The 59,878-nt window shown below is 45.4% G+C and overlaps 2 protein-coding genes and 2 long non-coding RNA genes across 13 annotated transcripts; 2 read left to right on the top strand and 2 right to left on the bottom strand.

Annotated features, from left to right (window-relative positions):
• Positions 1–476: 476 nt before the first annotated feature.
• On the top strand, positions 477–22,062 carry LOC132416318 (uncharacterized). Of its 2 annotated transcripts, none has more exons than XR_009517552.1 (4): positions 477–1,245; positions 10,481–10,607; positions 11,358–11,493; positions 18,793–22,062. It is a non-coding gene; the product is annotated as an uncharacterized lncRNA (long non-coding RNA). The 2 variants fall into 2 exon arrangements; XR_009517551.1 differs by lacking the exon at positions 18,793–22,062 and adding an exon at positions 13,927–14,123 and having other exon boundaries at positions 479–1,245.
• LOC132416319 (uncharacterized) lies at positions 1,669–31,599 on the bottom strand. 9 transcript variants are annotated; one of them, XR_009517555.1, is made up of 9 exons: positions 31,356–31,599; positions 30,642–30,732; positions 28,547–28,851; positions 27,805–27,930; positions 18,976–19,051; positions 18,463–18,598; positions 14,108–14,214; positions 12,264–12,566; positions 1,669–2,674 (listed from the first exon to the last, which is right to left on the bottom strand). It is a non-coding gene; the product is annotated as an uncharacterized lncRNA (long non-coding RNA). The 9 variants fall into 9 exon arrangements; XR_009517557.1 differs by lacking the exon at positions 31,356–31,599 and having other exon boundaries at positions 12,264–12,347; positions 12,459–12,566; positions 30,642–31,033; XR_009517554.1 differs by lacking the exon at positions 31,356–31,599 and adding an exon at positions 29,916–30,043 and having other exon boundaries at positions 30,642–31,033.
• Positions 31,600–31,785: 186 nt separating this feature from the next.
• On the top strand, positions 31,786–39,516 carry LOC132416900 (zinc finger protein 548-like). Its single transcript, XM_060000532.1, is given in 6 exon segments — positions 31,786–31,898; positions 33,733–33,774; positions 36,308–36,434; positions 37,956–38,169; positions 38,171–38,816; positions 38,818–39,516. Coding segments are annotated over 6 exon segments (1,677 nt in total). The 5' UTR covers positions 31,786–31,841; the 3' UTR covers positions 39,409–39,516.
• Positions 39,517–49,204: 9,688 nt separating this feature from the next.
• Positions 49,205–58,450, bottom strand: LOC132415842 (zinc finger protein 304). Its single transcript, XM_059998962.2, is given in 4 exon segments — positions 49,205–52,965; positions 52,967–54,789; positions 56,659–56,785; positions 58,388–58,450. Coding segments are annotated over 4 exon segments (2,169 nt in total). The 5' UTR covers positions 58,421–58,450; the 3' UTR covers positions 49,205–52,779.
• Between the last annotated feature and the right edge of the window lie 1,428 nt (positions 58,451–59,878).

Genomic DNA, 59,878 nt, shown 5'->3' on the forward strand with positions numbered 1-59,878 from the left:
ACATAGTCTCCGTTACTTTAAGTCTAGACACGTATAAAACAACTAACCGAACCTTGATTGTTGTGTTTGCCAATTTCCCTGGTATGAATACTCCAACTGTGGGCAATTCCAAACAGTGAATATGAAGTTTTTACTGCACCAGCGGCGCAAGAAGCCAAACACTGAGATGCCAATGTTTGCAGGGGAGAAGGCAGCCAAGCCAGGAGCTAGAAGAAGTCTCAGATCCACCTTCCCGGAGGCGATGTGCTTGAGATATTTAAGGTATAAAGAGGCAGTGTGGTCTTAGGTGTGGGGAAAGGCCATCAGAGTTAGAGAAAAGGTGAGGTAATTGCTGTGTGCAGGTGTATTTCATTACATGCTTCTTCACAGATGCATGTTCAAAAATGGTGTCCCTGAATGGGACATCACTGGCTCTACTCTTTAATGAGGGAACCAGAGAAGCAACACATGGTCCACCTGCTTATGGCCACCCCACATTCCTCCTCTGTCTTGTTCACTATGGCTCCCTGTCTGGAGTCTATGTTCTCTTGACTCTGACCTAACACAGTGAGGTCTAAAGCCTTAGGCTACATCCTTTGGAAGAGCAATAAGACAATGTTTAATAGACCCCAGCTATGGATGCATGAACTTTGTGTCATAGTGACAACCTGGTATCATGTGCCCGTTTGGTTTTGTAGGTTTCGGAAACATCTGAAATATTATGGCTGTCTCTCTGGGACCAGCGAAGACTACATTCCATGGAAATCTGGGTTCGTCTCCTTTAAGAAGCGTGAAACTCCGCCCCCGTCCTCAGAGCCTCCAGGACACTCTTTCCCAGGAGCCCGGGCAGTGAGGCGGGGCTTTTCCTATAGGCGGGGAGCACCACCCTTTGACAGGTTCTAGAGGCCTGTGAACTGCATTACCCGGAAAAAAACTACGCCAGTTCGTGGGCGCCCCTGGGCCAATGAAGGCTCAGGAAAGAGTCACTTCCGTTCTAGAGGACGGAGTCTGGGCGGCTTTTCCGGCGTCGACTGAGGTCGTTATTTTGTAAACTCGGCTGTGTTCACAGGCGGGGAACTTCGCAACGCTGTGAAGGCCAGAGGTCAGGGAGCCAGCAAGGCGCCGTGCCCGCTTCTCTGAGCTTCGTCTGAGGCTCGGCGTGGGCGCTATCCGGCCTGACTCTGTCGGGCGGTTGGTGCCGCAGTGCCCGGGCCCCACCTTCACCCACAAACTCCGCTGGCGCCGGCGCAGATGTGTCTGATTCAGGTAAATGCTGCGTCATCCGGGCCCTCCCCCAACTCTTCTCATTCAGCAGTGTTTTATCTGTGTTCTTTTACTAGTGTCCTATAGTTATTATTTGTACCCCCAAAACTTGGCTTTCCGAAGTTTGAAATATGACCTGCCTGGGAAAAAAAAATTGCAGAGGACTTCAATGTGCGGTTGAAGAAGCTCTGAGATTAATATCACCGCTCAGGCCAAAATTGCTATATAAATAGGACCTCAGAAGCAGCCTGTGGGATTTTTCCAAACAATTATCCCCATCACCAGCAAGTTAATGTATTGGCTGCTGTTTGAAGTAAGCATTTCCTTTCTTTTCTTGATAGTTTTGCCAACTATGTGGAAACTATTTGACGTGTCTTGTTTAGTTTCGCTTGTTTTAAAAGTTTTTTATGAATGTAATATGTTTTATGATGTGTTTTTCTTCTTTTGCGCAATGTGGTGTGACTTTACCCATGTTTTTCATGGCTATCCCTTTGTGGAAGAAAGAGGTGAAACAGGAGGGAAGGGGCAGGGCACAGCCTTTAAAGGAATGACATATCCATAGGACTTGACTAAAACAAACAGGTTTGAACCAATTAGGTCCAAGATGGCGGAAGATTTGATTTCCAGTGGATCTTGAGGCTCATTATACTCCCATTGTAATACATGAGCATGTAAATAACACACCCACCAGCGACCTGCCAGTTCTAAGTCTAACTCTAAAAGGCCAAAAAGTGGGTGGTGGCCCAATTCCTGGAAATACCTGCCCCTTCCCGGGAAGTAGTTGGAATAATCCTCCCACTCAGCCTGTGAAATTACGTAGAACATAAAAAGTAACCACGTCATATTTTGAGGCCTCTCGCCTTCTGAGATGGCCCACACTCTGTGGAGTGTGTTCCTCGCTAAATAAATCCAATTCTTACCTATCACGTTGTCTCACTGAACTCTGTGAGGAGACTTCAAGAACCTGAGGTTCATTAAGTCCTGAGACCAGGTGTGTGATATCAAGTAAAGTCCCAATCTGAGTTGCATGGTTTCAGGAGGACCCCTTGCAGGGTCTGAGAGTGGGCACTTGTGTAACACTCGTAAATTAATTGTCCAAGGAGACACACATGCTGACAAAGCAAGAGAATTTATTGGAAAGGGGTGCCTAGGCGAAGAGCAACACAGTAGGGAACCCAGGAGAATTGCTCTGCCATGATGCTGGCAATCTCAGCTTTTATGGTAATAGGGTTAGTTTCCGGGTTGTCTATGGCCAGTTGTTCTGACTCAGGGTCCTTCCTGGTGGTGCACTCACCTCTCAGCCAAGGTGGATTCCAGCGTGAGGGGGATTCTGGGAGGTAGGCAGGACATATCATCTCTTCCCTCCTCCTTTCAGATCCTCCCAAATTCTCCCAGTTAGCTTTCAGAGGCAGCACCTCTTTATCAGAACTTCCTGTTGTGAGACAATTCAGGCAAGTGGTTATCATTGTGCCTGGCCAAGGTGGGCGGTTTCAGTTCCCTAACACATTCATTTTCCTTTCTTGTGCTGTATTGTGTAGATATGAGTATATGAGTAAAATGTCTTTATAAGTTCCCCTGTTGAAGGCTCTTCTTGGTTTACGTGTTTTTTTTTTCTTCTTTTTTTTTTTGGTCTACTTTCTGTATTTATAGCCATACCTGCCATCTGTTCTTGTGTACATATGCATTTATCTAGCATATATGTTAAAATTATTTATTTAAATGAACATTTCCAGTTTTTAATTTTGTTCTTACTAATTTTAACTTAGTTCTTTGAATGAAATTACACATATTTTTCAACTACCCCATTGTTAGATTTTGATACAGACTTATTATACATTACATAAACTCAGTTTTACAGCGTACACACACTTAGAGGGTTTTGGGGTTTTTTAAATAATTTTTATTGGAGTATAGTTGATTTACAATGTTGTGTTAGTTTCAAGTGTACAGCAAAGTAAATCACTTATAAATATACATATATTCATTCTTTTCTAGTCTTCTCCCATATAGGTCATTACAGGGTACTGAGTAGAGTTCCCTGTGCTATAAAGTAAGTCCTAATTAGTTATCTGTTTTATATATAGTAGTGTGTATATATCAATCCCAGTCTCCCAAATTATCCCCCCCTCCCCGCTTTCCCCCGGTAACAAGAAGTTTGTTTCTACACCTGTGGCTCTGTTTCTGCTTTGTAAATAAGTTTATTTCTATTATTTTTTGTTTTTTAGCAATATCATCATGTCTTTTTCTGTTTGACTTACTTCACTCAGTATGACAGTCTCTAGGTCCATCCATGTTGCTACCGATGGCATTATTTTGTTCTTTTTTATGGTTTTTTTATCCAGTGTGTATATGTACCACATCTTTATCCACTCCTCCATTGGTGGACAGTTAAGTTGCTTCCATGTCTTGGCTGTTGTAAATAGTGCTGCAGTAAACATTGTGCTGCTTGTATCTTTTCAGATTGTGGTTTTCTATGGATATATGCACAGGAGTTGGATTGCTGGATTATATGGTACTTCTATATTTAGTTTTTTAAGGAACCTCTATACTGTTCTCCATAGCTGTACCAATTTACATTCCCACCAGCAGTGTAGGAGGGTTCCCATTTTTCCACATCCTCTCCAGCATTTATTAATTGTAGACTTTTTGATGATGGCCATTCTGACCAGTGTGAGGTGGTTCCCACTGTAGTTTTTATTTACATTTCTCTAATAGTAGTGATGTTGAGCATCTTTTCATGTGCATTTGCCCATCTGAATGTCTTTGGAGAAATGTCTATTTAGGTCTTCTGCCAATTTATTGATTGGATTGTTTGTGTTTTTTTCGATACTGATCTGCATGAACTGTTTGATTATTTGGGAAATTAATCCCTTGTCAGTTGCTTCGTTTGCAAATATTTTCTCCCATTTTGTGGGTTGTCTTTTCGTCTTTTTTATGGTTTCCTTTGCTGTGCACAACCTTGTAAGGTTAATTAGGTTCCATTTGTTTTTGTTTTTATTCTCATTACTCTAGGAGGTGGGTCAAAAAAGATCTTGCTGCGCTTTATGTCAAAAGTGTTCTGCCTATGTTTTCCTCTAAGAGTTTTATAGTGTCTGACCTTCACTTAGGTCTTTAATCAATTTTGACTTTATTTTTGTGTATGGTGTTAGTGGGTGTTCTCATTTCATTCTTTTACATGTAGCTGTCTAGTTTTCCTAACACCACTTATTGAAGACACTGTCCTTTCTCCATTTTACATTCTTGCCTCCTTGGTCATAGATTAGGTGACCATAGGTGTGTGGGTTTATCTCTTGACTTTCTATCTATCCTGTTCCATCAATCTGTATTTCTGTTTTTGTGCCAGTGCCAAACTTTTGGTTACTCTAACTTTGTAGTATAGTCTGGAGTCAGGGAGCCTGATTCTTCCAGCTCCATTTTTCTTTCTCAGGCTTGCTTTGGCTATTCGAGGTCTTTCTGTTTCCATACAAATGGTAAAATTATTTGTTCTAGTTCTGTGAAAAATGCCATTGGTAATTTGTTAGGGACTACACTGAATCTGTAGACTGCTTTGGGTAGTATAGTCATTTTCACAATATAGATTCTTCCAATCCAAGAACATGGTCTATCTCTCTGTTTATGTCATGTTTGATTGCTTTCATCAGCATCTTACAGTTTTCTGAGTACAGGTCTTTGGCCTCCTTAGGTACGTTTATTTTTATTATTATTTTAATAAATTTATTTATGTATTTATCTTGGGCTGCATTAGGTCTTTGTTGCTCCACGCAGGCTTTCTCTAGTCGTGCCGAGCAGGGGCTACTTCCTCGTTGTGGTGCATAGGCTTCTTGTTGCAGTGGCGTTTCTTTCTTGTTGCAGAGCACAGGCTCTAGGCATGCAGGCTTCAGTAGTTATGGTATGGGGGCTCAGCTGTTCTGCGGCATGTGGGATCTTCTCGGATGAAGGCTCGAACCCACATCCCCTGCATTGGCAGGTGGATTCTTAACCACTGCGCCACCAGGGAAGCCCCTTAGGTAGGTTTATTCCTAGGTAGTTTATTCTTTTTGTTGCAGTGGTGAATGGGATTGTTTCCTTAATTTCTCTTTCTGATCTTTCATTGTTAGTGTATAGGAATGCAAGAGATTTTTGTGCATTCATTTTGTATTCTGCAGGTTTACCAAATTCACTGATGAGCATAGTAGTTTTCTGATAGCATCTTGAGGATTTTCTCTGAGTAGTATCATGTCATCTGCAAACAGTGATAGTTTTACTACTTCCAATTTGCATTTCTTTTCTTTTTGTTCTCTGATTGCTGTGGCTAGAACTTCTGAAACTATTGGCAGGAGTGGACATCCTTGTACCTGATCTTTGAGGAAATGCTTTCAGTGTTTCACCGTTGAGAATGATGTTAGCTGTGGGTTTGTTGTATATGGCCTTTATTATGTTGAGGTAGGTTCCCCCATGCCAACTTTCTGGAGAGTTTTTATCATAAATGAGTTTTGAATTTTGTCAAAAGCTTTTTCTGCATCTATTGAGATGATCATATGGGTTTTATTCTTTAATTTGTTAATACGGTGTATACATTGATTGATTTGCATATATTGAAGAATCCTTGCATCCCTGGGTAAATCCTACTTGATCATGGTGTATGATCCTTTTAATGTGTTGTAGTCAGTTTGCTAGTATTTTATTGAGGAGTTTTTGCATGTATGTTCATCAGTGATATTGGCCTGTAATTTTCTTGTGTGTGGGTGGTATGTTTGGTTTTGATATCAGGGTGATGATGACCTCAAAGAATGAGCTTGGGAGTGTCTCCTCTTCTGCAGTTTTTTATAGGTGTTTTCTTTTTAAATGTTTGATAAGTTCTTCTATGAGGCCATCTAGTCCTGGCCTTTCTGTTTGTTGGAAGTTTTTTTCTAAATCAGTTTTAATTTCAGTACTGGTCAGTGGTTTGTTCATATTTTCTTTTTCTTCCTGGCTCAGTCTTGGTAGGTTGTATCTTTCTAGGAATTTGCCTATTTCTTCTAGGTTGTCCATTTTATTGTATATAGTTGCTTGCAGTAGTCTCTTAGGAGCATTTGTATTTTTGTGGTGTCCGTTTTTATTGATTTGAGCCCTCACCTGTTGTTCTTGATGACTCTGGCAAGGTTTATGTTTTCAAAAAAACAGCTTTTAGTTTCATTGATCTTTGCTATTATTTGCTTTAGGTGTAAGTAAGATTAGGTTGTTTATTGAAGATTTTTCTTGTTTCCTGAGGAAAGATTGTATTGTTATAAACTTCGCTCTTAGAACTGTTTTTGCTACATCCCATAGTTTTGGATCAGTGTGTTTTCATCATCCTTTGTCTCTAGGTAGTTTTTTTTTTTTTTTTTTTTTGTGGTACGCAGGCCTCTCACTGTTGTGGCCTCTCCCGTTGCGCAGCACAGGCTCTGGACGCGCAGGCTCAGGGGCCATGGCTCACAGGCCCAGCTGCTCCGCGTCATGTGGGATCTTCCCATGCCGGGGCACAAAACTGTGTCCCCTGCATCAGCAGGCAGACTCTCAACCACTGCGCCACCAGGGAAACCCTCTAGGTAGTTTTTGATTTTCTTTCATGTATTCAGTGATCCATTGTTTTTTAGTAACATGTTCAGCCTCCATGTGTGGGTTTTTTTTTTTTAATAGTTTGTTGTGTAATTTATTTCTAATCTCATATGGACAAGGTGCTTGATATGATTTCATGTAAATTTGCCAAGGTTTTCTTTGTGGCCCAGGATGTGTTCTATCCTGGAGAATGTTCTAGGTATACTTGAAAAGAATGTGTATTCAGTTGCTTTTGGATGCAATGTGGTTTAAATATCAATGCCATCTTGTCTAATGTGTCATTTAAGGCTTGTTTTTCCATATTGATTCCATGGATGATCTGTCCATTGGTGTAAGTGGGGTGTTAAAGTCCCCCCATCATTGTGTTGCTGTCAGTTTCTCTTCTTATGGCTGTTAGCGTTTTTTGCATTATAGATTGATCCCTTGATCATTCTGCAGTACTTCTTTGTCTCTTGTACCATAAAGTCTATTTTGTGTGATATGAGTATTGCTACTCCAGCTTTCTTTGGATTTCATATAAGCAATTTCTTTTATTTTTTCTTCTTCCCATGGCTTGAGGGATCATAGTTCCCCAACTTTGGATTTGTTTTTGTCTGGTGTTCTGTCTTCCCTTCCTTTTGATTTCATCTCTTGTGGTTTGATGATTATCTTTAGTGTTGTGTTTGGGGTTTTTTTTTTCTTTTTTGGAACCTATTGTAATTTTTTGGTTTGCAGTCTGCCTGTATGTTTTTTTTCTTTTTGGCTGAGTTGGGTGTTTGTTGCTGTGTGCGGGCTTTCTCTAGTTGCGGCAATTGGGGGCTACTCTTCATTGCAGTGTGCAGGCTTCTCATTTACATGGCTTCTCATTGCAGAGCATTGGCTCTAGGCACGTGAGCTCAGTAATTGTGGCTTGGGGGCTCTAGAGTGCACACTCGGTAGTTGTGGCACACAGGCTTACTTGCTCCATGGCATGTGCGATCTTACCCGACCAGGACTTGAACCCGTGTCCCCTGCATCTATGTGGTTTTTATATAGCAGTCTATGTATGTACAGGATTGTTTTGAGGTGCTGGTGTCTTAATTTCCAATGTAATTCCCTTTTCCTGCATTTGTACTCCTCATGGTTGCTGTTTTGATATCATATTTCGTGTGTGGATGGTTTCCTTCTTTTACTGTCTATTTGCCTTTACTGATGAGCTTTCCCTTTTGTGATTTTCTTGTTTCTAGTTGTGACCTTTTCTTTTCTGCCTAGAGAAGTTCTTTTAGCACTTTTTGCAAAGTTGGTCTGGTGGTGCTGAATTCTCTTTGCTTTTGCTTGTCTTGTCTGTAAAGCTTTTAATTTCTCCATCTAATCTGAATGAAAGCCTTGCTGAGTAGAGTATTACTGGTTGTAGGTTTTTTCCCTTTCACCATTTAAATATATTTTGTGCCACTTTGGCCTGCAGAGTTTCTGTTGAAAAATCAGCTAATATAGCCTTATGGTTATCATTCCTTTGTGTGTTATTTGTTGCTTTTCCCTTGCTGCTTTTAATATTTTTCCTTTGTGTTTAATTTGTATCAGTTTGATTAATATGTGTTTTGGTGTGTTTCTCCTTGGGTTTATCCTGTATGGGACTCTGCACTTCTTGGACTCGGGTGTTTCCTTTCCCATGTTAGGGATGTTTTCGGCTGTAATCTCCTCAAATATTTTCTCAGTCCCTTTCCCTTTCTCTTCTTCGACCCTTATAATGCAAATGTTGGTTCATTAAATGTTGTTATTTCCACCACTCTGTCATCCAAGCTCACTTACTCGTTCTTCTACCTTAGTTATCCTGCTATTGAATCCCTCCAGTGTATTTTTCATTTCAGTTATTGTATTGTTCATCAAATCTATCTTTCTTTTAAACATTTCTTGTATCTTCTCCATCTGTTTCCATTCTTTTTCTAAGATTTTGAATCATCTTTACTATCATTACTCTGAATTCTTTTTCAGGTAGAATGTGACTGTACACTTCAAATAATGCTTATGTATTGTTTTATTTATTTTTGGCTATGTCAGGTCTTAGTTGCAGCACACAGGATCTTTCGTTGAAGCACATGGGCTCAGTTGCCCCACCACAGTATGTGGGATCCAACCTGCATCCCCTGCATTGGAAGGCAGATTTTTAATCACTGGACCACCAGGGAAGTTCCTGGATAATACTTATTTTAGTGGAAAATCATAAATGATTAAGCTATCTTGTTAAAATACTTGTTTTAAGGGTGACAAAATGAATCATTGTAAGTGTAAAAAGTGATAATGCTTTGTGAATCCCTAGCAAGATGTTAAGAACTCAATAAGGTATTTCTGTGTTTCTACAATGCAGATGGACTAGAGGCCAAGTCCTATAGCTTGTTGCAGTTCTCTTAAGTTTAAAGAGTCAGCAATGATGCCCAGTTATCCCCAACTGCTGGAGGCCAAGCACTTTGATTCTGGCAAGAACCCCTTTTCCAGAGAGTCATATTCAGTGTGAATTCAGTAAATTGTGGTTCATGATCTCTACCCCTGGAGAAGAAATCTAGTAGGAAATTACAGATAGTCTCTCTGAACAGGTATGGGGGGAAAAATGGATATATCAAAGAATATGGTGGATAAGTATAAAAAGTATATATTCTTGAATCCTATTATGTAATGTTAGCATAATTCCAAATCAGAATTTAATCTATGGATTATGTAAGGTGGAGATTTTTATAAAGTAATAATTTTTAATATAACCAAAGTAAAATTTGAAAAGAACCATTTCCTCTCCAACACAATCCTTTATTCTTCTGGCTCAATGGGCTCCAGTCACACTAGCCTTGTGGATGCTGCTCATACACACCAGACATGACTCTGATAGAGAGGCTTTGCACTTTTTTGTCCCACTTCTGGACAGCCTTTTCTCAAGGTATCCACATGACCTTATGGCACAACTCTATAACATTTTCTGCCCTCTTTTACATGCTTTATTTTTCTCTTATTTGTCTTTGCCTGAAATATTAAATGGTTCGCTCAGCAGAACCATTTATGGCCCCTGCACTGGTGTCAGGTGTCTTCGTGGACTTGGTGTCTGTAGACCCTAGGTTTTACGGACAGATTCCCATTTTTGGCAGCCAGCGGACTGAGACATGAAAGGTTGTCTTAGTAATGGGGCTAGTATATACAAATGCTTGAGGATGTGATTGTGATGGGAGTGCTCTAGGACATGTAGGTCTGTTAACAACTGATAAGGACAGAGAGCAAGGGGGGCAGAATTAGAATGGTAGCACGAGGTTTCTGTTCTGAGAATGATGGTAGACATGTAATGTATGAGGAGGTTCAGTGAGTAATATGCATGTGAGGAAAGTGTGTGAAGTAATTGCCCCAGGCCCTAGTACTAGAAGTATAAGAGAGAAGGATGGGGCTAAGTTTGCTTGTATCTGGGAGACATGATAGTGGGTACACTCAGGGTGTTGTCTTGGAGGAAAGGGAAAGGGCCCTGCATACCAGGCTCACAGATTACATGGTATCTCTCTGTCCACCTGCCTGTTGTTGCTCAGAGTTGTACATACTGATCAAGGAAGCATGAAGAGTTATTTGGCCCACTGCCCTCTAAGTCACGGAGCTGGGGTGGATGGTGAACCCAGAGTATGGGCTGGGTTTAGAAGTACTTATGGGGTCCTGGGGAGAGAGGCTGCTTATGTATAAATCTGTCCCATCATCACAGGGCCCTGTGACCTTTGAGGACGTGGCTGGGTACTTTTCCCAGGAGGAATGGAAGCTTCTTGATGAGGCCCAGAGTTTCCTGTACCGTGATGTGATCCTGGAGCCCTTTGCGCTTGTTGCATCATTGGGTAAGGCCCTCCCACCTATCCCAGCATCCTGGGCAGGTCTCTGCCTTTCCCTTTTCCAAAGACAAGTCTGTTTTTTCACAGACTCCTAGACAGTGGGCACATCTCTATTACTGCTTCCCTCTCATCTGTGTTGTTGGTGCCAAGGCTGAATGAGTACGACCTCCTTTCAGAAGTATCCCCAGTACCAGCAGCTCTGAAGTTTTTTCAGTGAAGTTTTTCTGGGTCATAAGACTTGGAATTAGTTCAGTGGGTTCCATCAGTCTCAGCCACTCCCTGCTAAGTTGACTCTGTAGACCCACACACCTCTGTGCGCTAGGTTCTGCCCCCTTCCAGCTGATATTTCCTGGGCCCTGACTGTACCAGGAATTGTTGGGATCCAGCAGGGACACTGGTTCTTTTTGTGACACTGTTTTTCTTTCCTCAGGTTTTTTGGGGGATTGGTTGTTCTCCTGGGCTAGTACTGACTGTTCACCTGTCCTGTCTTTCCCTTAGGACTTGCATTTTCTAGGTTCCATGTTGTTGTCCAACTGGAGCTGGGAGGTGAACCCTGGGACATGACAGAGTGGACATGACTCCAAGCCCCAGCATGAGGGGTTCAAAGTGGGCTTGGCCCCATTGATTTGGCATCAGGGGTTCAAATTATATCAGGATCATGTCCTGTGCCCCACAGTGTTTTGGTGCCAAAGCCAGTGACTGTGTACCTCATTTGTGTGCACTCCCCTCAACATTGTGTCATTTCTCTGCTTTCAGTTTGTTGGCATGGAGCAGAGCACAAGGAGATAATTTCTGAGCAGAATGTTTCTGTAGAAGTGCCATGAATAAATACTTCAGAGACCTGTCCATCCAAAGTCCTGTCCCTGGAAGATGTGTAGCCTGGCCTTAAACAGTAAGTTTGCCTCTAGGTGAAGACCTGGGAACAATTCCTGGTCAGAAACTGTGTGTGTCAGGTGTGAAATTTCACCAGCACAGTGGAGGGAAACTCTTTAGAAGAGACAGGGGTAAGGCATTTATGAGGAGCCACATAGTCCATGCATCCAAGAACTCCTTCACATGCCAGGAGGCTGGGATGGATTTCCCTGGTAGCTCTAGCCTTCTCCAGCACCAGGTCACTCCACAAAAGGATGCTGACTGCACAGCAGTGTTTCACAATGGTAAAAGTCTCTATAAGTGCTATGAGTGTGGGAAAGCCTACTCCTGGATGTATAGGCTTGCAGAGCATGAGAGAGTCCACACAGGAGAGAGGCCTTAAGAAGACAGTCACACTGGAGGAAAAAAACACATGCATGCACTAAATATGGAGAATTCTTCAGCCAAAACACCCAGCTTACTGAACACCAAACAGGTCACGCCACAGAAAAAGACCATGAGTGCAGCAAATGTAAGAAATCTTTCAGCCAAAGGTCTATAACCTCATCTATCACCAGAGTTCATACTGGAGAAAGGCCTTGAGATGAGATGAGGAGAGTAGCACATGAGCTGTCTCCTTAGTTAATACATCATACTGAATAGGCTTTGTGAGGGACTCATCAACGGAAGTTGAATGCCATACAACTGAACAACCCTAGTGTGCAGATTGCCTGTGAGTACGAGGTTTGTAGGAAGCTTTTCAGGAGCTATGCTCTACTTTCTGACTTACTGTCACTGTGAGTTTCTTACCTTTTCCAAGTGGCAGATCCCCATACTGGGACTCAGTCATCTAAGTGTGATCAGGGTAGGTAGCCTTTTGTGCTCTCATATCGCCTGTAGAAAAGCATGGATTCCCTGAGCACGTGGGTTTTGTCACTCTCTTCCATCAACTGGCTAGGACAGGACACAGGAACAGGTTTTGTGGGTGTTCCAAACTTAGTATACCTCACTGGGGGTAGTATCATGGCAGAGAATAGTTTTCACTCCAGTTCTGGCCCATTTTGCATCGTTGTCCAAGGCCTTCTGGGGTAGAGTGCAGGGCTCTCTGTGGGACTAAAACAGGGAATTATAGGGAGAGACTACCAAAGAAGAAGGAATAAAATATAAAATTGCATTCATGTATGTTCCCACCACTGTGGCTGTTTTGCATAAACGTTTTTGCAGAAACCTCCTGAGCCTCAGTCAGTGTCAGACTAACGTAAAGGTTTTAGGATTCCCTCAGCATCTGCAAATAGTTTATCTCAAGGCCATTTGATGCACAGTGAAAACAATGGGGAATGAGTGTGGAAATCGTGTAGTACAGGCATGTGATTTTTAGGACCCAGGCAGAGTTCTTGGATAACTTAAGTGGAAACACTTTTCAGGGATTCCCCTGGTGGCACGGTGGTTAAGAATCCACCTGCTGCAGGGGACAGGGGTTCAAGCCCTGGCCTGGGAAGATCCCACATGCCTCATAGCAACTAGGCCTGTGTGCCACAACTTCCAGAGCCTGTGCTCTGCAACAAGAGAGACCACTGCAATGAGAATCACCCACACCACAACAAAGAGTAGCCTCTGCTCACCACAGCTAGAGAAAGCCCAGGCACAGCAACAACGGCCCAACACAACGAAAAATAAAATAAACCTTTCATTGCTCACCAGTCTTCATCGCTACTACTACAGAATCCCTCCCATGAGACAAGGAGTCAAGGACGGGGTTGTGGTTTGCCAGAGTTCTACTGAAAAGGAGATTCAGAGTAAGATTCCAGGGGGATCCTTGGCTCCTGCAAGGCACATGGCACACACACCCCAAATTCAGATTTTTATGTGGAGCCAAAATTTATTTGAGCTGTATATGGGCATGTATTGAATTTGAACATACCTCATAAAATGTGCAGCTTGATTAAATTTTGATACATATAAACCCCCAGAACCAGTGTCATAATTGTCATAATTACAAACATAATTGTCATAATTACAAACATCCACCATCACACCCACCTTTGAACACCCCCTCACAACTCCCAGGCAACTACTATTGATTTCCTTTTTTCCCATTCAGTTAGTGTTTTCTAGACTTTTAATATCTTTGGGGGGTCTTTATGTTTCTAGACTTTTAATATCTTTGGGGGTCTTTATGTTTCATATTCTAATTTTTTTTTTTTTGCCACATCACACACCATGGGGCATCTACCCCAACCAGGGATTGAACCTGTGGCCCCTGCAGTGGAAGTACAGAGTCTTATACCCCTGGACCAGGGAAACCCCTGGTTTCATATTTCAAAACGAATGAATAGGGTTGTATCCTTTTTGCATTGGGAACCTTCCATCCCCTGTGTTCCGCACCAGTAGTGGGTTGGTATGGTTACTGTTTTGAATATTACTTTTTTTGCGGTACACGGGCCTCTCACTGTTGTGGCCTCTCCCGTTGCAGAGCACAGGCTCTGGACGTGCAGGCTCAGCTGCCATGGCTCACGGGCCCAGCCACTCTGCAGCATGTGGGATCTTCCCGGACCGGGGCACGAACCCCGTGTCCCCGCATCGGCAGACTCTCAACCATTGCATCACTAGAGAAGCCCCTGAATATTAGCTGTTTTAAAAGTGTGGATACATACCTCACTGTGGTCTGATGTATTTCCCTAGTGATTCATGATGTTGAACATTCCTGTGTTCTCTGCCAGGTGTATTGTCTTCTTTGATTAAAATGTCTTTTTATTAGTAACTGTGGAGAGAATAAAAAGAAATGTGTTGCAACTTGTTTTTCTCAGTGACTTTGCTGGATGGAATAAATGTTTAGTGCCCCACATGTAGTCCTTATTAACATAAGTCTCCATTACTGTAAGTCTAAACACCTACTTAAAAAAAAACCCAACACCCCCCCCCCCAATTATTGTGTTTGCCAATTTCCCTGGTATGAATACTCCAACTGTGGGGAGTTTCACACTGAACAGGAGGTTATTTTACTGAACCAGAGGTGCAAGAAGCCAAACAGTGGGACGTCAAAGCTTGCCGGAGAGGAATTTCACTCACAAGGCAGCACAAGCCAGGAGACAAAAAAGTCTCACAGCCACCTTCCTGGAGGTGAGGTGCTGTAGGGGACAAAGAGGCAGGGTAGTCTTAGGTGGGGGGAAGGGCAATCAGAGAAAAGGTGAGGCAGTAGTCAGTGTGTACAGCTGTATCTGCATTACAGGCTTCTGTTCTTCACACATAGCTGGATAAGAGCTGACTCCAATTTCCTAAAAAACAACTGAGGCTCCCTTCCCTACAGTGTCCCCACCCTGTCAGAGATGTTTTCTACAGTGGGAGACTTCCCTGGTGGTCCAGTGGTAAAGAATCCACCTTCCAATATAGGGGATGGGGGTGATACAATCCCTGGTCAGGGAACTATGGGGCAACTAAGCCTTACATGCCACAAACTGAGCCTACTCCACAACTAGAGAAGAGAAAACCTACATGGCCCAACTAGGGAGGAAGTTGGAGCACATGCAAGTAGGAGAAAAAAAACCCTACCCAAGTGAGCTTAACCAATTAAGGCAGTTACAAGCGAGGGGTTTTGACATGATATTCCCTTTTTTTAATAATTCTAGCTCAAGAAGTTGTCATCAGCTTCTGTTAACCCCTATGGGGCACAGTTTCAAGGTCATCCAATGTGGACTGGGGAACACATGCAGTAGCACTCCTTTCTACTATTTCCCTTATACAGATGCCCATAAATAAGGTTGAGGACATAGATAATAAGTACCGACATGTGCTAAAACAAGGGTCCGAGTTTTGAGTATTTTTACTTGACCTGTATAAAGGATTACACCACAGGCCTGTGTTGTCCAATGTGTATTCATTTGAAAGAAACGTTTGGCAGAGTGGCCCGACCCTTGGGAGATAACTTCTAAGCCCTTGAAACATTTGGACTAATAAGAGTGTGTGTTTACCCGGGGCCTTGTGCCATGCTAGCTAATTTATACTAATAATCTGACATGCCAGTGGGTAGGGGAGCCTTAGGGTCTCTGTAGCTGTTTGACATTCAGAGAAGCTAGAGAGTAAGTTCAGCCACACAGGTGTCCCTTGTGCGTGACATACTAAAAAAAGCCTGTATAATACCAGGTCTTGTGTGAGGTCCCCCCTTAGCAGTACACTTCATATTGTCACCCACGGATGCTGTGAGGCCTAAGTGACAGGGCACAGGAAACTGGCACTGTGGTCCCTCTGTGACTTTATCCTATTGTGCCATCTTTCCTGCTTTTCATCTGTATCCTTTCACTGTAACAGATCATTAGCCCTTAATTCATAATAGCTTCTCTAACTTCTGGAAGTGTGGATAGCAATTTATTTAACCTGAAGGTGGTCTTCCACATTCCAGAACGTAATTGTACTTTTTAAAAAGTTTTGTTACGTATAATCAACTTAAAAATAAAATGCATTTTAAGTGCAGGGTTTGAAAAACATTGGCACAGGGTTACACTTCTGAAACCAAAGGTTTTCTCCTAGCCATTTGTAATTAATCCCCCCTTTAGCCTACAGAATTGATACTAGAAAATACTCTTCCTTCTTGCAATAGCCGTTGTTTTAGGATTTGCCACGTTTCTCAATTTCACCTGTATTGGATCTTATACTGTTTGACACGGTGACCAATGTTGGGGAGATAATAAAACAAGACCTTTTCCACAAAGTAGAGAAAAAACATACTTCCTTCTATGAGCTCGAAACTAAACTGATGCACATCACAGACAACCCACTAAAGACACTATAAAGACAGAAACCGCACCCATTGATGATACACCAAGCAGACAGAGCCCATTCAACGCAAAAAACTCCTTGGCTGTGATTGAAATGTTTACTTTACCTCTTGACGAGTAGGGGAAGCCCTTCAGAGCTGGAGACCAGGGCTGCATCACTAATTCCCTTGTGAAGAAAATGACAGAACTTGCTGACAGCCCGGCTTACCCTACCTGGTTCGCCCGCAGGCAGTGCGGGGCCGGCCGGCCTCTGAATTAGGACCCGGGAAAACCCCACAGGGGAACCTCTGCAGACCAGGCCACGCGAGCCCGCGGCCGAACGGCTCACGCCCTCCTCGGGCCTCCCCACCCGGCCCGGTTCCCACCTCCGGAGCCGGGAGACCCCCTTCCTGCTCCCTTCGGCAACCGGAGGGGATCCAGCCTCTTCCCTATAAGCCTGCAGGTACAACCTCCGGAGAGAGCACTAAGCGCGCCCGCCCGGCAAGACCGGAATGATCCCGCCAGCCCCGCCGACCTCCCGGAACTCTGCCTCGGGCATCGCGGCCGAATCCCATCCCCTGCAGACATCGTCCGAGCTCCGGACGGGAAGGGACAAAATAAACGTGACCGCCAGATGGCGCCCGACAACCGGCGAGAACATTAGCGGGACGGATCCGGATCGTTGGCCGGCGAGGGGGCACTGCCGGCCGCCCGGATGCCCGACCTCGTTACGTCCCGGCCCACCTCCGAGCTGGTCTCATGGCCACGGGTTACAAACTCCCAGCTATAGCATGTGTGTTTTTGCTTCCTGCCCACTAGTGGAAGTCACTACCTAGTTCTTCCCGCCACTGTGGTCATAAAGGCACAGCCCCAGCTCCTCTCTGCTTCCTGACACCTGCATGTGACAGGCTTCACGTGGTCTTACGTGTCCTGCTGTGCCTGTCGTTTCCTTGGAGAACTTTCAACGGCAGTAGCCTGTCCTGTCCTCACTGTCCTGTCCTCACTCAGTCACCTCCATAAATTAAAATCCCGGGAGCACATTTTTACACAGTTGTAAAACTGACAAGAGGATTATTTAGCTTTTCGAAAGTTTTATGTACGTCTCAAAGGGACAGAGAAAGAATTCAGAATTAGAAGTTTGCTAACGGAAATGCTCTAAGAAAAGAGATTGGAGGAGATTCATGGCACAAAGCTCCAAATACCCAACATTCCGAAAAGGTTACAGTGAATCCCAGTGAACAAGATAACACACTGTGAGCAAACAACCCAGTGCCTGCTTGCTTGCAGATTTTGGCAACCTACAGTAACATTTTCCAAGCCGGTCCTTTCTTGAATATGCCTGCCCCCCAGGCTTAATACTTCAGTCCAGTGCTTTGAGAGCTATCTCCCTGTCTCCTTACTTGTCACAAGTAATAAATGCTTCTGCTTTAACTGAAAGTACTTGGTGTGTTCACTGGCTATGCACCCCAAGGGAAGGACCCACTGAGTCCGGTAACAATAATGATACACCTCAGCACAACTTGGAGGCCCGTGCACAGGCATCTTGGGGACACTGTGATGAGGTCTGCATGCTGACACCCCTCAACAAGCCTATGCACACACATGCATTACACCACGTCCACAACAGAAAAGACATGTGATAGTCATGAGACACACAACCAGTGTATGTGGCACATATTAGAGGCTTGTGGGAATAGAGAGAGGTGCTGAACTACCACACCAGGTATGAGGACACAAATGCACAAATGCTCCAGGGAGATTTGTGAGACAAGCATGGGATAGGGAGGCCCAAAAGCCTAGTGTGTGGATATACACACAGGATCACACAATCATGCACGTGGACCGAGTGTGACAGGTGGTTTCAACCTGGCTGGGAGATAACCCCTGCTCTTCCCCATCCTAGCACCATCCCTGTAAGTTTGATGATGTGCTGATGGCAGCCAGAACAGGAGCCGGGTGCTCATCTTGCCACAACCTGCAGTCTCACACGTTTGAAGACCGAATGTAAACACTAAAGGTCACGTGATGGAAGCAAATCAGCCCAAGCCCTGGTAGCAGAAAACTATATCCGAAATGCCTGCTAACAAGGCCCAGGAATCACAGTCTGAAGGGGACAGAGTTGGGGGAGGTTATGGTCTCTACTGGAGGGTCAGTATGCGTTGAGGAAGTTTCAGGGACAGCGGATCAAGGATGGTTTGGCAAAGGGAGGAATTATTTCCCTGGATTGTTAGCCATTGTTTGGGAAGTTTGTATTTTACCCAGAGGGGTGAGGATGATCATGTAGCTGTGTTGTCATCCCAGGTGAGTCCTAAGTCTTTCCTCTTCCTGGTGTTTCTTGAAGTCTTTACTCCTGAGTAGACGGGCGTTTCTAATTTTCTATGTGCTGAACTGCAACTACAACAAAGACAATAAAACACATAGCTAAGTTAAATTCAGAGAAACAAACATGGAAAAGAAAGCTCATTGCTTAATTTTATAAAAGTTTCTTGGCCGTCCGGCAGATCTCTCATTTCAACAGTATTTGGACTGAACAAACCCAGGGGCGCCCCTTCCTCCTGACTCTGACCACTCTCCAACTTTTTTTCCAGTCACAACCTTGGAACCACCCACTCAGCTCTCCTCGCCCTCCGGGACCAGCCAACACCACTTTCTGAGCTTAGCTCCTTGTTGCCGACCAAGCATGAGCTCCCAGATTCGTCACAATTACTCCGCCAGGTGGAGGCCGCAGTCACCCGCCTGATAACGTGCATCTGCCTCTCTCCCATACCTACCTGTCTCTGCGCTTCTCGAGGGCGTGAGACATCGTTTCGCGAACTGGCCGAGGAGAAGCCGGAGGGCCCGAGCTCCCTGGAAAAGGCAAAAGCAGCGCCTGTGGCCGCGCCCTCTTACAGGACGTGCCGAAGCCGTCCCAGGAGCGTGGGTAAAGCCCAGGACGCCGTGGAAGCCGCCCGCTGACGGAGAAGAACCTGCGCCAGGCCCTGTGGGTCCGCAGGTCCTGGGCTCTGCCCGCGCAGACTCCACCTCTGGACTTCCTGGAGCCACTTCCTGGATGAGCAGGTGAAATTCATCAAGAAGATTGGCGACCACCTGACCAACCTCCGCAGGCTGCTTGGCCCCCAGGCTGGGCTGGGCGAATGTCTCTTCCAAAGGCTCAGCCTCAAGCACCACTAGGAGCCCCTGGAGCCCAGCGGCCTGTGAGGAGCCCCTCTGGGGTCAGGGCTTCTCCCTGAAGCCTGTCTCTGCAGCCACTGGGCAGCTTGTTAACCACCCTGGAGCCCTCTCCAAGCCTTGGGCCAAATGGAAAAAATAGCGCTTTTTGCAGGGGAAGAAAAGTTTCTGTGAAACATTGTAAAGTGACTGGAACTTTAACAGGAAAACCAGGATGCATACAGGTAGCCACGTATGGGTTTCACAGTTACTACTGTGGTCTTATTCTCAGGATGCTCTTATCAGTCAGGTTGTGTTGAAATTCCTCCCTTGGGACTGTCTTTGGGGCTAATTTCAAAGCTGCATGAAATAATCAATATGACCTTTGGTTTAAAAAAATGTACTGTCCAGTTGAGCCCTCCTTGGAGCCTTTTATATAATCAAATACATACTTTTGTGTTGCCAAGGTGGACACGAACCCTTTATGTTGTGTTTTATCCAATATTGTTACTGCACACACGGCTCTCAGTGAGAAAAAACATCATTTTTTCCACTAAATTTATAATGTTTTGAGAATAGCTTGTGTGGTTCCTGTATTCTGTAGGAAAGTAAGTTGCGTTTTGAAGACACTACCCTCTTATATCTCCTCTCAAGATAATTGTCTGGGTTGTAGCTGTAGCTGTACATGAATCTGAGCCTTGGGATCCATGAGAGTCAGAGAATCCACTCTCAGGAAACAATTCTTGGTTCAAAGCAGAGGGTTATTCTTTCCATAACTGGGAGCTCCTTGGGACAAGGTGGCCCATAAAGGGACCTGGGCCCCAAACTGCAAGACACGTGAGATGCATCCCAGTGGGTGAAGGACCCACTAGGGTTCATTCTCTCACCATCCAGTTTTCTCTGCCTTGTCTTCATATCTGTGGTCACTCAGAGGGTTTGGCTGTGGCCTTGCTGCTCCACCCACCAAGCACTGTGTTCTGAGTAGTGGGATGATATGGATGATAGAGATATTGGTCCTGCCCTTGAGCAGGGAAGGAGCTCGTCATTAAGTATGGTACACATATGTGAAAGCAGGTGCATGCAGTGAAACAATTCTACTGCTATGGCAGAAATGTATCCTGAGTTCATGAGTGAGAGAAGGGTTGAATCTTGGAGTCATGGGACAGGTGAGCAGGGTAGTGTTCCCTGGTGTCTGAGAGCTTTGATTCTGGGGATAGAGCGGAATTCAAACCCTTCTAAGCTCTGCTGATAGTCCTGGGTCGGGTGACTCTGAGGGTGGAAAAATCAACCCAACCATTACAAGTCAATCAAATATACTCACGAAGAAGGGCAATCTCCACAAGCTGCCTGCAGAAGCCAGCTGGAGTCCTCTTTTCCAGAACTGGGTAATATCCCACCCAAAACAATCAGTGGGAAGTGAATGAGATACCCCAAAAGTCAAGAGATGGGTGAGTCCTCCAGATGAAGGAAGAAAGTGTAGCTTCCTGCCTCCCAAGCACTGTAAGGATGATTCATACACAGTGCGGCACCCTGCCGTGTGGCAGAGGAGGGAAGGCTAACGTAACAGATACTGATAACAACTTATTTCTGGCAAGGACTCCAGGCAGGTCCGGAAGTGCAAGGTGTTATCATGAAAGCTTCCAATATACTTGGTACTTAAGAGAATCTTCCTGGGATGTCTGGAGGCATGAAGTTCAATTTATGGCTGAGTTCTCTTTCACAAAGACTAATCTCCAAATGTCGCTCTGTAATTACGTAGAACAAGGAAACAGCATGTTGCCTGCACTCCGAAGATGTTTCTCCGATTTAAATTTACCAGTGCTGTTTGAGTTTAGGCTAATAGCTGAATAACTTTCAACATTCACTGCATTCCTAACACTCTTCTGGGTTTGTAGTTGTTTTGTAAGATTTAAAAGTTCTTGATGACACTTGGGTAGATAAAAAGAAGAATTCTGTTACCTAGGGCTTAGGATGAAACAAGGGCATCAGGCAGGGCACACAACAGGCTGTACAGGGACACAGTAAGTAACCTGGGGCTGTAGGGAGCACCCTATACATAGCAGGTGGTCAGGGGCTACCTAGGTTTTCCAGGCTCCCCATGGATGACCTAGCTGGAATAATTTCATGGGGTCAGGGGCATACAGGCTGTCTCCAGTTGCCTGGTTTCCTGGCCCTGGGACATAAGGGATGGTGTCCAGAGTGTGAGTGCCTGATATAGACAGTGATTGGTTGTGGTCTTAATCAGCTGCTGCTCTAAAAGAGGAAATGACTAACATCAAGCCAGGGACTCAAAACTGAAATATAACTAATAAGGAGCTACTGTCTAACACAGGGAACTCTACTCAAAACTCTGTAATTGTCTATATGGGGAAAGAATCTAAAAAAGAGTGGATATATGTATACAAATAACTGATTCACTTTGCTGTACACCTGAAACTAACACAACATTGTAAATTAACTACATTGTAATAAAAATTTTTAAAAAGCAAAAACAAAACACTGGTACTGCCATAAACACAAAACTTTAGGCCAATGAAACAGAACAGAGTGCCCCGAACTGGAAGCTAGTATATTTGATCAAATAATCAACAAGAGTGCCAACGCAATTCAATGGGAGGAGGACAGTCTCTCCAACAAATTACAGTGGATATCTGCATTCAAATGAATGAAGTTGGACCCTTACCTTACACCACACCCAAAAATGAACTCAAAATAAACAAAGACCTGACAGTACGATGTAAGCTCAAAAACTCTTAGATGAAGACATAGGGGAAAAGCTTCATGACATTGGATTTATAACTTCTTGGCATTGACATGAAAAGCATAGGAAACAAAAGCAAAAATAAGGGTACAAACTTCTGTGCAAAGGACACAATCAACAGAGTGAAATGGCAAGCTACTGAATGGAAGAAAAGCATTTGCAAATCATATATTTGATAAGTGGTCAGTATCCAGATTATATAAAGAACTGCTAAAACTCACCAATAAGAAAAATTTTAAAGGGGTAGACATAGAGATTTTTACAAAGAATATACACAAATGGCCAAGAAGACATGATCATTAATCATTAGGGAAATGCTAAACAAAACTACAGTAAGGGAACTTCCCTGGTGGTCCAGTGGTAAAGAATCCACCTTGCAATGCAGGGGATGTGGGTTCGATCCCTAGTTGGGGAACTAAGATCCCAAATGCCACAGGGCAACTAAGCCCACGCATCACAACTACTGAGCTCGCGCTCCTCAACTAGAGAGCCCGCATGCTGCAAACTACAGAGCCCACACGCTCTGGAGCCTGCATGCCACAACTATACAGCCCATATGCTCTGGAGCCCACGCGCCACAACGAAGAACAGAAAACCTGCACACCACACCTAGAGAGAAGCCCACGTGCCACAACAAGAGAAAATCTGCATGCCACACTAGAGAAGCCCGTGTGCCACAACAAAGAGCCCACATGCTGCAACTAAGACCCGACACAGCCATAAAAAATATATATATAAAATAAAATAAACAAAACTACAGTGAGATATTACCTCACATCCATTAGGATAGCTACTATTAAACATGAAACGGAAAATAGAATTATGTCAATGAGGATGTGGAGATACTGGAACTCTGTGGACGTTTGATGGGAGCATAAAATGGTATAGCCAATAAAGGAAAGAGTTCAAAATGTTAAAAATAGATTGGGGACTTCCCTGGTGGTGCAGTGGTTAAGAATCTGCCTGCCAATGCAGGGGACATGAGTTCGAGCCCTGGTCTGGGAAGATCCCACATGCCACGGAGCAACTAAGCCCGTGTGCCACAACTACTGAGCCTGCGAGCCACAACTACTGAAGCCCACGTGCCTAGAGCTGGTGCTCCACAACGAGAAGCCACTGCAATGAGAAGCCCACACTCCACAACTACGGAAAGGCCGTGTGCAGCAATGAAGACCCAATGCAGCCAAAAATAAATTTAAAAAAACAATTGACCATATGATCCAGGAATTCCACTTCTGGCTATACACTGAAAATAACTGAAAACAGGATCTCAAGGAGATATTTGTGCAGTCGTTCTCACAGCTGCACTCTTTACAACAGCTAAAATATGGAAACAAGGGAAGTCTTCATCACCAGATGAATGGATAAAGATGTGTATATGCATACAATGGAGTATAACTCAGGCTTAAAAAGGAAAGGACTTCTGAAACAGAACACGTGATACGTGAAATGTGAGATTCTGGTAAATGAAGTCCTCACAAAACTACAAAAACTGTATGATTCTTCTTACATGAGGCAGCTGGGGCACTCAAATTCAAGAAGACAGAGAATAGTGGTTTCCAGGGGCTGGAGAAGGAGAGGAGTACGAGTTGTTATTTAATGAGTACAGGGTTTCATTTTTGCAAAACAAGAGGAGCTCTGGAGATTAGGTTGCACAACAGTGTGAATGTACCTCACGGTATTGAACGGCACACTAAAATACTTAAAAGATGGCAAGTTTTATGTGTGTGTATTTTAACACAATAAGAAGGAAAAAAAAAACCCAAAAGTACATAATATGTACTTCACAGTGCCAATCAGAGCAGACTTCCGGCTGAAGTCCTTTCCCCATTTGCTTCCTTCATAAGTTCTTTCTCTGGTGTGAACTTTTTGGAGCCAAATGAATGGAAGTTTTGACTACAGACTTTCCAGCACTCACTGCACTCAGAAGGCTTTTCTCTGGTGTAAATTCAACAGTGTTTAACAAGACCAGAGCTGTATGTAAAGATGTTCCCTTATTTGCTGTTCTTATAATGCCTCACATCAACGTGAACTCGCTAGTGTGTACTGACTCTGGAGTTTTACTACAAAAATTTCCCACATTAGCTGCACTAATAAGGCCTTTCTCCAGTGGGATTTGTCCAATGTCTAATGAGCGTGGAGCTGCAACAAAAGGATTTCGTACATCGATGCACTCATAAAGCCTTTCTCCAGTATGATTTCTCTGATGTCTAATAAGGGTGTAGCGGTACCTAAAGAATTTTCCACATTTGGGGCTTCCCTCGTGGCACAGTGGTTAAGAATCCTCCTGCCAATGCAGGGGACAAGGGTTCGAGCCCTGGTCCAGGAAGATCCCACATGCCGTGAAGCAACTAAGCCTGTGTGCCACAACTACTGAGCCTGAGCTCTAGAGCCCACAAGCCACAACTACTGAGCCCATGCACTGCAACTATTGAAGCCCACGTGCCCTAGAGCCCGTGTTCAACAACAAGAGAAGACACCACAATGAGAAGCCCGTGCACCACAACAAAGAGTAGCCCCCGCTCCCCACAACTAGAGAAAGCCCACGTGCATCAACAAAGACCCAACGCAGCCAAAAATAAATAAATTAAAATAAATTAAAAAAATTTTTTCCACATTTGCCGTACTCATAACGTCTTTGTCCAGTGTGAACTTTCTAATGAATAATGAGTGAGGAGCTGTCCATAAGGAATTTCCCACATTTGCTGCACTTGTAAGGCCTTTCTCCAGTGTGGATTTTCTGGTGCTCAACAACTGTCTTTGTGGCTGAAAAAGTCTTTTCACCACTGTGGATTTTCTGGTACTCAACAAGCCTATGTTTGCAGGTGAAGGCTCTCCCGCATTCAGTGCACTCAAAAGGCCTTTCTCCAGTGTGAACTCTCTGGTGTCTAATGAGTGTGGAACAGTTCCTAAAGAATTTTCCAAACTCACTACCACCGTAAGTTCTTTCTTCAGTGTGGATTTTCTGGTGACCAACGAGTTGGGACGGTCTAAAGAAGGCTGCACTCAAAAGGCCTTGGCCTTGTGTGAATTCTCTGGTGGTCATTGAGGCCAGATATTTCTGTAACGAATACTCCACATTCTGAGTGCTCATAAAGCCCAGGCTCAGTGTGGACTTTCTGATGCTGCTCGTGGTGGGACTTTCTAAGAAAGGCCTTCCCACATTCCCTATGCTCATAAAACTATTCTCCAGTGTGGATCTTCTCTTGGTCAACAAGTGTATGGTTATGGCTGAAGGCTTTCCCACACTGAGTGCACTTGTAAGCACTTTTCCCAGTTTGAAAGTCCTCTCCATCTGCAATGTCCCCATGTGGCTTTCCCACACCATGAAGAGGCTGGTGCTGGAGAGGGCCTGTGCTGGCTGGGAAGTCCTTCCCACCTTCCCTGCATGTGAAGGTCCTCTGTGTCATGTGGACAGTACAGTTTTTCACAAATGAAGGCCTCCCCTTGTCCTTTCAGGAAAGTTTCTCTCTAATGTGACGTTTTTGGTGCTGGCAAAGCTTTGCCTCACAAGTGTATAGTCCTTGCCCAGGGTGCATTCCACCCTGCTCAGCCAGGGACAGAATGTCTTTCAAGAGTGAGCTGCATGTCCCACAGGGCTGGGCATTCCTGATGGAGGGACCTGGCTTTGGCGTCCTGGCCAGTGACACTTCTATAGAAACACCTTGCTCTGAAGCTGGCTCCTCATCCTGGGCTCCATGCCAACAACCTGCAACCAGAGAAATGCTGGTGAAGCATATTGACACTGGTGGGAGGAGCAGCCCCACCACAAATATGTGTCACCCACACCTACGAATAAATCCATAGGACTGATGATAAGCAACAGGGGCCAGAGCCAGTGAGAAGGCCTGCTGTGCAGAGCTGTGCCTGGGAAGCTCAGATGATGGGAGAGCCCTGACAGTAGGCAAGGACACACGGAAGGGGTACAGTGCAGGGAGGAGAAGGGTCCCCAGCTCACTCCTCTGAAAATGGCTTTCCACAAAGCCATGGCTGCTGGTGAGAAGTGAGTACTGGGTAGAAGGCTGTGTCCAGAGCCAGAGATGTCTGATTGTGACCCAGTAGTTGGTATCCAAGGACTGTTTAAAGATATGTGCAAATAGAATGGCCATTCATTAAAAATTCTACAAATAACAAATGCTGGAGAGAGTGTGGAGAAAAGGGAACCCTCCTACACTGTTGGTGGGAATGTTAGTTGGTGCTGTCACTGGAAAATACTATGGAGCTTTCTCAGAAAACTAAAAAGAGAAGTACCATATGATCCTGCAATCCCACTCCTGGGCATATATCCAGATAAAACTCTAATTCAAAAAGATAAATGCACCCGTATGTTCACAGCAGCACTATTCACAATAGCCAGGACATAGAAGCAACCTAAATGTCCATCGCCAGACAAATATATAAAGAAGATGTGCTACATATATACAATAGAATACTGTTCAACCGTAAAAAAGAATGAAATAATACCATTTGCAGCAACATGGATGCAGCCATAAATTATCATACTAAGTGAAGTAAGTCAGAAAGAGAAAGACAAATACCATATGATTTCACTTATATGTGGAATCTAAAATATGACACAAATGAACATATCTATGAAACAGACTCATGGACATAGAAAACAGACTGGTGGTTGCCAAGGGGAGGGTGTTGGAGGAGGGATGGAGTGAGAGGTTGGGGTTAACAGATGTAAGCTACTATACATAGGATGGATAAACAACAAGGTACTACTGTATAGTACAGGGGACTATATTCAATATCCTGTGATAAACCATAATGGAAAAGAATATTAAAAAATAAAAGGATGTATATCTATGTATAACTGCATCACTTTGCTCTACAGTAGAGATTAACACAACATTGTAAATCAATTATACTTCAATTAAAAAAATACAGGAACTTGTAACTTAGATAAAAAAGATATGTGCAAATGTCACAATAGCTTAAGTGTGGGTCAAATGTTGACAGCACGGCAAAGGAACAAATAGGAGGTGGAGACTACAAAAGTCAGGGGAGCCGAGGACTGGAAGATTAGAAATGACAATAGGAAAGAAAATGTAGAAATGAAGTGTGACCACTGTCCCTGGCATCACCCAGTGGTGGACAAAGGCCTGGCTTCCAGTGTGATTTGAAGCCAGCTTTGACAACACACCCTCTCCCAGCTCCTAAGCTCCAGAGCCACTTATTTTTGGCACTGATGGAGTAATGTCCATCCTTTCAAGACACTCAGGCCCCTCTCGCTGCCTCATGGTGAGCACTTCTATGGGACCTGGCACAGACCAACCCAGGTGAAACACAGGAAAAGGGAGTGGACAGCATGCCCCCAGAGCGAGCCAACACATGACGGCCCCCATTCAAAAATCGCAAGAACTACAGAGGAGGGTCTCGCAGAGTCAGTGGTCTCTACAAGTAGTAAGCATGTATTTCTGCCACAGGCAGGCCCCCCAAAACATCAGCAAGAAGGGGGAAGGCCTCCATGCATCTGAACAGAGTAACTTGACCAAGGACAGGCAAGGTTTCAGAGCAACATGGGATGGGGCTGCTTGGGGAGAGGCAGTACGGTGCACACAGCCTGGGAATGGCTCCCACACATATATGCTAGGAAACCAAGGAAGGAAGGATTACTCATGGTTTGGTTGGAAAAAACAGCCCAGCCCAGGACACTGGGGTGGGGGAAGGGTTATGAGGGCCTTACCTAGTCATGAGAGAAGTGCAAAGTTCTCCAGCATCACATGGTGGTACAGGTGTCTCTGAGCCTCATCAAGGAGCCCCCACTCCTCCTGAGAGAAATGTATGACCACGTCTGTAAAGACCACAAATCCTGCCAAAATGGGGATGGTTCAATCAATGCGCAGCTCATTTCTCCAGGATCTTTACTCTTTCCCCCGACAAGCCCATTCCCTCCTCAACCTCCACCCCCACATCCCAAATGTGGAAGAGATACAAGGTCCAGTGACACCAGTGCCTCTCTCTCCTTATTTCTACTGATCACTGTGTCCAGAACACATCTTTCCAGAGAAAGCTAGAAACTTGGGGTCACCTCTGACTTGCCCTTCCATCCCATCTCCCAGTCCCACGCTCTTCACATCAATGTGGGCAGGTCTGTTCAGAACACAAACAGAAGGCAACCACTTTGCTACCTCCACAGCAGTGACTCTTGTCCAGCGACAACCAACGTCCACCACAGTCACTTACCCCATGTCACTCTACCTCTACATTCCCTCTCACACAGCCAGTTACAACCTGGGTCAAATACCTGGCTCCTCTACTTCAAATCTTCCCTAGCTCCTACTTCCCTCGGATTAGAGGCCCAAAACCTCAGGCTGTAATTGAGACCTGATAACTGTGTGCTCCTACCCTCCACTCACTCCCTGCAACCATAATCCTATCACATATAACAGACTTGCAGTTCCCTGAATATTTCAGCTCAGTCTCACCTCCAGTCGTCTGGACATTCTGGATCCTGTGCCCACGACATCCTTCCACATCTTACTCCATCAGTTGTTGGAAATGGGAACAGCTCCATATAATCTGGGACTGAGTTCAAGACCCTAGGCCTTGGTGAAACCACAGGGACTTCAGACCCAAGGAAGGGAGGATGGGTGAACAATCTCAGGTCACCAGCATTCTTTATATGAGAGTGGCAGAACCATCAGGGTGATAACTGGGGTGGATGAAGGTCTGGCACATCCTCCATTCACCTGTACAGGTCCATAAGCATTTCTGCAAATGCCATGGGAACCTGTGGGAAGAGGGAGGCCATGAGAAATGGGCAACCACGTTAGGATTCTACAGGCTGGGCTAGACTATCACCTCTGGCCTGCCCTGGAGCAAAATGGTCTCAGCCTGATGGTCTATGCTGTTACTCTGACCTCAGTGTCACTATTATCAGCTGTGTGACTCTTCTTTAATGACTGAACCTCCCTGAGCCTCAATTCCTTTACTATAAAATAGGGATAACAATGGTTTCTACCTCATAAGGCTGACAGTAGTATTAAACATAAGAGGACACACTACCTATCAGCTGTAACTATACATAAGATTCACAATTTTTCATGTTTTCAGTTCAAATGAAGGGACTGGGTTTTCAAAATGTGGGTTTGCATTATTTCTGCTTTTTTTAAAAAAGTAGTTTTATTGGAGTATAGTTGCTTTACAGTGTTGTGTTAGTGTCTGCTGTACAGCAAAGTGAATCAGTTATACGTATACATATATCCTCTCTTTTTTAGATTTCCTTCCCATTTAGGTCACACAGAGCATTGAGTAGAGCTCCCTGTGCTATACAGTAGGTTCTCATCAGTTATCTACTTTATACATAGAGTATATATATGTCAATCCCAATCTCCCAACTCATCCCAACCCTCCTGTTTCTGCTTTTTAAGGTTTTCAGAAAATGAGATATATAACATTCCACTAAATTTGCTAACACCTAAAGTATTACCAATACTACAGGTAAATTAAATTTCAAGCAATTTTTAATAAAGTGTTCCTATGTTTAATCTATTGAATGTCATCATTTCTAACTGCCCCTCTACGTGTACATATTTAGAAGGATACTGGTTAACAGATGTTTTGATCAGTAAGTATGTTTCATACATTTTAAATTTAATGAGTTGTAGGGAGAGTCTGAACAGGCAGGTCAGGTACTTTTCCTTTTTGCAAACGAGACTGTTTCCTGTTTGCAAAGGATCCGCTCAAGTGCACTGCAGGAGTCCCTTGACTATAGAGCTCTCATTCCTCTTGCCCTGAGTGGTGGAAGAGGTGTGTCAGAAGTGTGCTCGTCTGGAACCAATCTGCTCCACAAACCTGGCTATTTCTTTGTTCCACAGGGATTCTCCTCTAGGAGAAGAGCTGACCTGCAGGGCTCATTCTACACGACCTTACACCTTCATCTCCATCCAGGCCAGCAATTCATCACATCCAGGTATCCTTTTCTACAGACACAGGCCAGAGTAACTCCTATGGCAGATATGCTCCTTTATGGAGAGAACATCAGGGACGATGAACCCCCTAATGCCCCAAACTCAAAGTCTCAGCTCTCCTGACACTCACTACAGGGCCCATCAGAAATAACAACCTTAAAAATCTCCCTCCTCGGGCTTCCCTGGTGGCACAGTGGTTGAGAAACCGTCTGTTAATGCAGGGGACACGGGTTCGAGCCCTGGTCTGGGAGGATCCCACATGCCGTGGAGCAACTAGGCCCGTGAGCCACAACTACTGAGCCTGTGCGTCTGAAGCCTGTGATCCGCAACAAGAGAGGCCGCGATAGTGAGAGGCCCGAGCACCGCGATGAAGAGTGGCCCCCGCTTGCCACAACTAGAGAAAGCCCTCGCACAGAAACGAAGACCCAACACAGAAAAAATAAATTAATTAATTAATAAACTCCTACCCTCAACATCTTCTTAAAAAAAAAAAATCTCTCTCCTCAATCTGATCCCCAGGCCATGCCCTGGTTCAGTCCACACCCTGCACTCGTTTGACGGCTTCAGTCCAGCCCTCTTCCCCCGCATCCAGACCTTCATGTCCACATACTTATGTGCCGTCTCCACCTTGAGGTATCTTAGGGTCACACATCCACAATTTAACTCATTATCTTCTGAAACCTGATCCTTGTGGTTGCTTCCTGCCAAAAACGCAAAAACAAAACAAAAATAAAAAAAACCTTGAGATGGTCCTTCACTCCCTACTTCTGCTCACAGCTATACATGGCACATCAGAAAGTCCTGTAGGCTCTATTAATGAAATCTATGCAGAATCTCATCCCATCTCCCATGTCGCGCTACCTTCCTGGGCCAGCCCGCCATAATTCTCCTGGGGTCTATCGCGGTGGTCTCCTAAGCAGTCTCCCTGCCTCCATTCGCATCCCATTCTCCCAATTTTTAACTTCTAATTCTGGACACGGTTCTCCCATCCCCAATCCCTTCACAACGTTCCACGGATTGCACCTGCTCAGGTTGCCGTTTCAGGTGAGGTAACTCCTCCCCCTCTGTCCACGACAAAAACGACCCCAGGTTTCCCCAATGCTGCCGACTCCGTAGCACCTGCAAGCCGTGCACAGGGGGCCCCCCGAGGGAACTCTCCCTCACCCCAGTCCACGGGCTGAAAGGGGAACCCCTCCCAAGGCCGCCCTCTGTTCTGGACTCTGGGGCTGACTGTCAGGGAACCGAGCGGGCGCCCCTCCGTCCCTATTTAGGACTCGGAGGCGGCAGTCGGACCGGGTGGGGTCCCGGGAGACGCAGCACCCACCTGAGCGGGCCTCATCGGCGCAGCCTCGGTCACCGGGGTCACCGGTCGGTGGGAAGAACGGAGCCGGAAGAGGCGGCGGGCGGGGCGGGAACGAGGTCACTGCCGTCAACTACGGGCTCGGGGGGGGGGCCTCACAGCCGCCTCTGGGCACCGGGGCCAACGCCTCTCCTCGCCTGTTCCATTCTCTTCGGTCCCGACTCAGGACTCACTGCCCTGAAAAAGGTGAAAAAACACGGAAACCGGACCCCACATGAAGCCTACGGAAGTCCCGCCCCCGAATGCGTGCAGAGGAAAACGTTCATCAGCTGAGCCTTCATTAGCTCGGTGACCGGCGGCGGCGCGGTAACTGGGCCAATGAAAGCTTAGAGGAGGGACTGATGGTTGCGTGCGCATCATCTGGGGCGGGACTTCCGGAGTTCCTTCCTGTCTTTGGGGGGGTCTCTCTGAACGTTTAGGAGTTCCGGGCTTAAACGCCGCTTGGCGGGCATGGAGGTGACCGAGCGAAAAAGCAGGTGGAGAGGCTTAGGGATGAGCTCAGCTCAGGTGGGTGATGTGTCTCCCAGGGCCCCACCCGGTGGTGCGCCCATTCAATTCCCTGCCGGTCAGCCCCAGCGCCCAGAACAGAAGGCGGCCTTGGGAGGGGTCCCCTTTCAGCCCGTGGACTGGGGTGAGGGAGAGAGTTCCCTCGGGGGGTCCCCGGTGCACGGCTTGCAGGTGCTACGGAGTCGGCAGCATTGGGGACACCTGGAGTCTCTTGTGTCGTGGACAGAGGGGGAGGAGTTGTCTCACCTGAAACGGCAACCTGAGCAGGTGGAATCCATGGAAGGTTGTGAAGGGAATGGGGATGGGAGAACCGTATCCAGAGTTAGAAGTTAAAAATTGGGAGAACGGGATGAGAATGGAGGCAGGGAGACTGCTGAGGAGACCACCGTGATAGACCCCAGGAGAATTATGGCAGGGGCTGGGCCAGGAAGGTAGTGCGACATTGGGAGATGGGATGAGATTCTGGAAAAATCTCAAACTTGGAGGAAACGGGATTTCCTGCTGCATAAAATACGGTTGTAAGCAAAAGTAGGGAATGAAGTACCATCCAAGTTTTTTGCCTGAACATCTTATAGTGGGGAGATGAGGAAGTCAGCGCGAGGAGCAGGTTCAGGGGGAAGATCATGAGTTGTATTTGGACATGTTGATCCTGACATGTATCAAGATGGAGATGTCACCAAATGGAGATACCATACGTGGAGGTGAACATATAGTCTGGAAGCAGAGGAAGGGGACAGGGTTGGAAATATCAAAGGCATGGAGAGTGTGGATTGGACCAGGGCATGGCCTGGGGATCAGATTGAGGAGGGAGTCTTAAGAGTGTTGCTTGAGATGGGCCCTGTGGTGAGGGAGGGGAGGGCTGAGAGTTGGAGGGCAGGGAATGAGGGCTGGTGCTGGCATCCCTGATGCTCCCTCCAGAAAAGAGCAGACCTGACATAGGAGGGATTCTGGGATACGTCTGTAGAAAGGGAGGCCTGGATGGAGTAAGGAGCTTTCCTTCTGTAGAGCCTGAAGTGTGTGTTGGTGCGGATTCTCCACTTGCAGGCTCTGCCAACCCTCAGGGCCACTCAGCCAGGCTAATGCAGCCAGTGGGTCCCAGACAAGGGCACTGCCAACTCACCTCCACCTCTCAAGGCAAGAGGGATGATCAACTGCTTCGGTCAAGGGTCCCCAACAAGCTCTGTTTTGAGGATTATTTAGTGATAGGCCTGGTGCTGAATGGACTAATAGCTGACCTGCCTGCCCAGCCCCTCCCCATGACTCATTAACTTAAGAATGTATGAAAACTAATTTAAACACTAATTAATCAACATTCCTCTAAATACATACAGGCAATTAGAAATGAGCCTGTTCACTCAGTTAAATTTATGCAAACACTTTTTAAATGGCTTGGCATTGATTTACCTCTAGGTATTTGCTTACAATGCAAAGTTCTATATATGACATCCTCTGAAATCTTAAAAAGCAGTAAAAATGAAGACCCTAAGTTTCAAAACTCTGCTGCTTCACTTGCACTGAAAATATGTACAAAACTATTGATCCTATGTACAATCATAGCTGATACATGGTATGTCCTCCTTACATTAGATCCCTATGAGTTTGGAAGCATTCTTATCTTCATAAACATTTTCTTTTCCCTGAGGCTCAGGGAGGCTTAGTCCTTCTCCAGTGTCACTGAGCTAGTAAGAGGCAGTACTGTTTTCTGAAGAACTGACCATAGACTGTCAGGCTGAGATCCCGTTATACCAGGGCAGGGCAAGGCTGGGGTGGTGGTCCAGCTCAGCTGTAGGATCCTACAATGCTACCCATTTCTCAAGGCTTCCTTCTTCCTCAGGGTCCCACGGCAGTGGCAGAAATGGTTATGGACCCTGTACAGGTGAGTAGAGGGGTCCTACCTTTCACCCATCCCAATTATCACCCTGATGTTTTTTTCACTCTGATATATATGCCCTCAGGGAATGGTAGCTCCCAAGACTTCTGTCCATTCTCCTCTCTCGCATCTATAGATCATGTGCTTTCACCAGGCCCAGGATCCTATATTTAGTACCAGGTTACATGGAACAGTTCCATTTCTGACAACTGATGGGGTAAGGTGTGGCAGAGAGTCCTGACTACAGGATGCAGAATATTCAGACAGTTGCATGGGAGACTTAGCTGGGAAGGTCAGGGAACTGCATGTCTCTGTTATATCTAGTGGAAATGGGGAGCTGAGTGAGAATTACACAGGTATGAGGCCTTTAATGATAGCCTGAAGTCCTGAGCTTCTACTGAGGAAGGTGGGTTGTAGGGAAAGTTTGAATCAGAGGAGAAAGGTGCTATGACCTAGCCTAACAGGCTTCCTCTGGCTGCAAATTGGAAAAAAGATGGGGCTGGGGGTACGGATGAGTGAAGGCAGGAATATTTGGAGGGGGGATTTCCTGCAGCAATCCAGATGAGTGTTGGTGGTGTTACACAAGAATGCTAGTTGTTGAGATAGAGGATCGGTTGGTTTCTGGATGTATTTTGAACTAGAGCTGCCCATGTTTTATGTAATGGAGAGTGAGGGACTCAAGAAAGTGGGCTGATAGGAAGAATTGGGGATGACTTCAGGTTTCTGGGCTTGTTAGGAAGGATGGATGCCTCATCAACTAAAATGGGCAAAGTCAGCTTTAGGAGGAATTTGCAGGTGGAATAAGGAGAGTCCGTTTTTGTCCACGTCACAAATGTTACAGAGACTCCCAAGGGGAGGTGTTGAGTGGGCACTTTTACACAGAGGGCTGGAGTTCAGAGGACGGGTTCAGGATGGAGACAGCCACAACATAGTGGCCCGTGTGTGGACTACGATGAAGCCGAAGGTAAGATTTAGGCGGCATCATTTCTAGTTTATGGTGGTGATGCCACTAGAGGACAAGGAGTGAGAATGAAGGGCCTCAGGACTAAGTCTGTGGGTTGGGTACCTGGCTGGTGGTGATGCGCATCACGAAGACAGATGAGGGAGCAGAGTGTCCTTGTCTGTGCATGACAGCGGGATGTAGGCGTGAGAGTCTTCTGAGGCCAGAGCGAACATGAGATGGATGTTGAGGGAGGAAATGGGATCAGCTAGGAGAGTCGCTAGACTTAGGGTGCAGTCACAGTGTGGGTGGAGAGGTCGGTGTACCTGGGCTTCACGTGAGGAGAGAAGTTGCTGACTGCTTATGGGACAGTTCGTGCAACACGGAAGAGGGAGAGGGCTAAGGGGACATGAGGTCTCACATAAAAAGGGTGGCTGGGGAGGAAGGAAAAAACAGGGCCAGGTGGTGAGGCCTTCTAAGAAGGGCTTGGGGCAAGCCCTGGCCCCAGGGGACTTTGGTGTTCAGGGGCAGGACTGGGCTGAGATGAATGCTGGATGCATTTCCATTCACTGCCTGGATTCCATGTGCAGAGTGCCCTATAAGGAGGTGAAGGAAGTGCCTATGGTGTGGGCTGGGGCTGTCTGTGGAACTGTCACTCTGGAAGGGTTAGAGTCACGAGGAAGGTGCAGTCCAACTAGTGAGATGCAGGTAAGGGGGAGTGTGAATGGTTGGCCCTGGGCCCTGGCACTGGGTGCTTGAGGACAGGGACGAGTCTGAATGTGTCTGAGGGTCAACACCTGGGGAACCCCTGGGAAACTGTGTGGCAGGAGAGGGGTAGGGCCATGCATGCAGTTCCACACCTTAGGTGGTGGTTTTCTGCTCCCTCCCCCATGTGTTTTATGCTGTGTGCCGGACACAGTGATCAATGGTAATAAGGAGAGAGCAGGCACTGGTGCCACTGGGACCTGGTATATATTCCATGGTGGGACGTGTGGGAGGAGGATGAGCAGGGATGGATGTGTAGGGGGAGGGCTGAAGGTCCTGGAAAAGGAAGTGCATCAGTGATTGCACTCACAGGATTTTAACTAGTGGAGACGAGTGAGTCGTGATACAGAGAGGCCAAGGACATTAAAAGATAGTTTTATTACTTATATTTCCCAAGAGGAGGAGGTACACTATGTAACAGAGCTACCTCTAGAAGCACCAGATTCGGTCAGGAGGCGTGAGCACAAGCTAAGGGACACCAAAGGTCAGAGCCTTTATTAGACTTTTGAGGGAAATGCAGGGAGGATTGGATGAAAAGTTTATGGGTGACTAGTTTGTATAATTCTGTGTACCTGGGGTATGGGAACTGTCCCCAGCTGTCTGTTACCTGGCCCTGGGCTGCTTTAGGGCAGGGGAAATACTGACCTGGTTCGTGAGAGTTAGTTAAGGAGTTGGTTGAGAGTATGGGCTCTGGATTGCAAGGGAGATGTAAACAAATTTGGGCATTAGTTTAGCCCTGTAATTAATGGATGGCAAATAGATAAATACAGAATCCACAAAAATATAGTTGAAACAAGAAGCTGTCCATGAACCAAACTCTTCCAATTTTGGCAGGACCGTGTGGTCTTTGAGGACGTGGCTGTGTATTTCTCCCAGGAGGAGTGGGGCCTCCTTGATGAAGCTCAGAGACACTTGTACCATGCTGTGATGATGGAGAACTTTGCACTTGTGACCTCCCTAGGTAAGGTCCACAAGCTCAGCCAGTTCCCTGAGCTGTGCTCTGTTCTTTCCCTTTTCCCAGGGGGCAGCTCTGTACTCCCCACACTGAGACCACGGGTACTGCTTCCTTTCCTGGTTTCCTGGCATATGTGTTGTTGGTGCCGGGGCTGGACTGTGTGTACAGCGTCATTTTTCTCCGCAGGGAGCCCCATCTCTTCTACTCTGAGTCCTTCCAAGATAGAGCTCAGGAGTCAGAAATCTAGATTTTGTCTGAGACCCCTTCAGACTTGGCCTGTTCTTGGTTGGGTCCTTAGTCTAGATGTTTAGACTCTTGTTGTGCCAGGCTTAACCCATTCCTCTTGCTGACATTTCTTAGGGCCTCCTGTGCCAGGAATTTTAGCACCAACCTAGTTACTAATTTGGGGAACCACTGATTGTCACTAGTCTCCCCTGTGAAGTTCTTATAATTTTAGAAAGCTGGAAGCCCTGCGTTGGATCTCTATCTACGTGTGCTGGCCCCTTCTTTTTCTGTCTTTCATGTAGGACTAGCCTCTTTCAGGTGCTATATCAATGCTCACCTGGAACAATGGGGAGGACTCGTGGTATCTGCTAGTGAGGCCATTACTACATCAATGACAGGAGACACTCAGAAGTACTTGGGCTTGATGTGAGGTCCTGGGAAAGGTCACATGTCAGAGCTGGGAACCTGTCCTGTGTTCACCATTGATTGATGTTTGGACCAGTGCCACACCTCATTTCTTACTTTTCATTTTTATTTCTTCTGTCACACTCCAGCCACACTTTTGTGACTCTCACATGTGACTTGTCACATGTTGTTTCATTGCTCCCTTTGCAGTGTTCAACATTTGACCTATATGTAAGATGTTGTGAGGTCTGCATGTATCCTTAAATAGTCCTTGAACTTTAGCATGTCTTTTGTATCAAGTATTTCTAGGTCTGGGTACAACCTTTGACACAGTGCTCACCTGTCACCAGTAGCCATGGCCATGTTGACTTGGAGGCCTGTCTCTCCTCCCTGCTCTGGTCTGAATGTTTGTGTCCCCACCACGTTCTGTATGTTGAAAACGTCATGCCTAAGGTGACAGTATTAGGAGATGGGGCCTTTGGGGTGATTAGGTCATGTGGGAAAAGCCCTCATGAATGAGATTTGTGCCCTTATAAAAGTGACCCCACAGAGCTTCCTAGCTCCTTCCACCACATGAGGACACTATGAGAAGTCTGTGACGCAGGAGAGTGCAGACTGATCTATGGGTTCCAGTCTCCAGAAGTGTGAGAAATAAATTTCTGTTCTTTATAAGCCAGCCAGTCTGTGGTATTTTGTCATAGCAAAATAGGACTGAGACAGTAACTTTTCCTTCAGTCCTTACCTATTGTCAGGGCTCTCTCATGGGAGCTCTGCAGGTCCATCTCTGCACAGCAGACCTTCCTCTCTCTGGCTTTAGTCTTCGGTGTGTCATTTCTGATGGGGCTGCCCCTTCTACCAAAATAATCATGCACTTCACCAGCATTTCTCTGCTTACAGGTTGTTGGCATGGAGTCCAGGATGAGGAGACAACTTCTGAGCAAGATGTTTCTGTAGGAGTGTCACCGGTCAGGACTCCAAAGCCAGATCCATCCTCCAGGAAGGCCCAGCCCTGTGAGATACATGGCCCACTCTTGAAAGACTTTTTACAGCTGCTTGAGCATGACAGAATGTTCTCTGATCCCAGACTATACTTTGGTGGGGCAAACCTTTTCACACCAGAAGGAGCAGATTAGAGACAAACTTTCCAGAAGGGGTGAGGGGCAACCTTCATTTCTGACCAACACCAGCGTTCACATGGCAGAGAGGACCTTGACATGCAACAGAGACAGAAAGGACTTCTCAGGCAGTGCAGGCCTTCTGCAGCAGCCGGCCCCTTATAGTGTGGGGAAGCCACACAGGAACACTGAGTGCAGGGAGGCCTTTGGTAGTGGACAGAGTGATTACAGGTGTACTCAGTGTGGGAGAGCCTTCAGCTGAGAAAAGATGCTTGTTGAGCACCAGAAAAGCCACACTGGAGTAAGGCTTTATGAGTGCAGTAAATGCGGGGAATTCTTCAAGTACAATGCTAACTTCATAAAACATCAGAGAATTCACAATGGAGAAAGCCCTTATGAGTGCAGAGAATGTGGAAAATTCTTTAGATATAACTACAGACTGGTAAGACATGAGAGAATTCACACCGGAGAAAGGCCATATGAGTGCAGTGAATGTGGGAAATCTTTCATGTACAGCTCAACATTCATTAGATATCAGAGAGGTCACATTGCAGGAAGGCCTTATAAGTGCAGTGTATGTGGGAAATTCTTTCAGTATAACTCCACACTCATTAAACATCAGAGAGTTCACACTGGAGAAAGGCTTTATTTATAAGTGCAGTGAATGTGGAAAATTCTTTAGGTACAACTCTGCATTCATTAAACTTCAGAGAGTCTACAGTGGAGAAAGGCCTTATGGGTGCAGTGAATGTGGGAAATTCTTTAGGTACACCTCCACACTCACTAGACATCAAAGAATTCATACTGTAGAAAGGCCTTATGAGTGCAGTGAATGTGGGGAATTCTTTAACTACAAGTCCAAGCTTATTAAACATTGGCAAAATCACACTGGAGAAAGGTCTTACGAGTGCAGTGAATGTGGGAAAGGCTTCAGGTACCACTGTAGACTCATTAGACATAAGACAGTTCACAGTGGAGAGAGGCCTTATGAGTGCAGCGAATGTGGGAAAGCCTTTAGCCATAAGAATGTACTTCTTCAGCATCAGAAAACCCATACTGGAGAAAGGCCTTATGAGTGCAGAAAATGTCAGAAGGCCTTCATTAGGAAGTCCTACCTCATACATCACCAGAAAATCCACAGTGAAAACGATATGAGTGCCCTTAATGTGGCGAACTCTTTAGATACAACTCCAACCTCATTCAGCAGAGAATTCACAGTGGTCAAAAACTTATGAGTTCAGAGAATATGGTAAATTCTTTAGGTACTACTCCAAACTCCTTACACTGGAGGAGCACCTTATGAGTTGATGTTGGAATGGGCCTTATGAGTACAGAAAATATGGGAAATTGGTACAGCTCCCCACTCATTAGACATCAAGAGTTCACATTGGAGGGAGGCCTTCTGAGTGCAGTGAATGTGGATAAGTCTTTAGGTGAAACGTCAGGCCCATTGCACATCACAGATTTCACAATGCAGAAAGACCTTGTAAGTACAGTGAATATGGGCATATGTTCAGCCAAAATTTCTACCTCATTTACCAAAAATTTCACAACAGGGGGAGTGTTGCAAATGGGGAAAGACTTCAGCAAAATATCTGCTGTAATCTATCCTTAATAGTATCCTAATACAGTATTTTTTTTTTTTACATTTTACATTTTTGATTGTGGCAAAATACATGTAACAAAGTTTACCCTCTACGTTTTTGTTTTTTTGTTTTTGTGGTACACGGGCCTCTCACTGTTGTGGCCTCTCCCGTTGCGGAGCACGGGCTCCGGACGTGCAGGCTCAGTGGCCATGGCTCACGGGCCCAGCCACTCCGCAGCATGTGGGACCTTCCCGGACCAGGGCACAAACCCATGTCCCCTGCATCAGCAGTCAGACTCTCAACCACTGTACCACCAGGGAAGCCCTACCCTCTACCTTTTTAATTGTACAGTTTAGTGTGTTTAAAAATTCAAGTATTTGTGCAACTAATCTCCAGAATTCTTTTCATCTTGCAAAAATGAAACTCTATACCCATTAAACAACATCTCTTCCTATGCCCTCTCTATTGGACCTGTCTCTATGAATTTGATTACTCTGGATAATTTATATAAGTGTAATCATACATTTTTCATCTCTTTGTAACTGGCTTATTTAGCTTAGAATAACTTCCCCATGTTGAAGCATTTGTCAGCATTTCCTTCTGTTTTGAGAAGGAATCAGAATTGACCCACCCAAGACATGGGGAAGGGTGCTGATGGAGTCAATACTACCTTGCCAGATATGATTTTTGTAGAGGAAGAGATTTAGATTTTCTTAACACCTTTATTGTTGTACTGACATACAATAAACGGCATTTATTAAAAATGTAAGATGTATTTTCACATGTGTGCATAATGGGACCATCACCAAAGTCATGATAATGAACATGTCTGTCATAGCGTTTCCATTGGCCCCTTTGTATTCTGTCAGCCCTAGCCAACCTGCCATCTCTAGGGAGACATTATAGTTTTTTTTCTTTTTTCTTTTTTTTTTTTTGGCTGTGCCACACATCTTGCGGGATCTTGTTCCCTGACCAGGGATTGAACCCGGGCCCTCAGCAGGGAAAGTGTGGAGTCCTAACCCCTGGACCTCCAGGGAATTCCCAATATAGTTTTTATTTTCTAGAATTTTATATAAATGGAATCCTATAGTTATTCTTGTATGGCTGCTTTCACTAAGTGTATAAATATATATTTAGTGTTATCCCTTTTGTGTGCACAAAAGCATGGCATCATATAAGAATAAACAAGCCTCTGTTATGTAGTAAAGCTGTGTGTTCTGACAGGCACTTTGAGAAAAAGTTGTTTAAAGTGGGAAAGTGAAGTTTAAGTAAATTTAAATTCAATTTCATAGGAAATTAATATCTTTAAAAATTTTGAACCATGTGCCTCGTAAACAAGCTTCCACCGACACATCTTTCTAGATTTTTCTTATTTGACTTCTTTTTTCTTGTAGTGTCTTTCAGCTATGTCTTTGTGTCATAAAAGTTCTTAGCGCATTTTAAAATCATTAATCATTTTGTTGTGGTTGTGGTAAAATACACATAAAATTTATCTACCATCTTTAAATGTTCAGTGATGTATCTTGGCAGGAGATGGCATGTGATAATTCGCTGTCCTTTAGAGCTAGGCTTCAGATTTTGAAAAAAATCTTAGTAATAAATATCATTTCAATAAAAGTGTTGTTTGCTAGGTTGGAACGCGATCACTGATTATCAAGGCAGGAAAGTTACCTGTCTCCAATTCTTCCTCATGCCCTGTCTGGGTTCTTTTCTTGCATATTCAATATCATGAAACAGCCTCTAAAATTTCAGTCTATTTGACAGTCAACAAGACAGCTGACACCTATGTGTGGACATAGAATGTCATGATATAGTGTGTCTGTTTCGGTGTGTAGATTTGGGAACTTGCTGTAGTTCATAGAGTCTGAAATTACAGGTCCCTAATCTTTGTGGGCTTTTCCAAGACTGCTCTCCAAATCTGGGTGCGATTTAAGAGTAAGCAAGGCCTGTCCCATGGTTGGAGCAGGGAACTCCTTTTCCCAGTGTCCCTGAGGGTGCCTCTTGGCTTTTAATAGGCCAGGTAGGAAGTAACTCATTCTGTGAGAGACAGTAGGTGGTGTTAGCAGCGGAAACTACATTACCCAGAAGTCTCTCCGGTGGGCGGTCGCCGCTGCACAGCCTTGTGGGTAGAGTAGTTTCCACTACGGGTGTTACCTGTGCTTTCTCAATGTTGGTAGTTCCAGATTGTGGCTAAAGGCCGAGCGAGGGCACGAAGGGCTCTGGGAAATGCGGTTCTTAGGCTGTAAACCCGGCAGGGCTTCTCTGCCTCTTTAAGGCGTTATACCCAGATTTTCTTGGAGTGTAGTCTACGGCAAGTCACAGAAATGTTTAGAGACATATTATTTCAGACTGCATGAATCGCAGCAAATTTCCAAAGACTGCACATAGAAAGAGATCCACCATACCATAATGTTACTTGTCGTCCTCTCATAGCTGTCGGCTATCTTGCTGCTTGTCAAAAACACGTACACTCCCGCTTTTCATGAGTTTCAGTAGCTTCGCTCAAGCGCAATATAAAAAGCCCCCAGACAGGGCTTAGGATGGTGAACTTGGAGAAGGGATGTCTGGAGGCACCAGAAAGGGTGACGATGTGCACCTGATTCCCACAGAAAACATCCTTCCTGCCTGAATAGTCAGTGATGGTGTTTCAACAACATTGCTATTTAAGATAATATTACTTCATGTCTGAGATATACACCATTTTGGGACTTCCCTGGCAGTCCAGTCATTAAGATTCCGTGCTCCCAATGCAGGGGGGATGGGTTCAATCGCTGGTCGGGGAACTAAGATCTTGAATGCTGCACAGCAGGGACTAAATAAATTAATTAATTAACTCTGAGGTTACTCCATTTCTTTTAAGAAATGTGAAACCTCTCTAAAAGAACAGGGACTTATCACATGCCATCTTCTGCCAGGACAGAATATGTCTCTCCTGAGAATTTGACCACGTGTGCAAAGGGGCCATCTTATTCCTGACATAAAGGTTTGGGATTCTGTGATCTCATTTCCTTGCTGGAAAATGGTTTGTCATTTCAACTGTAATTGCAGCAACAGTATACACAGGGAGTTGAGATTATCTCTGGGAAAACAGTTGTTAAATGGGTATTACTAAATGTTATTAATAATAATTTTATAGGTTTTCAAGGAAAGTGGCAGAAATGGTTCTAGAGAAATTTATCTGTGAGAGTGGAGGAAAAAAAGGTAAGAAATCAATGAAGTCTGAAAAAGAGTCACTGAGTCTGAGAAGTCAGAGAATGAAGCTGAGACTTCAAGGCTTGCTGAAACCTTAGCCACACTCAGAGTTTGGTTCCAAAATGTGATTTTTTTTTTAAATACTTGAAAACATGATGCATTAACACCTTGGAGGGAGAGGTAAAGACAATATTTAAAAAGAGTTGCCAGAGAGGTAAAAATGAATAAAGAAGTTGTGCTGTTGTGTATTTACTGATCTACAACTGTTCAGTGAGCACTAACAAGGATTCAGGTCCAAGAGTAGGTGCATGACAGACATCAGGAATAGGACTGCCAGCTGTTCTGCATATAGAGCACACATCCTGTATCCTGTATTGATACTGTCAGAATGCCCTAAATATCCTGTATTTAGCTTTTTACAATATATTACAAAAACTCAGCAGTTAGAGCTATTTTTCTCTCACTGTAATTGGCAGTTAAATCACTTAGTAGCAACATTAGCTCATAAACATAGCCCCAGAAATAACCTTCTGGACAATGTCTTCTGGTCTCTCCTTAGGGTCTGGCTAAGGAAGAACAAAAGAGGGGACTAATAATTAAAGTGTTTATTTTTCATAACAGGAAAGCAAAGACTGTTCTTTAGCCCAATTCCAAAATCTTGAACAGAAAACATGGTTTTTTAGAGATAACTTCAGATAACCTGTGAAAGCCAGCCAGTCAGCAACAGCCTCACCCCAGTAAACTGAAGCTTCTGAAAATTCGCAAATAATTGATAGTCCCAACCTTCTAGAATTCAGCCTATCAGTGTTCAGGCCCCAGTCCTGAAAGACAGCCAATCAGTGACAGCCCCAGCCCCTAGGTAACAACCAATCAGTAAGTGCCTCACTATAGCAACCTTGCTTCTGAAAGTCCTAGTCAACAGTAGTGAGCAAAGTAACACACCTGGAAGTCCATCAATCATTAAACATGCCCATTTCTGAAAGTCTGCCAATTCCTGAATGCCAGACTTCCCAAAAGCTCCTATGAGAACCGCTCTGGGTTTTTTTCAGGTGACTGCCTGACAATTAGAGCAGGCAGGCAAACAGAATGTTCCCCCTCCTTTTTTTTTTTTTTTTTTTGTATCAGATACCAAGTTCAATTCACTGTTAGTTCACAAGTTTGAAAACCTTTCAACGGTTCAACCTGTTAGCAGTTATGAGTTTGGACTTGTAACAGACAAATTGACACACGTGAGATTTCAAAGGCAATGTTTTCTATTCTTGCTGAAATTGCTATTATCTATTTTTTGTATTTACTGAATATAAAAATGCAAAATGCAAATATAAATTTTGTGATGGGGCTTCCCTGGTGGCACAGTGGTTGAGAGTCCGCCTGCCGATGCAGAGGACACGGGTTCGTGCCCCGGTCCAGAAAGATCCCACATGCCGCGGAGCGGCTGGGCCCGTGAGCCATGGCCGCTGGGCCTGCGCGTCCGGAGCCTGTACTCCGCAGCGGGAGAGGCCACAACAGGGAGAGGCCCGCGTACCGCAAAAAAAAGAAAAAAAATTTTTGTGATGAATTTTCTTAAGAGTGGTTATTTATTAAATGTGGTAAAAGTCCTCTTTGAGGTCTCTGAATGATATACAATTGTTCATTCAATATTGAAAATGATGGACAGATGTAAATCAACATTACTAAAGTTAATCATGAGAGTTATGTGATTTCCTCAACTAGTATTAAAGCAAGTGAAAAAGTAATTGTTACGAGAAATTCAGATTAAGAAGGGAAAATAGTAACAGGAGAAGTTGTAAGGAGCTTCCACACTGTATATAATCAGTCCTCCAGCTCACACTACTGTTGAGCCTGTGTCTCACTAATCAACGTTCAATGGACAAAAGGAACAAGATAAAATTGGATGTATCCACTGTAGAAGCTATGTTACAACCTATTATGTTTACTGTGGAAGTCCCACTGAAATGTGGTTTACGCTGTCACCGCAAACCCTAGCCTTCCACAAGGTGCAGTACCCACAGATGTCCATGTGCCTTGCTGCTCAAGGGCAACTTGAGTCTATGACGACGTGGTAAATCAGCAGTAGGTCTAAACTCTGCTCTGTGTTGATTTTCTTGGCTTTTTGTTCTCAGTTTGACACGTGGACTTTGTTGATAGTTCCCTGTTGAGATACTTGGGTGAATCAGGCTATTCCTTTTCATACCTTTCTTGATGTCCTTTGAGTTACTGGTTGTTTTTGTTTTTCCTGTGCTGTCTAAAAATGTAGTTTCTCATGAGAATATGAATCACAGGGTAGAACACAGGCACTGCCCTATAAGCCTGTTGTTCAGGCCAGCCTCACAGACCAGTGGGTTTGCAGTTCTCATAGTACTGGAGGCTACATGGACAAACTTTCTTGCAGGTTACCAATAAACCAAATGAGGTCTCCTTCCATCTTAAAACTGTTGTATTGAGAGCTGGGCTATAAGCTAGAGAGAGCATTCTCTCTGGTTTCCGCATGCCAGGGGAACACGATGGGTCTGTGTGGTGAGGAGCCAACCATCAGGTTAGGGACTTGAGGTCCACAAGCATTCCATACCTACTGATCACTGCCTGCCCTCTGGGGTGGTCTAAGTTTAAATCTTCATATTCTTGTTAAAATCCTAATTCTTGTGCCTGTGTTTCTTTTCTTTTTCTTTCTTTCTTTGTTTGGCTGCCCCAGGTCTTACTTGCAGCATGCATGATCTTTTTAGTTGTGGCATGCAAACTCTTAGTTGCAGCACCAGGATCAAAATCGGGCCCACTGCATTGGAAGCACGGAGCCTTTTTTTTAAATAAATAAATTTATTTATTTATTTTTGGCTGTGTTGTGTCTTCGTTGTTGCACGTGGGTTTCCTCTAGTTGCAGCAAGCGGGGACTACTCTTTGTTGCGGTGCACGGGCTTCTCATTGTGGTGGCTTCTCTTGTTGCAGAGCATGGGCTCTAGGTGCACAGGCTTCAGTAGTTGTGGCACGTGGCTCAGTAGTTGTGGCTTGCAGGCTCTAGAGCACAGGCTCAGTAGTTGTGGTGCACGGACTTAGTTGCTCCGTGGCATGTGGGGTCTTCCTGGGCCAGGGCTCAAACCCGTGTCCCTTGCATTGGCAGGCAGATTCTTAACCACTGCACCACCTGGGAAGCCCAGGAGCACCGAGTCTTAGCCACTGGACCACCAGGGAAGTCCCTTGTGCCTGTGTTTCCGAATAGCATAACTGTACCAAAGATGATTTGAGCCTTCAGTGGCCACTCTGGGGGACACTTGATTTGAACAAAAGGGTTAATTTGTAAGACATCTTTGAAAATAAAGGAAATAAGAGTTCTCAGGCCCAATGGATAGTATTTTTTGTTAGTATGCAGAGAACTCCAAATTAAATTCTGAAATAAAAGTTACATCACTAAAAGATTCTTTGCCCAAAACTAATGAGCAAGTTGACAAACTCAGCAGGAACAAAGGAGACTCATTCCCCTGTAAAGCCACCCTCTCCTTGTCCTGCAGTAGCCTCCCCCATCCAGCGCTCCCACCTCCTTATCCTTCTGATCTCTCTCCTTAGCACGTCTCCCCCTACTCTCTCCCTTGTTCAGACCCCCTACTGTAACTGAGCAAAAGCCAAACTGACATTGGGTGTTTGCAGCAAAGTAAGGGTTTGTTGCAGGGCACCAATCAAGGCAGTGGGAGACAAGTCTGACACCCACTGCAACTGGGTCTTTGAGTTGTGGGGTTTTAGAGGGGAGGAACAAAGAAGCTGGGGTTAATCGTCTTGTGACGTTTCTTAATCATAGTTTCAGGAACAAGAATGCCTATTGTTTACGAGTCTATGGTCTGGTGGTCCATGACCTGGAAGTTCTGTTAGCTCATCTTGCCCTGGAGAAACACCCCGGTCTGTACATTAACGATGTTATCAACAACGGCAATTTTAGTCATCTGACTCTGGTTGATTAGGGTTCAGTTAGCACAGGACTGAGGTAGAAAGGGACAAGAAAGGGAAGAGAGTTTTGGATAGAGAGGTTAATCATAAACTCAGCAGGGGAACTCGGTTTTAGGGGGACTCAGTTTCATCACCTTTTCCCAACTCTTATAAAACCCCAAATGCCAGTTACCTCTAAATATCCACCCCAGCCATGAGTCAGGCATGCAGAAAATTTTAGAATTTAAACCTTGTACCTGAGCTGAATTAAGAGGTATAACTAAAGATTCTTTTCAACTCAAATAAGACAAGAAAGTAATCATTAAAAAGTTTAGAATTCTTTAGGGTACATCTGACCAAGGTCACCTAACTTACACAACTTTTATACATGGTGGTTGGAAGCTAAGATGCTAAATCAAAGGTGACAAAAGCTGACTGGACTGACCAGGAAGGGACTGACGGGAGTTCTCTTTCCACAATAAGCCTGAGGGTCATAGAAAGTTCAGGAAACTAGGTCCAAGTCTCCTGAAAGCTATATCTGAAGTATTAACAGCAAAAATCCACGTAATTTAATCATTAAAACAAAAATACTTTTAAACTATGAGAGATTTTCAGGACAGACTAGAAAAAATTCCTAATTTCAACAGTTGGGAGTCACAGAGGTGCTTATGTAAGAGCAGCTGTTTCATGTCATTTTACCAGTGGTGTTAAGTTTGAACTTGGAGACCTAATTCAAAAACAGAACTTAGAATAATTAGACCCTTTAGCTGAACTATAAAACCTGGCAGCTACATATCTACAAGACAGGATCTGAGGAAAACATGTGTCCCTGCAGATCAGCAGGGGCTAAGGGGCCCATGTCCCAACCAACCACCTATTGACAAGGACACTTGTAAATATTGTAAATAGAAGGGACACTGGAAAAAAGGTTGTCCCATCTTATGAAGAAAAACCAAGACAAAGAAAACCCCTCAGGGGCTCCCTGCTCCCTATGCAGGGGGCCCGGGTTCGACCCCTGGTCAGGGAACTAGATCCCGCATGCTGCAACAAAGATCCTGTGTGCCGCAACTAAATGCCCGGAACAGCCAAATTAATTAATTATTTTAAAAAAGAAAATCCCTCAAATCAGAGCAGTCAGGGTGCTTTAAGGAAGGAAAAGTGGCCAATAACCTGCCATATCCTTTAAGCCCTCAAGATGAGTTAATTATAGATGATCATCTTCATCAATTCCTGGTAGGTATGGTTGCTATTTTTTCTCCATTAAACACCAACAGCTTAGCTCAATCTCTTCCTAAGAGTGGAAGGTATTTCAAATAACCCACAGATTTTCCCCACTTCAACTGAAAAAGCCATTGACTGAAAAAGCATTGACTGAAAAAGCAAAAGCATTCTTCCCGCTCTGTGATATCATCCCTGCAAATTTAATAGAAAAAGTTATTAAACTGTCAAAATCCTATAGGTAAAAGAAGAAATTACAGGGAAAATGTTACAAACATAAATATTTTGAACTAGATGAAGATAAAAATGTTACGTACAAAAAATTGATATGCTACAACTAAATTAAATGATTAGAGGGAAATTATAGCTTTAAAAAGCTTATTACAGGGCTTCCCTGGTGGCCCAGTGGTTGAGAATCCGCCTGCCAATGCAGGGGACCCAGGTACGAGCCCTGGTCTGGGAAGATCCCACATGCCACAGAGCAACTAAGCCCGTGCACCACAACTACTGAATCTGTGCTCTAGAGCCTGCATGCTGCAACTACTGAAGCCCACACACCTAGAGCCCATGCTCTGCAACAAGAGAAGCCACCACAGTGAGAAGCCCACGCACCGCAATGAAGAGTAGCCTTCACTCGCTGCAACCAGAGAAAGCCCACGCACAGCAACAAAAACTCAATGCAGCCAAAAAAAATTTAAAAAAGAAAAGCTTATTACAAAAGAAGAATGATGTCAATAACCTAATATTCCATATTAAGAAACCTGGAAAGTAAGACCAAACTAATCCCAAAGCAAGGATAAGAAAGGAAATAATAAAGAATAGAACAAAACACTGAAACAGGAAACAGAAAAAAATTTTTAAAAAATCAATGAAAGAAAAAATGTTGTTTGTTTCAAAAGATCAACAAAATTGACAAAACTCTAAGTTGGCTCACAAAAAAAGAAGACAACAAACTAACAAAGTCAAGAATGAAGACACTACAGAAATTAAAAGTATCATAAGGGAATATTATAAACAATCTTATTCCTCCCAAGTTAGACAATTAAGTTAAAATGGACAAATTCCTAGAAGACACCAATGATCAAATCTGACATAAGTAGAGAATGTATATAGGACTATACAAAGTAGTTTTTATTGAAAATCTTCCCACAAGAAAATTCCAGGCTCAGGTGCCTTCACTAAGGAATTCCAGCAAGCATTTAAAAAAGAAATATCACTGATCCTTCAAAAACTCTTCCAGAAAAGAGGAGGAAACACTTCCCAACTTATTCTATGAGATCAGAATTACTGTGATACAGCAGCAGTCCCCAAACATTTTGGCACCAGAGACTCGTTTTGAAGAAGACAATTTTCCAATGGACTGGGTGGGAGGGTTGTTGAGGGGGGGATGGTTCAGGCGGTAACACGAGCCATGGGGAGCAGCAGGTGAAGCTTCGCTCCCCGGGTGCCCTCCCGCAGCTCGCCTCCTGTGGTGCAGCCCGGATCCTAATAGGCCACGGACCGGTACCAGTCCATGGCCCGGGGGTTGGGGACCCCTGTGATACAGAGGTATCAGAAGAAAACAAATATACAAACTCATTATTGTTCATCTATATAGATGTAAAATACATTAACAAAGTATCAGAAAACTGTCTCGGCAACATATACAAAGGATTATACAACATGATCCAGTGGGATTTGTCCCAGGAAAGGCAAGGTTGGCTTAACATTTGGATATCAATTAATGGAATAAACCATATAAATAAAATAAAAGACAACAAGAAAAAAACCCCCAAAGCCACACGATGATTATCACAATAAATGGAGAAAACTGGAACAGAGAGTCTAGAAATACATCCATGCTAATACAGTCAAGTGATCTTTGAAAAGGGAGCAAAGGCAAAGGAATGGAGAAAGGATAGTCTTTTCAACACATAGGGCTTTAAAAAAGTGACCCAGACACAGATCTTACACCTTTCACAAATATTTTCGCAAAATGGATAATAAACCTAAATACAAAACTATAGAATAGGGCTTCCCTGGTGACACAGTGGTTGAGAGTCCTCCTGCCGATGCAGGGGACACGGGTTCGTGCCCCGGTCCAGGAGGATCCCACATGCTGCGGAGCGGCTGGGCCTGTGAGCCATGGCCGCTAAGCCTGCGCGTCCGGAACCTGTGCTCCACAATGGGAGAGGCCACAGCGGTGAGAGGCCCGCGTACCGCAAAAAAACAACAAAAACAAAAACTATAGAATACCTAGAAGATAACACAGGAGACAATGAAGACCTTGGGTTTGGCAATGAGTTTTTAGATACAACACCAAACCACAATCCATGAAAGAAAAACCGAGTATTTTGGACTTGACTAAAATTTAGAAGTTCTGCTCTGCAAAAGACACTGTTAAAAGAATATTGAAAGATATTCATCATATGTCGTTAGGGAATTGCAAATTAAAGCAACAAAAACATACTGTTACTACACACCTATGTGAGTGGCAAAAATCGAAAACACTGACAACACCAAATGCTGACAGGGACATGGAGCAACAGAACTCTCACCTACTGCTCATGGGAATGCAAAATGATACAGCCACTTTGGAAGACAGTTTCTTACAAAACTAAATATACTCTTACTATATGACCCAGCAAATCATGCCTTGGCTTGAAACCAAACAAACTGAAATCTGAGGTCTACAAACTTATGTCCTCCTACACACAATGCATATTGCAGGTTTATTCATAACTGCCAAAACTTGGAAGCAATCAAGATGTCCTTCAGCCAGTGAATGGATAAGCAAACTGTTACATCCATACAATGGAATGTTATTCAGTGATAACTTATAAGCAAATCTTCACAGCAGCTTTATTTGTAACAGCCAAACGCTGGAAATAACCCAAACATCCACTAGCAGGCAAATGGATAAAAAACCAATTGTAGTATATCCATACAATGGAATAATACTCAACAATACAAATGAACAATTAATACATGCAACACGATGGCTTAATCTCAAAATAGTTACGGTTAGTGAAAAATGTCAGAGTCCCCACTCCCCAGAAAGTATATACCATGATTCTATTTATATGAAATTCTAGAAAATGCTTGCTATTACTTGTGAACTGTGGGAAAGGGGGCCAGAAAGGACTGGGAGGAAAGGATTATAAAGGAAGGAAAGGATTACAAGGAATCTTTTGGTTGTGTGGGATATCTCCATTATCTTGATGGTGTGGTCTCATCAGTATTTACACATGGTGAAACATAACACGTTTTACACTTTACATATTCAGTTTATTTTATGTCACCATACCTTAATGAAGATGTTAAGAACTCAATGTTCCCTATGAAAATCCATATTTACCATTCCTCTTGGAAAGTCACATCTGCCAACTGTTCTGGTTCTAGCATATCCCTCTCCCCACAGTTTAGGGGGATGAGCCCTGCCTCAGTATCAGCAATGAAGTCCACATCCACTTCAGTCACTAGAAATGTTGGCTGGGTCAGAGAAGCCTGATCCCTGGATCTCTCATCAGTGCTGGGGTTCCTGCCTGTGCAGTGATGGCCATAACATCAACAGCCCAGGGAGGTACAGGAATCCACAAATCTTTAGATTATTTACTGTAACAGTGCATTGGCCGCAGGAGACTCAGACGTCTGAAGGTCCTGAGAATTTCTGTACACTTTCATGCCATACAGCCAAAATCACATGGATGTTTATAGATGCCACTGTTAGAATAGACACACATACTCTCACTAGCCACAGTCATCCCCACTCCATTATATCAGTGTTTCTGTACCAACTATGATTCCTACCTTGCCCTAAAGGGCTAAAGCCTTCCAGTCAATGATACTTGCCTATGAGATTCTGGACATCAGGGACTGGCTCCTGTACAGGTCCAGGAGACAGAAATCCCTCAAAAGTGCTGGGGAATATGGGATATTCCCTAGGAACAAAGGACCCAATTCATGTTGCTTCCACAAGCACTGGAGATTTCCACACCAACTGTGCCCTCCTCAGAATGAACTCTGGGCTCACAGTAAATCCTGACTTCTAAGCCACAGGATTAGGTGCATAAAGCTCTTCAGACTTTTCTAGCAAGCCTTGGGCAACAATGCAAACTAGGCCAGACTAGACTGAGAGCTGTTCTCTACCACCCTGCTGTCCCTTCTGAGGCACATAACATTGGTGTCAACATAAGGTGTCCCTCCCTTCATGTCAGTAAAACCCAATTTTTTCTCAATCCATTAGACACAGTGAACTGACCTCCCGTGAGTAAAGACTGCCACAGCAGGCCTTTATCACTGCACAAACTAGAGTAGCACAGACAGGGAGTTCCAAAGTTGGGTGACTTGGGAGCAAGATAAATAAGTCACAGCTATCATGTGACAGTCAACATTGTCCAGGAAGAAGTGAAATCTTGTCTGGAAATCCCCAGTAGACTCCGGTCCTTTCGGCCAGAGCTAGATCATGGTCACTCAGTACCCAGTCATGGGGAAGGAAATGAGGACCTTCTGTGCACTCAGAACATTCACAATCCCCTAGAGGGATCAGGAGAGACAGCACAGGGCTCCACCTTTCCTGAGCATATTGGAGTAACTGACAGACACTGTGGGAACTTAACAGCAATGAGATGGCTTCCACCACAGGCACTGGCAGTGATATAACTGTCAAGAGCCCTGGACAGTTGAGGAAGTGCAATGCACCTCATGAGAGCTTCTCACCTATGTGGTACTTATCGGGAATCTCCCCAGGGTGGATGTACGATTGTACAAGGTTGACCTGCTGGCTCCCTCACAAAGGGCACTCACAGAGCTCTTCTCTGGTGTGAGTCCTAATACTTTGAACAAGGATACAGCACATTTTCTGCATTCATAAGGCCTTTCTCTAGCGTGAACCTTCTGGCTGCTAAACAAGTGTAACAGATGCAGCTAAAGGGCCATCAAAACTGTTGCATTCATGAGGCCCTTCACCAGTGTGAACTTTCTGGTGCCGAACAAGATGGGAGCTTCTGCTATAGGCTTTCCCACATTCACTGCACACGTAAGGCTTCTCTCCAGTGTGAACCCTCTGGTGAAGGATGAGGCTAGAGTTGCGGCTAAAGAATTTCCCACATTCACTGCACTCATAAGGCCTCGCTCCAGTGTGGACTTTCTTGTGCTGAACAAGGTGGGAGCTACTAATGTAGGCTTTCCCACATTCACTACACACATAAGGCCTTGCTCCACTGTGAACCCTCTGGTGTAGAATGAGGCTAGAGTTGTGGCTAAAGCATTTCCCACATTCACTGCACTCATAAGGCTTCGCTCCAGTGTGAATTCTCTGATGCACAATGAGGTTGGAGCTATGGCTAAAGAATTTTCCACATTCGCCACACTCATAAGGCCTTTCTCCGGTGTGGATTTTCCGGTGCTGTACAAGCGTGTCTTTACGGCTGAAGGCCTTTCCACACTCACTGCACTCATAAGGCCTTGCTCCAGTGTGAATTATCTGGTGCTGAACAAGTGTGTCTTTGCAGCCAAAAGCCTTCCCACATTTGCCACACACATAAGACCTTGCTCCTGTGTGGACTCTCCTATGTTTAATGAGGCTGGAGTTATGGCTAAAGAATTTTCCACATTCTATGCACTCGTAAGGCCTTGCCCCAGTGTGAATTCTCCAGTGCTCAATAAGGTGAGAGCTTTGGCTAAAGAATTTCCCACATTCACTGCACTCATAAGGCCTTTCTCCAGTATGAAATCTCTGGTGCTGAACAAGTGTGTCTTTACGGCTAAAGGCTTTTCCACATTCAGTGCACTTATAAGGTCTTTCTCCGGTGTGAATTCTCTGGTGCTGAACAAGGTGGGAGCTTCTGCTGTAGGCTTTTCCACATTCGCTGCAGTCATAAGACCTTTCTCCAGTGTGGACTCTCTGGTGTTGTACAAGCGTGTCTTTGCGGCTGAAGGCCTTCCCACATTCACTGCATGTATATTGTCTTTTCCCATTGTGAAATTTCTGGTGGGTTTTTAGGTGAGACAGGTGAATGAAGGCCTTTCCACATTCCTTACACACATGTGATGTTTCTCCACTATGAATTTTTGTATGATGAATAAGAACTGATTTCTCCTTGGACAGATTTCCACATGGTAGGCACCTAAAAGCTCGCACTTCAGCCTGAGTTATCTGGTTGTCAAGGAGAGTGAAGGTGTTCAGGAACGTTTTCCCATTGTCACTGCAATTGAGAAGCATCAGTTCATCATGGTCTCCCTGGTGTCGCCCGAGTCTGGAGCTTTGTGGAAAAGGCTCCATGAACTCAGCCTTTTTGCATGGACTCATTCCATTGTAAGTGCTTTGGTACTGGAACAGGTCAGAGCTACCTGGCAAGTCCATCCCTTCCTCCCTGCAAGTAAAAGGTCTCCCTAACATGTGGACAGCACAGCTCTTCACAAGTGAGGCCCCATCTTCACCCCTTCTGACAGGATTCTTCCCACTATATTGCTTCTGGTGCTGATAAAAGTTTTCACTGAACAGGAATCCTTGCCCACAGGGGTCACATGTGTACAGTTTCTGTGCAGGGCATGATCCCTGGTGTTCAGCCAGGTGCAAAATGTCTTTCAAGAGTGGGTCACATATCTCACACGGCTGGGCTTTCTGGATAAATGGACATGACTCAGGAGTCCTGACCTCTGACACTCCTTCTACAAAAACGCTCTGCTCAGAAGGGGCCTCCTCATTGTCTGCTTCACACCAACAACCTGAAATCAAAGAAATTCTAGTGAAGGACATGTTGACTTTGGTGGGAAGCAGCAACTCCATCACATAGGTATGTGTGACACACCAATGAATGAGTCCATTGGCTTTTGGCAGGATGAGGGAGCCAGGATCAGGAAGGGCTCACTGTCAGTCATGGGCCTCTAAAGATCACAGTATGAAGGAACTCTAACGATGGGTAAAGACACAATGATGTTGGACAGTACTGGAAGTAGAGGCGAGGTCTCCAACTCACTCCTCTACAAAAGCGTTTCAGCAGGGCCTCGGCTGCTGGTGTCAGGTGAGCTCTGTGCAGAAAGCTGTGTCCAGGCCCAGGAAAATCTGATTGCAAGTAAGTAGCTGGTTCTTAAGGACTACATATGGATATGTGCACAACTCATGACACTTTATAGTAGCCAGTGTTGCTGAGCACTGCGGACGGAGAATGAGTGAGAGACATGGAGGCCAGAGAGGTGGGGAAACAGCCAAGGGATGGAAGACAGAAATGTCAAGTGCCAAGAACGGGGAAGGAAAGGGAGAAGTGAGGTACTGCTATGTGCCTTGGCAAGAAAACACTGGTGAACACAAAGCAGGTTGATGGTACGATGTGAACCCAGCCCTAAGATCGCTCTCTTTCAGCTCCCATGCAGCAGGGCCAGGCCCTCTCTGGCCTCTCTCACTGTGGCTGGAGTCATGGCTCCCTGTCAGGAACCCGGGGCTTCCTGTCCCTCTCCAACTGGAAAACTACATGTGATCAGGAAGATGGAAGTTGTAAAAAAATCATAGGGCAGATGGGTGGCCCAGGTAGACCCATTCCACAGAGAAGAAGAGAATATGTTTTTAAAAAAGGAGAGAGAGAAAAACCCGAAGGAGGATTTGGCGGAACACCCCTGTGTCTGCCACAAGCAGTGACCATATCAGTACCTACAATTCCTGGCATAGTCATGCCCCAGGAAATCTCAGCCAGAGGACAGGGGCAGAACATGGACGCAGAGGCATCATGGATCTGGAAGTGCCCAACCGAGGCAGAATCTGTGAAGCAGACTGAAAGAGCCCTGAACTCCTAACCTGATCCTGAAAGACTTTGGGCAGAGGTGTTGGGACTGCTCAGCGAGGGAGGGGACACCACACACGGCCCAGCCTCGGCACCCACAGTGCCTACTCTGGGAACCAAAGAAGGGAAGGAGAAGAGTCACTGATCTGGCTGGACCGAAAGACCTGCCCCAAGGGAAGTGGGGAAAAAGCAAACCCCAAGGACACTGGAGCGGGCATGAGGGCCTGTGGAAGGCAGCCTCTCCGATGGCCCCCAAGAATGCCTACCTCCCAGTATTCCCGCCCCTGTGTAGGCTGCTTCCCTTGACCATAGGCGGGACTGATTGACCCATTTGAATAGGGCAAAAATGATGGGATCATTTTCTCCAAGTCAGGTTAGAAAAAGACCAGTCATCATCCTGGACATTCTCTCTCGCACACTTGCTCAGAGAAGGCACGTTATGAGGTGCACTACATGTTATGAGGTGCACTACAGAAAGGCCACCATGACAAGGAACCGAGGGAGGCCTCTGACCAACAGCCAGTTGGAACTAATTCTCACAGTTCAACAAGCCGCAAGAAACTACATCTTGGAAACACAAAACATGAGTGAATTTGTAAGTGGATTCTTCCTGAGAATGGCCTTCAGATGAGAACACAGGTTTGGCTGACAGCTTGACTGAAACCTCATGAGAGACCCTGAGCCAAAAGCACCCAGGTAAGCTGTGACGAGCGAGGTTCCTGATACACTGAAAGTTACATAACGCATTTTAATTGTTTTAAGTCACTAACTTTTGGAGTAATTTGCCATGTACCAATAGATAACTGAAACAGGGACTTACCCAGCGAGGCCACAAGTGCAAAGTTCTCCAGCATCACATCACGGTACAGGAGTCTCTGAGCTTCCTCAAGGAGCTCCCACTCTTCCCGGGAGAAGTACACGAACACATCCTCGAAGGTCACACAGCCCTGCCACGATGGGGACAATTGAGCCCACGGACAACAGGACTCCCCAGTCTACCCATTAACCTATCCCACCCCGGTCCTCCCCAGCCTCCCAATTCAGAGGCGATACTAGGCCTTGACACAACTACTGCCTGCTCTCTCCTGTCCCTCTGATCACTGTGTGCAGCCCAGAGCAGAACCAGGCAGGTGGGCAGATATATATTATATAAGCTATGGGTCTTGCATGAAGGGCACAAAACACTCTCCTGCTGGCATCCTCAAGAACATGCCTCCCAGAAACAACTAAGGCCATCAGGTCACACTCCTCCCAACATGTGTCACTCTGAACCACACTTTCCTCATATCTGGGACCACACCCCATTAACACTGACAAACTTCTGATCCACAACATATGCACCTCCAAGGCAACCCCCACTCCTGAAGCCACTCTGCATACAGTATCCAGGAAGTACTCATGTCTTTATGACAGGCACCACTGCCACCCAGGTGCCTGAGCACGATGCCAAGTCCTCAGGACCCAGTTTCCACTTTCTTTGCCACCATCAACACTTATGTGGACTATTGCAGTAAGCTCCTCCCTCATGCCCACACTCCATTCTCAATTAGACAGCAGCCAGAGGGAGCCTGTTAAGATCCGATTCAGAGCATCTCTCTTCTGCTCCAAATCGTCAATGTTTTTCAACACCATCAGAATAGAAACCCAGCTCCTCAGCCTGCCATTCTTGCCTGACTCCTGGCCCTTTTCCCAACACACATAATGAAGACCTGTGGTTCCTTGAGGACTCCCAACTCAATCTTACCTCCAAGCATTTACACATGCTGTTCCTGGGTCTAATACACCCTTCCAGTCCTCATCCCATTGGCTACCAGAAGCAGGAACCTCTTCATATAACTGTTGGCTTAGATTCAGGATACTGGGCTAGAAAGGACCCCTCCTTTAAGGCCCCCAGACTCAAGTGCAGGGAGAGGGACAGGTGAAGAGTCCCAGTATCTCACTATGTCTCATCAGAAAATCTCCAACGACCCTAGTTTAAAAACATATACAAAATCCATACACCTCTCTAACCTCCACTGCCACCACTCTGGTCCACCCACCATCAACACTCACCTGGACTATTGCAGTAGACTCCATCCTGGTCTCCCTGCCCACCCTCAGGCTTCCCCAATCTTTCCACTCTGCTACAAGAGGAAGCCTGTTAACACCTATGTCAGATCACCTCCCTTCTCTGTTACAAACTTTCTATGGCTCCCGCCACCACAGAAAAGAGGCCGAGCTCCTCAGGCTGCCATTCCAGGCCTGATCCCTGACTGCCTGCTCTCTATTCTCAACAAACATAACAGAGACCTGCGGTTTCCTGAACACTCCTAATTCATTCTCACCTTCAAGTGTTTGTACCAGATGGCTCCTGGGCCTTGGAAACCATTTCACGCCTCACCCCATCAACACTGGGAATGGGAAACTCGCCACATATCCACCGTCAAGGACCGCCCTTTACCGCCTTTATACTCAAGAAAAGGGAGCGATGAAGGCGAAGTGCTGAAAGCCCTAGAACACACCATCCCTTACACCTGAAGCGGTGAGGGCTCGAGGGACCCTCCACTCACCTGAGCCCGGTCCATAAGCGTCGCGGCCGCCATGGGATCCTCTGAGCAGAACCGGGTCGAGAAACTGGCGACTGGAGTGGGCTCTGTGGGAGCAGCCGAACCCCCACCCCACACTGGGCGAAGTGGCCTTGGGACGACTATCGCACTCAGAGCCCCAGGCTCCCCCTTGTAAAAAGGCGCTCAGGATCAGGGTGCCGCCTCTGGAAGCGGACGAGGACGGAGGGCGGGTGCGAAGGCCTCGGGAAGAGCGCAGCCCCGGCTGACACCTCCGCGCAAGGCGGCCCGTAACACGACGGGGACCATGGATCCTAACAACGGCGCGGAGGGAGGTCCTATCCTTTCTACTGTCCTTCCCGGTTAGCTTCCGAAGAGCCGCACGGAAGGCGAACCCCAGCCAGGCCTCCCAGCCTCCACAGCCACTCTAGACAGCCCTGGCGCAAGCAAAAGACGTCACGGCCGCGACGCCGGAAGTCCCGCCTCTGCCGGCAGGGGCGTCAGGAAACGCCCATCTTCCGGACTGTCATTGGCGCAGCACGGATGCGCCGGGCACAGACTTATGGGTAAAGGAATTTGTGTCTTCCATCCAAGCAGGTAAGGGGTACTTTTCCGGCTCTCCCCGACCGCAGTGCGGAGGCAGGTAGAGGGAAAAAGGTCGGGGAGGAATTGGGTCGCGGAGGGCCAGAGCTCTTCTTAAAGGCGACGCGTCCAGATTTCCGTGGTCACCTGTGACAAAGCCGCGTCCTCCGCCGTCTCCAGCAGGTAGACCATTCTTTCATCCTGGGAGAACTGCTTCACCTCCGAGTTTTGGGGACTGAGATTTAAATTGAACGATGAAGGGAATTCCCTGGCCCTCCAGTTGTTAGCACTCCACGTTTCCAGTTCGGGGGCGTGAGTTTGACCCCTGGTCGGGGGAACTAAGATCCCGCAAACCGCGCGGGCCGGCCAAAAAAATAATTGAATAATTAATATCCCTCCTGCGGTCTTCGGGTAGTAACATATGGTCCTCCTATTCCTTGCTACCCAAAATTGGGTTAGCAGCACTTGTGAACTTACTGAAAATGCAAGTTCTCGGATCCAACCTACACCTTCCGACACAGAAACCCCCCGGAGGTGGGAGCTCTTATTAAAAGTCATGACCACCTCCCTCCCCCAAAGTACGACAACTAAAATGGAAAAATACTACAACCTACCTCATGGGAAGTGAGATGAAACATGCTTAGCACAAGGCCTGCTGCTAAATACACACAAGCTATTATTGTTATTATTCCTCATCTCCACAAGTTTCTCACATATACAGCTATAGGAGGATGTCAGAGGCCTCTCTTTGCAGAATCACTGATCACGTTTTTTAAAACAGAAAATACAATCACTCCCTGAGTCAGCAAGTAGCGTTATAGATAATGGTAAAAATTTTGCATAGAGCACACCTGTATACCTGTAGGTTCATTCTACTTTTTTTTAAAAACATTAGATGAAGAAGTCTTGTCAAAG

The sequence above is a fragment of the Delphinus delphis genome, chromosome 20 (assembly GCF_949987515.2).
Source record: "Delphinus delphis chromosome 20, mDelDel1.2, whole genome shotgun sequence".
NCBI lineage: Eukaryota > Metazoa > Chordata > Mammalia > Artiodactyla > Delphinidae > Delphinus > Delphinus delphis.